The 72,089-nt window shown below is 37.4% G+C and overlaps 1 protein-coding gene across 1 annotated transcript; it reads left to right on the top strand.

Annotated features, from left to right (window-relative positions):
- Positions 1 to 51,127: 51,127 nt before the first annotated feature.
- On the top strand, positions 51,128 to 61,902 carry aqp4 (aquaporin 4). The gene is made up of 5 exons (XM_088642005.1): positions 51,128 to 51,261; positions 54,649 to 55,063; positions 55,792 to 55,956; positions 58,296 to 58,376; positions 59,693 to 61,902. The coding sequence occupies exons 1-5, from the start codon at positions 51,137 to 51,139 to the stop codon at positions 59,957 to 59,959; spliced, it is 1,053 nt and encodes a 350-aa protein (XP_088498131.1). The 5' UTR covers positions 51,128 to 51,136; the 3' UTR covers positions 59,960 to 61,902.
- The last annotated feature ends 10,187 nt before the right edge of the window (positions 61,903 to 72,089 follow it).

Genomic DNA, 72,089 nt, shown 5'->3' with positions numbered 1-72,089 from the left:
CTCAATCTTGGCTTGATTTGTCTCCCTAAAGTCACCCCTTAATTCATCTGGTGAAATAATGTTTCTGTCTAAATGGCGGCATAGTGGGGCTCCTGCACATCACTCAGTTGGGTGCACATCAGTGGTGGGTAAAATAGGACACCTCCTATATTGTAGTATATTTGAGATTCTTTGGGTTCAAAAGCACTGGAAATATAGGAAGTACTGTATTTACTAATATTACAGTATATATCGTCTCAGCAAAAGGACAGTGAAGTGACACTTCACACTGTCATAATGCCTGCATTTAGACTAAAAGTAAATCATAGACTTGCTTTGCTAGGCAACAACAGGTGAATACATAGTTTGCTTTGTCAACATAGTCCTGTGGTTTTCCTGTCTTCACACATTTATGCAGATTACATATTACGTGGCAAGGGAGGTATTGCTTTAAGAAAGTGTTTTATCACCCTTTGACCTTTTGTTTTTTGAGGTATAACCCTCAAAAAACACATCAGTTCAAAGCATCTAATTGTGAAGGGTTTCTTCAGACGTTTTTATATTTTGGCATTTTCAAAGGGTTATTCTGAAAAAATAAACAAAAGTTGCTCTACGCTGACACTGAAGACAATTTTCAAAACAGAAATGCTATTAAAACGTAAATCAGTTCACTAATGTCACAGCTCACAATGTCTTTGCACTCAGATGATTTGTTGAATTTTGTTTTATACAAACTTAAGGAAACCTAAAAAAGTGTAAAACCAATTTGATAAAAGAACAGAAATTAGAATTCTGAAGTAGAACACCATAAACCACCTTAAATGTGTAAGACTGCATCTTAAAAAAATCGAATTTGGCAGATTGCTTTCAAGCTAAATGCTACTTACAGTATATTGTCAGTCTAGTCACATTTTCATACTTTACAGAAGGCTGAGGATTTTTTTCTAAATGCCCTAGAATATGAAAATGTTATTTAAAAATACTGGCAAGTTTAACTTTGTTTTTTTTTTTTCCCTCTCATACAAAATGTCAAAACAAACATAAATATTTAATGTTCTCTGTGGAGGAGAATCAGAAGAAGTTTCAAATGTATTTGGAATCATAGGTTTGGGACAAATAATGTATAATATTTCAAAACTGATCTAGTTTTGTTTTTTTAAGATATAAAAGTACTTCGAAAATGTAGGGTAGTGTTTCTACATAGATGGTATAGGAAGAATGTAATTATGCACTAGTAATATTAAACAAATGGACATTGTCAAGATTGATGGGATGTCTTATTAAAAATAATAGGTTAAAAACTGAAATTATTCACGTCTACCCTATAAACCTGGCAACGTATTGCCATTACTAAAAAATGAGAGCCACATTGCAAAGACTAGCTAAGATTGCTTCATTTCAGCCAACTATTATCCAGTTGACAGTGATTTTAGCTTTTTTTAGGTCCACACCAGACACAGGATCATAACTGCACGTTTAGTTTATTAGTGAAAACACAAGATTAGTGTGGCTGAGCCTTCAGGCACAATCCAGTTAATTTATATTTTTGGTGTTGTACAGTAGCAGTTCTCCTATAATAATAAAATGCATAGTGCACAGATGGAAATGGATGTTGAATGTATTTTCCCCTTTTAGTTATATTACTGTATATCTATACTATAAATACATTTACTGAAGATCTTGCTTTCCAGCTCAGAATAAACTGATGCATTCTTGTTTTCCATGCAAGTCAGTAAACAAACCAAAGTTGTACATCATTGTAAAGCTTTGTTTATGCCCCTTCACATGTGTTAAAGAGTTCATGTCAGCTAAAGGTTTAGTGCAATTTGTGTAACTTATTGGAAAGTTGAACTATTTCATTCAATTCTATACGCAGCTAGAGAACTTAGATACTGCATATCCACATTACTGTACTGTGGAGATACATTTTGTTGAAGTGAACTCGGTGCTTATTGTTCGCTGTCTTTCCAAATGAAATGACGGAATTGCTACTGACTGTTTTAGAATACCCAAAGTGTGTCATGCGCTAGAAATAAGGAGGGGTTATAATATTTTTTTCTGCCCGTTTCAGGCCTTTGAAAGGCTGGGCTTGAGTTAAAGTTTTAGATTTACAATTTTGCTTTGGTTAGGATGGGTGAGGTACAGTTAATACAGTAATAATAATAAAAAGGTGGCTTCTCAAAGCGCTTTACAGGATGACAACAACAATAAATAAGAAGAATACACAAGATAAAACACAATTAAAATATATAGAGGAGACCGTGGATGGTGGTACTAAGAAAAGCAGAGGGGTGAAGAATTGAACCAGTTAAGTAAAGGCTTTTCTAAAGAAGAGGGTTTTGAGTCTGGATTTGAAGGAGTTTAGAGAAGTTGACTCTCTGATATCCTTGGGGAGAGAGTTCCAGAGCTTGGGGGCATAACAGGCGAAGGCTCTGTCACCCATACAATGTAGACGGGCTTGGGGGACAGTAAGGAGACCACAATTAGAAGAGTGAAGATTGCGAGGTGGGGAGTAGGGCGATAATAGTTCAGACAGGTACTAAGGTGCCAAGCCATGCAGAGCCTTATAGGCGAGCATGAGGATTTTAAAGTTTACATAGAATTTGACCAGAAGCCAGTGCAAGGACTCCAGGATAGGAGTAATGTGGTCATTTGCACTAGACCTGTTCAGGATTCTGGCTGCTGAATTTTGGACATACTGCAGTTTGTTCAAAGTAGATTTAGATACCCCAGCGAGTAGAGCATTACAGTAGTCAATTCGAGAGAACACAAATGTGTTGATCAGCATTTCAGCTAGTTAGTGATAGCATAGGGTGAAGTCTAGCAATATTTCTGAGATGAAAAAAGACCCCAAGGTTTTTCAATTTAGATTGAACCTCAAGTACAGAACCATCTCGGTTAAGCACAGAAGGTCCAGTTTTTTTTCTTTGATAATGTCACATAAAAGAAGAGCCTTGTTGTTTATGGAGCGGGTGTTGAGTAGCGCTGATCTGGCCAGTCTCTGGGATGCAGGGGGAAGCGGAGTGCATTCCAGGTGTGGTAGTAAGAGGAGATTTCTTTGGTCGGCGCCGGTACGGGATGGACTTACAGTTGTGCGCCGAAAGGCAGGGATAGAGACTCCGCTGGCAGATAGGGCTTATACTGTAATGAGTGATGTTTTGGAGTGCTTGCTCTAAAAATCTTAGATCTTTATTTGTTGCTTTGATTTTATACTGTTGTTCCAAAATCACAAGTAATTATTTAAAACAGAATATTTTTTTGTGACAGTTATTAGTTTTTTAGGAGCAGTATTCCCTTAGCTTCCCCTTTTCCACTTTGAGGTAATTAGACTCAATTTACAGAGAGTGTTTGTCAGAGCTTGCTTCTGTTTAAGCAGTGTGTACTGATGCTACACATACAGTCTCTTGCAGCTCACCCTTACAAAACAACTAGGGTGTGAGAATCTAAATTCTCTTCACATTTGCTTCAGTGGAAGCAAAATACTGCACTGCTGAGGTGTCAGGCTAAGTTAAACTTCATACCAGCCACTGCTCCCTTTGTAGTGCATTTTCATTAGAAATACTATATTATCAGACAAACAAGGGGAGAATATGTCTGTGCTATTAAGAAACAATGTGTACAAAAATATATTCTTATTAATTTCTGTATTTTTGAGTCCTTGTCCGTGGTGTCTCCTTAAACAAGCTATTCAATCATGATAGGAAATCCTGAGATACATGTTGTGAATGTGAGTATACCTTTTAAAATATTTTTTTATATTTATATATTTCAGTCACATTAGTTAACTATCAACATATAGTTAAATATCAACAATATAAATGTATATCATCAGCCTTTTGAAAGTATTTCCATATATTTTTGGCTTTTGTATTATGTGTACTTTTTGCATGTGAAAAAGACAGTCACTGCATTACAGAATAAATGGAAGTTATGAAAAGTGCAGAAAAGCTTAAAAAATGAAACAACGTGGTATTAAGTGTAATAATAATGACAGAGGGCCTAATGGAGGCTCTTTAACTGAAGTGCATGCAGTTTATGGGTATATTACTTCCCTAACATGAGCACAATGGCAACTTAGTGAAAATAACCCCTGCTTTTGCAACAGAAATGACTATCATTTATCTTAGAAGTGTAGAGGGAACAAATTTCTTTTCAGCACAATTTAAAAACACACAATAAACATTCTCTTCATGAACTAAACCATGAACTAAATTTAACCTCAATTATTTGCTTTCTTTCCAACTAGGGAATCTACCAAACAGTACACAGCCAACTGGACATTACTGAAAAGATTTATCATTTAATTGAAAAAACAGATGTATCTCATTAAACACTGAACACCATCTATCTTCGTCCTAGAAGCAGCCACAACCATTTTTTTTTGGTCAGTTTGATTTTGCAGCAGTGCTGCTCAGGGCTCAGAAACCAGTGATCTGTGGATTTGATAACTACATCTAAAACAGTGCCTCCTAACTAATCAAGCCAGGAAAAAGCTTTCCTGTTTAACACAGAAGCCAATACACCGAACAGATGTTTCAAACCTATGATACAGCATGTTTAAAATCCTTTAAAATGATTTCACTTTCTCATTTCCCAGGATGTTGCAGGTCTTTACAAGCATGGATGCACTCGAGAGGGACGTTTCTATCCCAAGGTCAGCTCTGACATGCCACGCAAGTTAGGACTGTAGGACTCCAAGACTACATGCCCTTACAAGACCTTGTATTGTGTTGGTTTTATAATGACAGCTTAAGATCATGGTGTGAGATGCCAGCATCGTGCTGTGGTTGCCAAGTTTATTATTAATCGCATCAGTAAGAGTCATGCTTCTGCTCTAATGCACAACTGTTCCAGTACAACATCTGCTTCTCAGACCTGAATGATTTTTGTGGCACACTGACATGAGCTTGCTTGACTTTCAGGATATAACATGGAATCTCACTTGTGCTAATATCTTACATTTCCTCATGCAAATTTATGCAAACATAAAATTCATGTTGGTTTTTTTTCCTTTAGAAGCTATCCAGTTCTTATCCATTTTGTTAATTTTTTTCTTGCAACAGAAAATATATTAATGCTGGCTGGAAAAATGTGTTTGAATCCCATAGGTTGGTCCATATTCGTATATAATATAGCCCTAAAACACCTTTCTCTTTTTAGTTGCTCCACACATTATCTGGAAAACATAAGTGATGAGTCAACATAAATATGTACTGTATACAGTAGTCTGGTGAAAAAGTACACCCCTAAGATTTTATGATTTAATATATTTACAGTAGATATATTTGACCTTCACCTAGTCCTCGCCAAGTCCTAACCGTAGATAAATCAAACCTCATTTGACAAATAACACACCAAAATTATGCTTATTGATATAAATTAAGAAGACCAGTGGTCCTAGTCTAAATCCCTGCATTACTTCACTCATAACTTCATTCCAGTTTGCGTATTCAGCCCTTATCTATACCCTCTGTTTTGTATTTAATAAACAGTTCTCAATCTAAGCACCTACATTTCCCCCAGTGCCTACCCCCAAAATTTTAGAACTAATTATTTATGAGGAAGTTAATTAAAGTCATTGAGACAACCACTTGGAAAGTGATACTCTTCAATAATCCTTCTCTTTTAGGCAAATTTTCAATCAGCTGAAAAAAGCTGAAGAAAATTTAATTGAAATAAGCAGGTATATCAGGCCAGTGTAGGGTTTGGGTTACAAGAACCATTAAATTTGAACTCCAGTTATACCTCAAGTTGCATGTTAAAATTAAGAAAGTTTACCCAGTAGAACAGGTTTTCTTAAACTTTTGATCTGACTCACTTTTGGAATACAATTCCTGAACGCTGCAAAACACAACATACAGTACAGTAGGCGCCCAAAAACCTTTGAAAAAAAAGTTGCACATAGGAACAAATTATCACTCGTCCTAAACTTTCCTTCCAGAAATTCCAGGACTGGGCATAAAAAATAAGTAGTGTGAGAATGTTAACCCTAACCCTAGCTGGAGTATCAAATGAGCAGTTCCGCAATCTACAGTATATCTGAACCTCACCAGGCATCGGATTTTGACGTGTTAAAAGTAAGAGTATGAAACAAAAAAAGCATTGATAAAAGCTCTTGCAAGAGATTCAATAATGTTTGGTTACACATTTGATCTGACATTTGAGATGACATTTTTTGCCTTTGATTTACTCACTTTTGGGATAAATGTATTCTGTGCCCTAAGAAGAATCTGTTTAAAATTGACACCATCCATTTTCCACTGAATTCATATCCTTTCCCATTTACGTCTCTTAAATTATATCTAATTTCCTAAAAATCAGCTTTCTGGAAATTTGTGCTATGGACTTATCCTGTACAATTTGAAAATACATTTCAAAGCAACACCATATTATAATCACAGTTCGTCAGTCTCTTGCATTTTTTAAAATTTTGTCTACAGTTTTGACTTTGAAATTAGAAGTTCTAGGACCATGTTGAAAACTAACACAGGTTGTTCAAGTACTTGAGGATAAAAACTTTTCCTAAACCAGAATGAGGGGTGCAGTCTTGAGGGAGTCACCCAAAGGTAATAATCAGGATGAAACCTGATAATACATGAAATAAATTTTAAATTTAGTGACACTTTAGGTATTGTGTGGTTACACATAAATTGTGCCAGTTAATCCTGTCCGCATGGTCAATCTTTTTTACTCTTTTCTTTGTAACTTGTACTGATAAATGTACTATGACATTCATTTATTCTGAGAGCAACACATATTCAGTGGTAAATGTGGAGCCGTGATTGGAGATATCCTACACAAAATATTAATAACAGGAGGATCTCAAAAGCAGAAAAAAATATTAATTCAAGCTTAAAACATTCTGAAAAATAATTGTGGACATTTGAATTATTAAAGAATATGTCAGGGGAGTTCAATCCCAGTCCCCAAGGGCCGGTCTGTCTCTGTGTTTTGTGTAACAACTCAGTTCTTAACAGGTTAAACCAACTGGTTACTACTGTAGCTTAGCTGTAATTGTTTAATACTTTCTCTCAGCTTTTCACATCCTGCTGATCTGATGAGACCTAAAAAACCTGTTCGCACACCAGCCTTGGATTCAATATCTATGGTCTGTGAAATGCATCATTTAAAGTTGGTGATTATTGCTTAATATTGTTATATAATATTGCCTACTTTTAATATCTTACTTGCTTACTAATGTATCCTGTTATTTATTATTACTGACTGCAGTTTCTAAATTTCTCATGCTGTCTTAAACATTCAAACCAAAACAGCTTTTCCTCAAGCAGGTACTTTCACAATGTGTGCTCCTAATACTGTATTTCATAACAGGCCACAAAAAGACAGAAACAGTCAGGGGTCAGTGAGACAAATTATTTTTGTCCTGGAGGAGCACATTAAAATAGCGCTTCAGTTTGTTGTGTGTATTGAACATGTATACTTTTGTTTTGCATTAAATCTGACTTTAATGTTTTCATTTCAAGGTTTCCTTGTAACACAGGGAAAAACTGTGAGACTGGAAAAATAAATACATAGACACACATAAGAGGAGCCTGGTAATTAGGGTGTGTGGGCGTTTTTCTTTGAGATTGTTTCTTCATAGTGGTGTGTGCAGTAAAGATGTCAAAATATTTATAAAAGAAACATACATAACTGATTGGATGTGCAAATTTAATGGAGAAAACATTCATTTTCTGCAGGTACTTTGCCATCATGGGAAAGTGTTTACAAACTTCTTACAGGTAGTAACAGAATTAAATAAGCAGACTGATTCTAGCAATGTACAATGGCCAAAAAAGATTTGTTAGCCTCCTAGTTTTGTCCATAATGTCCTACTGTATATTTTAGGCCTAAAACATAATTAAATCTTCATGAAAATTTAATAAAGGATGATGATTAAACATAAGATATATTAGGATTATTTAATTAACAAAAACATTTTGCAATAAATATCCTTATGAATATGTGAACCCTTAGCTTTAGTAACTGATGGCACCTTTTTGAGCAGCAATAGCTACTAACTAGATGCGTCTTGCAATGGTGTATCCGTATATTGTGTCAGCTTCAATGACTTGTCCCACTCTTTCTGCTGCCACACCAAATTCATGGTTTCATCAGTGATTGTGTCTGAATCCAGAAAAACAACCCAAAAATCACAACACTCCCACCTGATGCGCCTGATACTCAGCATGGTCCTTCTATTAGAAGGCAGTGTTTGGTTTTTGATACACAAAATGTTTCCCACTGTCCCCTAAAAATTTAATTTTTGACTCATATGTCCAGAAAATATTCTTCCAATAGTCTAGTGTATGTTCTCTTTGGAGATGACTGTATTTCTCTCTATGCTCTCATCTTGTTCCTTAAGAGAGTGTCTGTATTGTCTCCAAAGCACAATTTTAATAAATTCTTCTGTTCCATTCTGAAGCTTTTTTTTCTTGTTGAAGTTGTTGAAGATTTCACATTATTTTGAGGCCTTATGATTACTTTTTTTTTATCGTGTTTACATTATGACCTGTGGCTTCCACTGGTCTAACAGTGATAGAGAAGTTCTTGATATTCATCTGGGCTGTCATCTCAGCTGGTGACTGCTGACATGTCTCTGTTCTACCCTGAAAATTCAGTGAATTTAAACATTGGCCCTTTTTGGAATATTCTGTTTGACTTTCTTTGCTTGTCATTGAATGATGTGGAGGAACAAGTAATTTGTTTATTCCATGTTGAAAAAAAAGAAGAAAGAAAACAACGTTTCAGCCATGGAGCCTTCTTCAGGTGTGAGAAAGACAATGCAGTAAGCAAAGATAATGTAGAACAAAGGCTGGGAGAGAGGAGGAGGAGCGTGAGGCAGGAGCAGGGGACAGAAAGAGAGGTCATTCAGGAGGTATGAAGTCGGAATAGGTGTAGAGAGGTGTGAAATTAAACTTCCAATGAATGGAGAAAATGTAAAAGAAAAGTAGTCTGTCGTTAAGAGAAGGGGGAAGGTGTGATCCTAGCTGCAGGATAATTTTGGTTTCTGTAGTCTTTCTGATGTATGAGTTCGGAAAACCGTCTCTGAGAACACAGAGAGATTAGAGTGGTTATGGCTGTCAGAGGTGAAATGGGAAACAATGGGCTTGGAGAGATCTTTAATCTTCACAGCCCTAACATGTTCTCTGAAGCGGTCTCTGAGTCTCCTTCCTGTTTCTCCAATGTAGATGGCCGGGCATTTACTGCAAGACATACAGTAAATAAGGTTGCTGGAGGTACAAGATGCCATCTGGGTGAACCAGAATTGTCCTGAGGGGCCTTGAATGAGTGTGGTGTTAGATGTGTACTTGCAGGTGATACAGCGAGCTCTGTTGCAAGGGAAAGTGCCTGGTGTGGATGGTTGCTGAGGGCGGTCAAGAGAGCTGTGAACAAAAAGGTTACGCAGATTAGGTGGTCGGCTATATGAAATGATGGGGCGGTCAGAAAAGAGGGCCCCAATGGAGGGATCATTCTGTAGGATGGAAAAGTTGTCGTTAATAGTCCTGGGGATATGAAGTGTGTTGGGGTGGTACAGTAGGGAAGCATTGAATAATGTGGTCTATTTAAAATGCATCTTTGTTTAATTCATCATTGTTTCCTTCGTCTCTGAATGTAATCCTTTAATGGTTAATTATGTGCAGAAATGATGTTCTTTTGATACCATTTGGATTGTTCTGTTGCTTTCTGGTGTATTCCGGTACGGTTGGTAAAATACATCAATCAAAAGCAGCATCTTAGTATCAGTTACCAGTAATTTATGTAAGCCTTGGAATCCAAAAGTCAAAGGAAAATGATTTTAAGATTTTAAGTTTTTTAAAAATATATTTATTTTTAAACAATGCTGTTAAATATAATTAACAGATACATTTTAATAACTGATCTTTTTTTTCTAAAAAAACAAATGCATGCACACACTCTGCTAGTGAAAAAATGCCTTGCTGGACTGTTAAGGAATACACTTATTCTCAAATCTTGTTGCAAAGTTTCCAGAACACAAGATCATGCCAAATGGCTATGAGTGGCCAATGCCTTTCAAAACTGTAGTACATTTGTAAAAGGCTTTAGTATGTTACATATAAACATACGACATAATGACATGTAAGATACAGCATATGTGCCAACCACTGAGTGATTGATGCTAGAAGTGACTTTTGCAAGATTTCTGTATTTGGTTTTATTTTTGAATGATCAACAGCTCTTTATAAAATTAAGATATTGTTACACCTTCTTCCTTGCTTTGAAGATCCCAAAAACTGCAAATGTTGACACTACCTTAATGTTGGCCACCCACAACTGTCACGGATTTCCGGCTCCCTCTACCACATGTTAATAAAGTTTATTGTATTACCCTGGAGGAGGGGGTAGATCTCAGCCATGGACTCCCAGAGGTTTCCTGACAGTTAAATGAGGTTTTTCCTCCTCCCCTGGGCTGTGCAGCTTATTCTATGTGTGGTACTTGCATGGTCGACATCCAACCCCTAGAGGGTGTTCCACTTCATTCCTGTTCCTACTGTAGTTCCGTGTGCATATTCATGTCCTTCTAGTGTGTCTTGTTTCTTGTTCCTATTTAGTCCCTGTGTCTCCAGTGTTCCTCACTCAGATATAGGGGACAAGGTGCATCTGTAAAAATATTGTAAATACATGTTCTTGTGTTAATGTCATCTGTACATGTTTAATAAAATCCCCATTACTGATAACTGCAGCAAATTCACTAAGCTATTACAGTACAGAAGAATTTTGTCCATAAAATCAGAAACACTAAACTTTTTCCCACCATATATACTGTACTAAAAAGCAAAAATAATAAAGAATAACTGACACAGTGTCACATACAGTATGTGCTGCTGTTCTCTTTTCACCAGAATAGATATTTACACACCTCTTAAATCCTCCTAGCCCCCAAAATACTCAAAATACTGCCATGCTTCTCTCTGAATGCTCTTTAAATGTATACAGTAGCTGCTACCATGATCCTATCTCCATGAATTGTTGTGTCACTTGTTATGTCATTTTCTTATGTCATCTGTTACTGTATGTTACAAAATGCACAGGTAAGCTTTTCATTTTACTCAGGTACATGAAACAATAAACATGAATTTCAACTTGAATTTCATAGATTAAATCACCTCATCACTTGTACCCACCCATTGCATTGATGAGGTCATTCAATGTTCCTGTATATGCAACAAACTCCTGTGGGTGTTTCACAATCACAATTGATCAATTAATTTAAATGATAGTTCAACCATTTAAAAAAAAATATCATGCAAAATCCATCCACTTTGTTTTTCTAATACATACATGTCATTAAGGGTTGACAAGTTTATTTCTGTGTTCAGTATATATTAATGTATAAATAAATCATTTTAAGAACTTAAGTAATTATTCAATTGTTTCTATGGTTATTTTTCCCTATCACATTTAAGCCTCATTCCCTATATTTTTTCTAATAAATTGCACACAAATTATAATGTATCCGCGAATCTAAGAAAGTTATAAAACAGAAGAGTCCATTAGGCCATCTAGCTCATTTGGATACTCATTTATTAGCGGCTCATTCATTGAAAGATCACTTTCAGCCAACATGGCTTGCTTGGTTCAGATTCCCACAACCCTTTCTGTAACAAAGTACAAATTGTTATGAAATAGTACTGAACAATTTTTCCTACTGATGTCCTCTTGTTCATGTTTCACAGCTGATTCTGAAGAAGTTCAATGGGTTGACCTTATCGGTACCTTTGAGGATTTCGCTTACTTGAATCTGGTCTCCTTGTAGTCAATTCTGTTCAAAGCTAAAAATATTCAGCTCTTTTCATCTGTCAGTGTAATGTATTAACACTTTCAACCCAGGAATGAATCTGGTGGCTATTCTATAGACTTCTATAAATTCCAGGGAAATAATATCTTTCAAAGGGGGATTTTTAGCACATTTCTAGTATTAAATTGTTTAACTTTCTTATTCTCATACTTTGTTGCATGTACTGTAGCCGCATTTGGCCACATATGGCATCAGCACTTTATAAAGGTCATGATGTCTTTGCAAGTGTTCCATCAACCTCTTTACATTCCAAATTGATTTTTTTGCACTGGCTATAAGCTTGGAGTCATCATTCTGTTGAAATAAGAGTCCCAGCCTAGAGAACTTTGTCCGTGAAAGAACAGCGGTCAGGTTACCTTCAAACGTTTGCATGTAACCGCCAAATAAAACTCCACCCATCCTCATTATTTATTGTAACTCTATTTACAGTATCTCTAGTTTACTGACTATTATATTGCACTGTAGTCTGCCCTTTCAGTATAATCAATACACAAGATCATCTTTGCTTTGGATTCTGTATTTTTTTACACTTTTCCTTGCACGTTCTTCACCACTGAAAGCTATTTTTACCCCTATTTTAACTCCTTGGCAGATCAAGGTGCCTTGTTCCTTTTTTGTCCTGTAATAATGAAATAATGTACAGTGCAAAAGTAATCTGAACTTTCCTTTGCTGTCTCATTTTGTGAAATTACAAAATGATTCAGACACAATTTTGGAAGTGAGGTAAAACCTGCATGCCAAAAATGAAAACTTCTCAGAGTAAGATAACTTTATAGTAAACGTGAGCAAAAACAAAAGAGAAAAAACTGAAATCTGAAATATGTTGATTACATTATCATTCAAATCCATGAACTTTTTTTTTTGGATAAGTCTCTATCAACTTTACACACCAGCTTGGTGCAATTTTTGCCCATTCATTTTGGCAGATTTTCTCAAGCTCTCTCAAGTTGCTTGGAGATTAGTTATTGACAGCGGCTTTCAAATCACGACTGATTAAAGCACTTTGATAGGTTTTTGTGTTCCAGCTCCTTCTTTTGATCTGTGCCTGATAGAGCTTTATCTCTGAGTTGATTCAACAGCCCCTTTGTCCTTCATGGTCGAATATTTTCATGGACTAGACCACCTGACTGAGCGGCCTTACAAAGACAGATGTACAGTACTGTATACAGTATGTTCAGGAATCGTGTGAACCACTAATTGAACACAGGCAGAGGCCACGCAACTAATGTTGTGGGTCGGGTGTGGGTCATTATTTTATATGGCCCCTAACTTGCTCCGGTATTGAGCCATTTCTTCCTATTTGTGATAAGCCGATAAAGCTTGTGACAGGAGATGATGTGTTTTGAACCTGGCAATGTATATGGCAGTACTGCAGTTGTCTTCTAGATATCAATTTGGTCTTGAAGAAATGTTATATGTGAGAGATATTTATAATAATAAAATAACATTATTCTATAATACTGTAGCATTCTGCTCACCCCTCCCCTCCCCCCTGGGATCTTGGACTGTGCCACTGCCCCCTGACTTTCACCCCGGCATCTTCTCCTCCACCACTGCACTCTGTATAAGGGAGGAACCCCTAGCAGTCTGTCTTTTTGAACCACGCGCTCCCCTTTTCTCTTTCTGCCCTCAATCTCTCTCCCTCCTTATCTCTCCCAAGTGAATAGCAGACTCCTGTAACCTCAAGAGCAACACACCCCATGCCTTGTGAAGCTGCATACCTGCCTCCTGCCTAGTCTGTGTCGCCATCCTCTGCCTGCCCGGCTTTAAAATAAAAAATAAAATACAATATTAATAAATATTACTAACGTCATCAATGCATTAAGGCATCAGATGATTGTGTCTAGTGGTAGAATAATGAAAAACAAAGTGTTTGACATTTTGACAATTATTTATCTTTGTCAGCTGCTATTGCAGAGTATATAAAGGAATTCTCAGAGTTTAGCGTATGAGTCCTGCTTTTCTACTTGTCTTGACTTCCATTGGACAGGAATAACCTTTAAAATCAGCACATTTGATACTACTTGAAAGGACACCATGTGTTGTTAATCCATAAAAGACCAGGAGAGCTAACAAAGACTATGATTACTCTGTTGATCCTCATGTTTGTGTGATGGTTGTCGGTGAGGATTTTTAGATGGCTTCTATTTCTGTGTTTCATAAAAATCACTGGGTGGTGTTCTTGATTCAGTCTGCTGTACAATGATACTGTTAATGTGCAGGTTTTACTGCTGGGACACTTCAACAAACACTCGTTAATTGACATCTCTTTTAAAGTAGCTAATCCCTAAAGGGGAATCTTTAATCCTTCCAGTCAGGGCAATTTCATCACAGTCTGTCTGAGCCACATTACTTCCCACCAAGGACCCAGCAGTGTTATTTTCATATTTCTTTCCATTTTACATCTGTCAGGTAGGAGCAAACAAAACAGTTTTAGCTGTTTAAACAGGACTCTGCTTTTGCCACACATGAAGTAAGTTTTCTGTCCTCAGCTTTGTTGTGGTAGAGGGAAAAAACTATGTGATTAAAAATAAAACATGGCAGAGCTTCAAAATGTTGAACATTGGAATTCATTAAGTACAGAGAGTGTGCTGTTTTTCTTTCTGGGGATGTATCCAAGATATGATGACATTCTGCGCCCTAAAAAGCTGTCTGTGTTGGTTTTTACAGGATTTTCTTCATCCTTTTGAGAAATAGTTGATTTGCAATGTCAGACTAGAGACAAAATTGGAGACCAATTGTAGGATATTGAAAAAAAAACATTTTAACTGCAGAGAAAAATCTCTAGATTTTCTACTTTCCATGTTGGGAAAATGTGTCGGATTTCAGCGATTATACAGTCAAAAAATGATTTAAGTACCCAGGACATGCTAACAGCTTATTTCCGTAGACACACATCAATAACATTTTCTGGTATCCAATTCTTAGCATGAGGTTAAACAGGGTTAAGATACACATTGATAGTCTGCTAGCATAAGTAAAATTGCACAGCAGTTAGGCAGAGGACTGCAATGATGTGTGTCACCCACATAGTGATCGACAGAGGTTAATAAGAGGCAGATCAAACTAATTGAGCCAATTCTAAAGGCTTTGCTCAGTATAGTGTGAGCTCATGCTGAAATCTGAAGAGCCATGTGAAAAATGCAACTGTCACTAAAAGCTACACAGAGGGCTTTATTCCTGGCACTTTGTCCTATTAGGCACACCCTCATGGTCTCTGGCTTGCCATTGGTGAGCATATTGTGAAATTTAGAAATACCTGAAACTTCTAGACAGCAGCAGTTTTCATCTAGCAATAAGATTTGTTTATGTCAATAAAAATTGCAAATATCTGTAAAGGTTAGATTACATATATATATATATTTCATATGAAGTTGAATCAGTGTTAGATTATTTAATGTTCAGGGAAAGTTCTTCATCTATTTCCTAACTGAAGTAACAGATTAACAATTGTGTTATTACAGTCTTTGGCTAGGTAATGTTCTTCTGTCCTGTGATAAGGACTGGCTCATAAACTTAAGAATATTGTTGTCCTTGGTAGTCAAACTAGGTCTGCTTTGTGAAGTGCTATTGCTTTCTGAGCAGATTTTTAGTTTAAACCAAACTTCACTTGAAATCTGCTATGCTGGTGGTGAGTCAAAGAGTTTTTCAATTCTTTTATGATGTGTGTATTTGTGATGATGAAGTTTCAGTTTAACATTTTCAAACCATTTTTTGTAACTTTCATTCTTAGCAGTTAAAAATAATTTACATAATACTAACTCCATATCTACAGTGCATTTGACATATTGTACTGTTATTTTTAAAGTCATTGAATGGAGTCATGAGTCTTAAAAAATAAAATGCAATGTTCACTTTCCTTAGCATTTCAGTCTCATAAAATTGCCTTAGGCATTCCAGGCCTTAACATTTACCATAGTGTTTAAGCCCTATTTTAAAAAAACATTTTTTTTAAAGATGATTTTTGTTACTATTTTAGGAGAACATATCAAAAGTTATTGATGAAATGATGATGTTAGGACCATGTGGTCAATTTGATTGTTAATAGCTAATTGAGCAGATGATCTGTATGCCATCCATGTTTGTGGGCACAAACAACATTAGTATAAAGAACACACTTTCCATCTCTCTCATATTCAAACAAAGTGAAGAACAGGACCAGATCAGTGCTCTCCTCAGGCATGCTGTCAGCGACTAGGCGGAGGTGACCAACTTCAAAAGTTAACACAACACATGTTGGAGGAAAAAGTGTAGAGAAGAAGGTTTCAGCTTCCTTGACTAGTGGAAACCTCTCCATTGCAAAGTCCACCTGTACAGACATGACTGATTGCACCCAGCTGATACGGGCACCAGTCATATTGGCATACAGATCCAAAAAGAAATCCACAGACATTTAAATTAGAATGGAAGAGGAGAAGAGCCAAAATAAAAAAAATCAATAGAAATGAATGGGGAGCAAAGACTAAAGAAGAACCAAAGAGAAACACAAAACAAATAACCAGATGGTTACGTGTTGATACCTAAATGCCAGGAATACTAGAAACAAGATAGATAAAATATAAGTTACTATTTTAGCAAGACAATATGGTGAAATTAGAATCCCAAGAACATGGTGTTACGAAGCGTCTTTCAGGACCCTATGCAGACAGCACAATCCAGAAGGGAGTGAACAGACACGGGGAGGAGACGGGGAACTGGGCTGGTAGACGAACAGGGGGGCGTGACGAAGGTGCTCAGGGGGCAAACAGTCCAAAGGGAGTCCGAAGAGAAATCCAGTACCGGCAGAAGTCCAGAGCTAGATGATCCAATCCAAGACAGACAAGAAAAAGTTAAAAGCCAGAGCAGATCCGGCGAAGGGTCAGGGAGAAAAAGGGGGAACTGGACCAGGTGCTTCAAGCCCCGGACTCGGCTGGGAGGCCAATGCCCTCGAGCCGAGGACATAGGGTGACTCTGTTGTAGGCGGGCCATCGGACGTCTGTGTTCCAAGGCAGAGCCAGGAACAGAGTGAGCTTTTGTAGGGAAGGCTTTTGTAGGGAAGCTGGAACAGGGAGCAGGTGCACAAAATCAATTAAAATGTGAACAAGCCGGAGCGCCCTTAAGGGGGAGGGATTACAATCGTAACACATGGCAATCCAAAATGGAGATTAATTTTATCATTAGGGGATACTGTATACTATTAGGACCTGGTGAGGCCTAGGTGAAGGTCAAATAGGTAATTAAAGGGCTGTACGTAGTTTTCATCTCTCTGCACACTGTTCCATAGAGACAGGGCAGACAGAAGAGAGGAGGGGTGCAGCAAAAAGAGTAATCAGGCTTCGGAACTAAAACCATACAAATCAAGAGTCTCAGAATCTATATTGGTCAGACCTGTAAAAGACATTCTACAGGTGTAGGATTTGGAGAATGCAACTGACCATCCAATGAGAGATAATAATTACAATTCAACACTGTATAGGAAAATTAAACGTTTCTGTGCAGAAGATATTGTTCTTATGGGAGACTTAAACTTTCCCCACAAATCTAGGAAAACCTATAGGATTGACAGCAACAGATAACCTAATGGTAGACATGGTTAATGACTGCTTTCTTACTCAGTATGTCAGAGCACCTACAGGAGGAAACACCCATTCTGATCTAGTCTAGAAATATTGGTTTTAGCAAAGTGTGTATCTTTGTGGAAAATAAAAAAACTTCTATAAATGCCAAAGTCTAAATAAAGCAATGAAACAAACCATAAGAGTTTCTCCCCCAGTACTGTATATTCTCCAGGCTGTGTCCCATCCTATAGGTTATATGTTTGTAATCTTTATGTAATGCTCAGCAGTTCTTTACATTAAATGTCATCTGTCAGGTGTCATTTTGAAAGGTTTATTGAATTCCTTTGCTTCTTTCTGTTTTCTTCTCTATCTATTTTGGTATCATCTGCAGATTTGACAGGTTTACAAACCATACAAGAATCTAGAGCAGTGATAAAACATATGAAGAACAGTCAAATCCTAATGCAGATCCTAGGATATGGCAGTCCATTAATTACAGTACATCACCCATTTTTACCAGTTCTCTGTCTGCACCCATGGATTCTATTGAATGCCTACAGCCTTCAATTTAAAAATTAATCTTTTATGTGGAATTTTACCTAAAGCCTTCAGAAATGTAAACATTTTATTAAACACATATTTCAAACTAGTCATTAAAGCTGATTAATTTTTTAGGGGATTTTTACAGCCTTCTAGAGGTTTTAAGTTAAACACAGAAAGGGTAAACAATATATGAAATTTGACATTGCGCATGTTCAGTACTTTGGGAATTATGTGTTAAGTTAGAAATCTTAAAGATTGTAATTTATTTTCTGAGATTCAAAGGTCTTAGCAAAATGTGTAAGAAATACTTTTATTTTTTGCATTTTACTTTATCATTGGATTAGAATATGTTCAATGAAAACAAAAAATAATAGGGTTTAGAGCATTTGGTAACTGGACATGAGAATTAAAGTTGCTAATATTGACCACAATAATACAATTGATTTGGGATGGCAAAGAAAACTAAAATACTGTATTGCAAAGGAGGATATGATTCAGGAACAAAATATATCCATCACAATCCTTTATTTTTCATTTGTTTGCATTACCAAATGTTGAAGTGCTTTTTATCTATAAAATAAAAATAAAAAAGAACAAACAGTAACAAAATAAGAAAATAAGGTGACCCATTTTGTACTGTTGGTTCTGTGAAGGAGCTGATTCCTGCCACTGCTTTGCTGCTCCTGTGTTTATTGTGTTACAGTGTTAAAAAAACGTTCCTTTGGCAGTCGGCCTTACAGGACTGTAAACCACTGCAAGCTTTTGATATTAACAGTGAGCTTTGTCTATGACATTAACTGAAAAATAATATTCTAATTTTTAAGAGAAAGCAGACTGGATACATACTGTAATAAGAGTTGTTTTTGGTACAGACAACAAAATATTTTATACGAACATTTTTAATAATATTTGTTTTTCACAATAATTTGCTCTTGCTCCTCAAGGGTAATGTCGTAAACTCCAGCCTCTTAAAGAACATAAAACAAGAAAAGTAGAGCACTCCATTTAAGGGTCTAAGGTTTATTTAATCTCATAGCTTCTTACAGAAGAATTCCCCTAAGCCTATTTAATGAAACATTTCAATGTCATTTATTTTGAAGATAATGGATTTTTGTTTATATGTGCTGTGAAAATAGGGACTATCATTTCCACATTAGCGAAAACATTAGGGTCCTGAATTTCTAGTGAAGTGTTTACGAGGCCTAATAGGGAGAACTTGAACGCATCCCTGGGCTGCATGATTATAAAGCACTCTGGCTCCCTCTTCAGGTCACATTCCGAATGTCCACCCATGTGTGCAACAGAACACTAACACATGTTGACATGAAGAGCTACTGAAACGCTGCTCTTAGATGTGCTCTTGAAGACACAGTGCCAATAAATAATTAAATATGGGTAGAATGAGAAAAGAAGAAATGACACAGATGATAAAAGATAAATAAAAGACTGACACGCATAAAGAGTAATGCCTTTAGCCACGCTGTGCCTATGGTTTACAGAAAGTCTAAGGTCTTGGGTTTTTTTTTTCTCCAGCTACAGCTGTTACTTAATAAAACATTTAATTCAGATCATTTACTTAATTAAGCCATATACATTGCTTTCGGTATATAAAGAGGCAGAAATCTCAAGTTGTTATTTTATTCCTTATTTTATAATTTAACAAATGTAAAAACTGGAAAATTCCTGGAAATGACAAAATAAAGGTATTAACTAAGCAAATCATTCATTTCTCTGTGGCTTATGAATTTAATGACAAAACAGTTTTACTTGGCTCATTACACGTATTTTTTGAGCCAAGAATAAGAGATCATTAATGGTTGCCATGGTATCTCATCAACAATGTTCTCATTTTCAGCTTTGCCATTTTTAGTAGAATATTTTCTACAAAATCTGGTAGAATAATTTCTAGGTGTTATGTTTCCTAGAATTTCAAATTTTTATACTTACAGTATACTGTCTGTGAATACTGAACTTAAAAACTGAAATAAAAATTGACTTTAATGGCTACTGTATATTCTTAGTAATATACAAAATGCCATTTACAAGCAATTTAAAATAATGGAGACATACAGTACTGTATACGGATAAGGATATCAGCAAGTGGTGTGCAGTAGTGATTAAGGTTTTGGATTCCAGATTCCTGATGTTGTATCCTGAAGTAAGGTACTCAACTCAATTTGCTCCAGTAAATGTTGGTATACAGTATCAATATGTACTGTCCAGGTTGCAATAAAATAAAAAAAAATCCCAATGGACTTATCTGGTTAAATTAAAGAAAATTAAATTATTAAGGAAATAAGGATATTAAGGAAATAAGGAAATAAAATACAAAATTATCTGTAAGAAAAATTTATACGAAGTGCAGTGTCAAACATTTAGAAATATAAAGTAGAGTACTTTAATCACTACTTCCTTTAAAAACCGCCCAAAGATCAGATGAATTTGCGCTTCGAACAGCAAGATCACCATCTTAAGAGTGATCACTGTAGAACAGGCATGCTTGCGAGATGTTTCCTGATTGTTTTTTTAAGCATGCTTTAATTAAGTGTATTTTCTATGTTAAAGGCAACAAATTTCCAGAACATCTTTTCTTGTCAGTTACCTGCTTAATAAAAGAATACCATGTACTACAAAACAAAACCAGAATTTCTTTAAATATTTTGAATGTTGCTTTAATCTCTAGTGGTTCTCTTTAATCACCTCCCAGCATACTGGAGTCACAGTTCCTGCTACAGTATATATTCCTTACATGCTTCCTTCAGCTTCATCAGGGTACAAAGATAATGCTTCACTAATGCTTAACTGACGTCTCCCGTTAGCATCGTAATCAGATTCAAGTCCTGCAATTGTGATTTTGTGCCACAAAATCAGCTGTTGTTTTTGCTGTGGAATAGTATTTTCTAACCTGCACATCTATGAGTAAAATAAAACATTTTTGTCTGACTGCATTAAGGTGTCTTGAGTTAAATATGCACCTGTCACATACAGTGAGCCCAGACCATAAGATTCTTGAGCGTTGTAGCTGACTACGCTACCTAATGGTGCTAAGACCCCAGCAATAGGTTCTTTATATCTACCAGAGCCACTAGTGCACTCACAGACCAGACAAGACAATTATCCTACATGCATATAATTACCCATTTTGGAACAGTCTATAAATCTATCCATTACACAGGACACTTGGCATGACAATTTCTATGCCTACCTACAGTACCAGAGATTTACAGAACACATTACACAAATCACCCATAAATGGCGATCACTTACACACCAGAACAAAAACCCAGATGGACCCCAGTTAGCAAAAGGAAAGTGCCCCAAAGGAAAGGTCCAGCAGTGTTATTTCCCTGAAACCAGCTCCAGTCAGGGACCTGGTCTGCTTCCTGCAGCCGCAGTAAAAAAACAGTTTGTACTTTTTCCCATTTTTTGATGATTGTCACAGTCCTGGCCGTCCCAAACAAAGTGGTCCCTTATGTCCCACACCACCCTGTCCAATATCAGGTAGGAGAGGAGGAAGGAGATGTCTTCTTCAGCTGCTACCTGCAGAGTCCCTGATCTCCAAGCCCTCACCTGTGCAGAGAGGGGCAGTCTGTGTCAGTGATTCTCCTGAGTCCTCCTTGTCAAGGCTCAAGAGTCAAGAGAAGGGGGGTGGAATCTGTCCTTGTGATGTCCCGGGTGAAGGCAGAGCTAACAACTCAGGCTAATTAATGACCTGGCTGTATGCAGATGGCCAGTCTATTCTTACTCTGTTCTGAGGCCCCCCTCTCGGTCTAGGGTCAGTCAAACATGTCTTGCAATCCCACACATCACCTCTGAGCTGTGTGGTCTAGTGAGTGTCTGCGCGAGGAGGAGCTCTTATCGATGGACAGCTAAAGAGCAAAGAAAGACAAGGCGCCAACCCTTACAGAGACACTGGCCGTTCCACACAGTCAATATCATTCCCAATACCTGTTGCCCCACACCTGTATTCTCACCCTGTGACACTTCACCAGGCCCTGCACTGTTACAGCAGCACCAATCATTAAGAACCCACCTCTGCATTGGACAGGAAACACAAGGATTGTTTTTCCTCAAAGACAGTGCACAAATCACCCACTGTCTTGATTTCATTGAGCCAAAATGAAGGTGTAAAAAATCTTGTGATTTGTAAAAATACTGTTGTACAACAATAAAGTGGCCTGTGGTAAAGCTTTTTTTTTAGCAGTTGTATTTGTATCCATGAAACTGTTCATTATTCAAATGTACAGTGCCTTGCGAAAGTATTCGGCCCCCTTGAACTTTTCAACCTTTTGCCACATTTCAGGCTTCAAACATAAAGATATACATTTTTTATTTTATGTGAAGAATCACCAACAAGTGGGACACAATTGTGAAGTGGAACGAAATCTATTGGATTTTTGAAACTTTTTTAACTAATAAAAAAATGAAAAGTGGGGCGTGCAAAATTATTCGGCCCCCTTGCGTTAATACTTTGTAGAGCCACCTTTTGCTGCGATTACAGCTGCAAGTCGCTTGGGGTATGTCTCTATCAGTTTTGCACATCGAGAGACTGAAATTCTTGCCCATTCTTCCTTGCAAAACAGCTCGAGCTCAGTGAGGTTGGATGGAGAGCGTTTGTGAACAGCAGTTTTCAGCTCTTTCCACAGATTCTCGATTGGATTCAGGTCTGGACTTTGACTTGGCCATTCAAACACCTGGATACGTTTATTTGTGAACCATTCCTTTGTAGATTTTGCTGTATGTTTGGGATCATTGTCTTGTTGGAAGATAAATCTCCGTCCCAGTTTCAGGTCTTTTGCAGACTCCAACAGGTTTTCATCCAGAATGGTCCTGTATTTGGCTGCATCCATCTTCCCCTCAATTTTAACCATCTTCCCTGTCCCTGCTGAAGAAAAGCAGGCCCAAACCATGATGCTGCCACCACCATGTTTGACAGTGGGGATGGTGTGTTGAGGGTGATGAGCTGTGTTGCTTTTACGCCAAACATATCGTTTTGCATTGTGGCCAAAAAGTTCGATTTTGGTTTCATCTGACCAGAGCACCTTCTTCCACATGTTTGGGGTGTCTCCCAGGTGGCTTGTGGCAAACTTTAGACGAGACTTTTTATGGATATCTTTGAGAAATGGCTTTCTTCTTGCCACTCTTCCATAAAGGCCAGATTTGTGCAGTGTAAGACTGATTGTTGTCCTATGGACAGACTCTCCCACCTCAGCTGTAGTTCTCTGCAGTTCATCCAGAGTGATCATGGGCCTCTTGGCTGCATCTCTGATCAGTCTTCTCCTTGTCTGAGCTGAAAGTTTAGAGGGACGGCCAGGTCTTGGTAGATTTGCAGTGGTCTGATACTCCTTCCATTTCAAGATGATCGCTTGCACAGTGCTCCTTGGGATGTTTGAAGCTTGGGAAATCTTTTTGTATCCAAATCCGGCTTTAAACTTCTCCACAACAGTATTACGGACCTGCCTGGTGTGTAACTTGGTCTTCATGATGCTCTCTGCGCTTTCAACAGAACCTTGAGACTATCACAGAGCAGGTGCATTTATACAGAGACTTGATTACACACAGGTGGATTCTATTTATCACCATCAGTCATTTAGGACAACATTGGATCATTCAGAGATCCTCGCTGAACTTCTGGAGTGAGTTTGCTGCACTGAAAGTAAAGGGGCCGAATAATTTTGCACGCCCCACTTTTCATTTTTTTATTAGTTAAAAAAGTTTCAAAAATCCAATAGATTTCGTTCCACTTCACAATTGTGTCCCACTTGTTGGTGATTCTTCACATAATATAAAAAATTTATATCTTTATGTTTGAAGCCTGAAATGTGGCAAAAGGTTGAAAAGTTCAAGGGGGCCGAATACTTTCGCAAGGCACTGTACTATTTTGTCTCGCACTTTAATTTCAGAATCTTTCAGATGGTGGTTCTGATGGTGTTCACTTCTTTTGGCATCTAAAGTAAGTTTTTATCTGGCCTATGTAACTGTCTTCTTTGGCCTTCCTGTACTTCAGGGGATTTGAATTACATTATGTCATTCAGATTTTACATTGCTGAATGCATAATATCCTTTAACATGTTAAAATTTTTATAGTGGGTATTTTAATAGTGGGTAAACAAATATTAAACAAAATTATTTAATCTGAATTTTCAAGAATATTACTTCAGATTACACACACTGGATGGCTGTTGGCAGAACAGATTCTAAATTCCAATTATCGTATTTATTGAACTCGGAAATTGTAGAAAATTAATACAAAATATGGGATATTAGTTTCCAGTACAGAATTGTATGTGTTAATATCTATTTGTGGTAAATATGTAGACTAGACAAATGACAGTTAAGGAGTACAGAGTATGTGAAATTACCAGTTTCAGCCACTAGAGAGCTCTGTAAGATAACTAGTACTGTACTGTATGTACAGATAAAAGACCCCTCATTCATTTTAACAATATCTTGGAAATGGTAGGCTAAACTCCTTTTAAGAAAAAAGTGTGTTTGATATTTTTGATATTTTTTAGTGAAAGTCCATTTTTTATTTTGTTTTATTCCAATATAAAAATAGTAACTGTTGAAAAATTGGTTCCCACATGTCAAAAGATGTTGACATTCTTCAGCCAGTGTAGCTAGGTTCACTAACTAGAGCATGATCTCTGACATTTGTCAAGGGTAATAAAAATGTACAGTGACTAGATGTGCCCGTGCTTTTGGTCATGTTATGGGTGTCAAAAAGATGAACGTTCTGTGAGCCATCCTTCATTTGTCTGGCTGCCTATCAGAAGAGCTGATATCACAGAAGGAGTAAGCTGGGACAGCCTCTCAAAATGTGGTCAGTGAAAGGTGACACTCAGACTGAAGGACAGACACATTCTGAACTTCTTATAGCTTAACCCAGTAACCTTTAATCAGAGGACATTTGAAAAAGAAACTGCTGTTGCTCTGTTATACTGTATGTCTGTGACAAAACATCCAGTACAACAGCAGTTTTGTTAAAACATAGAAAACTCCTGAAAGTCACTTTTAGTGCATTTAGTTGTGTTTATTAGTGTTTAGTTGTTTTGTTGTTTAGGTTAGTTGTCTTAACTGGGTATTCATAGGGAGCTTGATAATTTCAGTCTCCGAAGTTAAGGAATGAAAATGTCCTTTGATACTGTAAAATCTCGATGCAGCAATAACGTCCTTAATTACCCTGTATTTAAGCCCTCAACCAGGCCTAAATAGCCTCTGAAGAGCTGGAGGGCTTAAGGAGTAGAAGTCCCCAACATTGACCAGAGTTGATAGATAGATAGACAGATAGATACTTTATTTATCCCATGAGGGAAGTTGCAGTGCAACAGCAGCTTAACACAGTCAACACAAAACAGTGTAACGAATAATACAATAATAATAATACAATACATACAATACAATCAGTAAAGTGAGAAGTGCACTAAGAAGAGTTACTCACAGTCCAGAACACACAAAGAACAAACCAGAACAGTACACAAGAAGATGTATTGCACAACATACTGTAAGTATAAATATAAATGTATTGGCATGATCTAGCCAAGCAGATCATGTAATTGGCCAGTATTTAGAATATTGGTCCACACAATTCACTATATAGTTGTGTGGGATGTGGACCTCAGTAAAGAGCTGCAAACCGAATGGTTTTGTATTGCTGATTTCATGTACAAATACATGTTCTAATTGTAAAGTCTGGCTTTTTTACTCATTTGCATGTGAGCAATGTGAATGAAATTATGATTTCATCATCACCATCATCCATGTGAATCAGAAATTATCATAATGAATTAATGCTCTTAAAATGGTTCTCAAAGGACAGTCCAGCATAATAGAGAGGTTCATTTGAGAAGAAATGACAGAGATGAGCCAAAAAGGATTGCAACAGATGCCTTTCAGGGCATTTAACAAATGTGTGCAGGACCCACTATAGCATTCTATTGTCAAGGAACAAGATCCTCCTACTGTATGTAAGCAGAGAGTAATGCTTATGTTTGTGTCCAAGGGCATTAGTAACCAATACAGAAGTAACAGAAAGAAACTCAGGTCTCTCCTTTTGCAGCAGGAGCTTTAAATACTTCCTCGAGGTTGTGTCCTTTATACAAATCACTTATATTTTCTCCACAAGGTTGAGAGCACATTCTGTATTGGCATGTACATAAATTTACTCTGGTAGATGTAGCACTGTAGCATCAGCGTTCTAAATTTGAACCTTAGAAACCTTTAACTCTAGCATGCCATTCAGTCAATGTGAAGTATGAATTGGATGGGGGGCTGGAACTGTTGACTCAAAGTAAACCGATACACAAATGATGATATACTTCTGCTATATACAAAATGTATTTGTGAACATTTTTAAATCTTTGGGCAAACCTCTTTTCAAGCTTTTTTTGTTGGAGACAAAACATCTGCTAACAAAACTAAATATAAATAATTACAATTCAGCTGTAAGGTCAAATTTTTGTCATACAATAATTCAGTTCAGTTCGGTTTATTGTTACACACACAAGTGCGATGACATGCTTATTTGCATGTATGCTCCGATACAAAGATATTAAGGAAACACCAAAAACATAAACATAGACCAGTGGCAGTAAGAACAAGAAGTTAAATAACAGCTTAAAAAAACCAACACCAGTGTGAGCCGGTGGTGGGGGTAGAGCTCAGTCATCTGACAGCTTGTGGGAAGAAACTGTCTCTGAATCTGTTCATCAATTCATGACATTGTTTGTGAAGAACAGGTCCTGGGTCTCATGAAAAGCAAAAACCAGAAACAACATGAAGTGTGAACACATATGGGTAGTGATATTGGAACTCTGTCTCCTCTGATAGAAGACAAAGTGATTAATAGCAATGAGGAATATTCTAGGCAGATACAACTAAGGGAACTCAGATTTTAACATGATCATTTATTTATGTTTATGATTTTTTTATTCATGAAAAAACCTTATTGTGCCTGTTCTCCCTTTGTCCACGTATGTTTTCCTCAGTTTCCTCCCATCTAGCTGGCTGACCAGGTTAAATGGTGTCAGTAGATTATCTCTGTGTACTTGTGTATGTCCTAAAATGCACTAGTGTCTCCTCCAGTAGCCTTCTTGTGCCCCAGGTTGCTATTGTCCTTATAAAAAAATAAGAAAAAAATCTGATAATAGATTTGCGGGCATTGAACCATTTTCTAACTGCTTTACCAAATTCAGGATAGCAGGGGAGCCAGACTCTATCCCAGCAAGCAATGGGCACATGGCAAGGTACCCCCTGGATGGGCCGCCAGTCCATCGCAGCACACACTTCGACACACGCACACTCACACCAGGGCCAGTTTCCCCAGAAGCCAATTAAACTAGCAGTATGTCTTTGGACTGTGGGAGGAAACCCATAAAGAAAATCCAAACTTCATGCAGACTGCACCCTGACCCAAAGCCCCAGCACTGCAAGGCACCAATGCTGACCACCACACCAACTTGCCACCCCAAATACATAAGTATTGTAATCCATTGTAGCTGCATATATAAATAAATACAATTTAGCAGGAATTTATGAATTTCTTAACACTTAAAAGCCTGGCCTTCAGAAATTAAATCAGTATACAGTTTCAGTATACAGTTACTGTATGTTAAATTTAAGATTGCAATCTAACTTATTTTGGTTGATCCTTTGATTAAAATCAGTGGAACGTTTGTGATTTATTTTTAACAGTAGATTTTTCCTGACATGGGCAACTTCAAATTCATCGTATAGCGTACGTGTTCAGATTTGTTAAAGGAAATTAATTTAATAAGAGAGCTCAATCTATTTAGAGGTATTATGCGTTTTCCGTTTTGTTCTTTAGAAAACCAGACATAGTTCTACAGAGAATCTTTAGAAGCCAATTTCCTTTTGCTGAGCTCCAGAGTCTAAAATAACAATCATGACTTTAGATGAACACCTCTATTTTAGTTTGATCATTAGCCTATCCATGGGTGTTACTAAATATATGCACACACCTTTACTTTCTCACACTAATAGCCTTTCAGTGTTTTATATCTGCAGCTTTGGGGACTCTTGGGACATTAGGAGGACCAGCTTGAAGCAATCAGATGGTTTTAAGAGTCATATTTGGATTAAGACAGCTAGGCTGCATCCTTGACAAAACCAAATACTGTTTCTGAGAAAATATCAGCTTGTCAGTTAATTCAGTGCCAACTAGGCATATAACATAAATAAAGAGTAAAACTCTTTAGTAATCTCTGTGTATGCATACAGAGCAAGGAATGGTAAAGATGAGAAGGGTGAGATAAAAAAGCTACTGAAATGGCTATGGCTACAACAAGAATACTGTATTAACTAGAAAATCTACTGTTCGAAAGTGTGGAAACTTGTGTAAAGAGTGGAATTTGTTACATGGAAATTGAGAAAAGTGCCTAGAATTCATAAGCACATTGTCTGGAAGAATAGTTGTCAGACTCAGTGTCTTCTTTTCATGTTTTATCATTATTATAATTTATAGCCCTCTTAAGAAATATTCAGGAGATACATAAATTCTCCAGAGCTCCATAAGATGTAGGCCTACTGTCCTAAAGCTAACAGCCTGACATCTAAAAGCTTCACTTGGCTCATGCCTGTATTCCACAGGGAAAGCTGAAAAAGAATTTGTTATTAGTTCGGGACTTTCGCAGTATCTATCATTTATGTACATAAATTTACTGTTGGCGATTACAAGCTATGCTATTCAAATTGTGCTTGTACAGGTACCTAATACAATTAGCTACTGATGAAATACAGTAAGATTTACATTTTTGACTTTGACAAACTGGACTTTGCTATATCTACATTTAAATATTATTGGGTTTTATTTCACATATCCCAGCTTGTATAGTGTATCTCCCTGTGGTGCTGTTCTCTGTTCTGACTCAAAAGACTGACAACAGCCTTAATTACTGAGTTTTGCTTTGTACGTACATCCACTTGGCCTACACAGAGTAAAACTGTTTATCAATTTCTGTATCACTCCTGGGATTTTACGTTTCTTGGTAACACAAAGCTGGAAAGTCTTTTGCTGTTTGCCTCACTGCTTGACTTAAAGGAATAGTGTGCTGACTTTTCAACATGCTGTCATTTCCCAGCTCTCTGTACTGAGAGCTTTCCACTTCCTTCCAGGGAGACCAATGCTATTTCCACAAACTTTCCATGACATGTCAGCAAGGGAAGAACCAGTGAGATCTACAGGATATCTCGTAGAGAAGAGGGTATCATTTCAGAAATTTCTTAATATTCCTTTTTTGGACAAATGAACAACTATGAACAACTACAGTCAACAACTACATTAGCTGAGTTCAGAAATGATGTTTTTCGCACATATACCATAAATTATTTAATTTAATAAATTATTCCAACTTCTTCACACCTGAAGAAGGCTTCACAGACGAAACATTGTGTATTCTTTCTTCTCTTTTCAGCATGGAATTAACCTATTACTTGTTCCTTAATGATTTAAAATACCACCATATAGTTTTAAATAATCTGTACTTGTGTTTATCAACTTGTTAACAAGCTGTATACATGCAATTAAAATACTGTTGGATTTTCACTATTGTATTTCATTTTCAGGAAAGATCACAGGGCTCAGTTTCTGATATGTGAAAGTTTACAAAGAAACATTAGGACTTTGTGACAATGATTTTTAAGGCTTCTGTACAACGAATATAAACTCATCTGCCGTACTTAAATCACAATTACATTGAAACGTGATGATTTTAACTTGCTTCATCTGTGGTTTAAAAAGTGTTACAAAATTATGTACATGGATAAAATCTGTCTACTGTTGAGTGTTTTATTTTATTACATGTGTAAACGTTTAATCTTCTTTAAATATAAATACATTTGGTTTTTAAAGCTGGATCAATTAAATGTCAATATCCAGTACATCCATTTATAACCTTAACATCCTTAACATGGAATAAACCCTGCTAGAGAGAAACTTGTGAAACAGTATGAACTGTACTGTATATGATTTTCAGCACGTGTCTGGTATTGCTGGAGTGAACACTGGAGCAGTGTTTATCATATCATTTGCGAGATTTATTTTCGTGAAGGTACAGTAGGAACATAAGAAGTGTCATAAACGAGAGGAAGTCTTTTTTGCTCAATTAGCTCTCTTGGTTGCACTTTGAAAGAAATAGCTACCAAAAGAATCATGTTTTTTAATGAGGTCATGTAATCTTAAAACATCATAGTAGGGTTTTTAGCATAAGAGACCTCTCTTACTGAGAAAATATTACTGTGCCACTATTTCCAAATCTCAGATACAGTTCTTATTAGTTTTACTGTATCTGCTGCCTGTTAGCGAAACACATATTACTCATATACTACATATGAAGCACTCAGTTTGAAAACTCTGGATGGTGTTGACAAATGTGATAGTGTTACAGTAAGTGTTACAGTAATTAAGCATCTGTATGAATGGATTCAGACTGTATGTCAAATATCAGAAGATTATTCTGGACTATTCCTCACATTTTCCTCCCATCTTAATTTTTACTTTGTTTGAATGTTTTCATATCCAAAAAGCTTTAAATGTTAATGAACATGCTGTTAGCCATCACTGGATTTGATATGTTACCTCAGAATTCTTGGAAACTATCTTGAAGTAAGGTCAGTTTTTAATGATGTGATTTCCCATGTGTCACATGAGCTTTCAAAGGTTGTATTGTCTAATCTGATTTGGATCAGCTGCCACAGTGTCTGTGATAAAAACTAGAAGTGACAGGTGAGTTCAGAGACTGAATAGGGGATAAAAGGTGCCCACAAAGAGCTGTAGCTGAAAAGTGAAAACAATTTGGAGAGAGAAACCAGCAAGATAAAAGACAGATAACAATAACAATAAACCATCTTTCATTATTAGTTTAAAATTCACAGTAAATCATTAGTTTGTATATTTAAAGCTATCATCGGAAAATGACACTAGTTTCATCATTGCATTTTGTAATGCAGCATCTATGAAGGAGTCAGCATTGGCTTTTATTCAAAACCAGCTTATGAATTATGTATTTATGAATTATTATATGCTATGAAATAGTGTTTAGGGCTCATAACTGGAAGGTTGTAGGTTCAATTCCCAGGTGGACATGCTAGCCCACCCTTAAGGCGGTTTTCCCCCATTGCTTCCGTAGAATGACCAGCTGTCTATGATAAATAATTCTTCAAATATTCTTCTAATTGGCCCCATACATGCTTATATTTTGTTATTTTTCCTCTATAGATCATATGACATATTTTCAAATTTAACCCCAGCTGCTCCAGGGGCGCCATATAAATGGCTGACCCTGCGCTCTGACTCCCAGCTTCTCTCCCTGCCTGTGTGTCTCATGGAGAACAAGCTGGGGTATGCGAAAAGACAAATTCCTAATGCAAGAAATTGTATATGGCCAATAATTGATCTTATTTCTAAGCAATGATACAAGGTCGGATAAGTATTTTTATGTTGAATTAACCTTTGATAAATCATCTAAGATGCAAGTAATAGAAGTCAGTGGAATTGAAATATTCATATGTGAGTGTTTTCTCGATGTTGGAGGCCCAGAAAAACGGTATCTCTATCGACAGTCCCACAGCAAATGTAGTAGTAATCCTTTATGAATATTGCATTTTGCACACACTTGTATGCTATGCCACTTCACCTATTCCAGTTTCTTGGGAGTATAATAAAGTCTATTTAAAATTTTATATTGAAGCTGTTTATTGTGTATGGCTCTACATGAATAACAGGCATTGTGCCAGATCGTATTCCAGTCTATATCATCTGATCCCAAGGAGAGATCAGCTATCCAATAAGATGCACAACTGTCAAAATACCTGTCTGACTTTGCATTAAGCAAGTTGTAGAAAGTCAGAGCCTGCACTTGTGTATTGTTCTGCAATAATCTGTCGCTGTAATCATCTAATTGCTGATGGAGGTCAGTAAGAGAAACAGTTTTAGTAGTTATAGAATTCTTTACTTGGGATAAATGATGAGATAAGTCAGAGAAGGTTATTTATTTTCACTAATCACATGTCCCAGCTTACTAACACCTATTTAATTCTATTCTGGCCAGTTGATTAGTTTTGACTCTATAGTTAATTTGGGCAATCTAAATAGTGGTTAATTAAAAGACAATGAGGCATCAAAAGATAAAAGTCTTTTGCAGCTCTTAAGTTTTTGAATGAAGATCCAATGGTGTTTTAATGAATGATTTTGCACATACCTTGCTATAGTAAAAGCTTTCTTACAAAATGCCTAACTCTAGTGCTGTATCCTGTTCAATTTTTAATCAGTTTTTTTTTTTGGCCCTGAATTGAACCATTCCTTTACCTGAGCTGAGCCAAACAATATGTAATAATAAAAATTGGTTAGATCTAGCCCACCATTATTTTTTACTGCTCTTACTGTGGTCTTTGAAAAGAGATATATATTTATTTTCCTTTCCAGATTAAAGATATAATTATTTTATGTAAGTCCTGAAACCATTTCTTTTTCATATTTATAGGCAACATTCTTAATTTATAATTTACTTGATGAAGTCACTAGTTACATGCTGAAATTTGAACATTCACAATCCACGCATGGCACCTGCCACTAATTGAACCTCATCACCTTGGTGACCTGTCACACCTGTCTCCTTCTCTTTTTAAACCCTCATGTCCCACATTCCCATGCATGGTATTGGAGTCTCTTTCTTTTGTGAGCTTGTTGGTAAACTTCTCCTGTGTATTTCTCCTGAACCACTCTTCCAGATTTGCAACCCAGTTCCTTGACCTTTCACTCTTTTTGGACTGAACCTTTTGGGTTTGTCTGCCTCCAGACACAAAACCAGCATACGCCGCATAGGGTCCTGCTTATTCTATGGCGTTTAGCTTTAACACTTGTTAGTATTGTCTGTCATTTACCAAAATTTTTCTGAGAATCTAAAAATGCCATATAATATTCTGTTGTATTTATTACTTCTGTTTGTTTGTTTTTTTTCAGTGAAATGTAACGGGAACAGGTTAGTTGAGACAGATTTGTAGTTTTTAAATCCACATTTATTATATAGAATCCTACTGGTGATTTACTTTATATTTAATCTAAAAGGTAGTTCTAAGTATTGGTTTCACAGGCTTACATTTAACTGAAGTAAGACTATATTTAGTCATTATTGTCTGTTTAGATTATCCATAAGTAATTAATTCAATTTTGTTGCCCCTTTTCATTAGTGAGTGCTCGAAATCTTTTGTCAACAGTCTATCAATAACACCTCTAGTTTTAATAACACCTTGAAAATGTATCTGTTTATTTTCTGCCTATTTTACATTGCTCAAAGAAAGTCTCATTGTCTGCTTTTTTTAACCTGTTTTCTGGGCCCAGAAGTATATTTCAAAGTATACTTTACAATGATCGTCTTTCGGATGAGACGTTAAACTGAGCCTTGCCCTAGTTGCTTGTCGGGTAGGCTCCGGCTTCCCGCCACACCGTATGGTATAAAGCGGACAATCTTGGCTGTTCAGAATGTTTTTATTGCATGCAATGTTTTATTTTGTGTAAGAATGTTTTCCTTTTTGAGATGTTGTTATGGAATAAAGTATATTTTGTATAAAATGTCCTTAACGAGCCACACATTTATTTGAATGGCCTCTGCCTGTATGCAAGAATGGTAGCTCTCATGATGTCAGAATAAAAATACCTGTCTCTGTGAGGTTCCCTGGTCAGGGAGTGAATATCAAATGAAGACTCAATCATAAAGTCAATTAAAATTCTCAAATCAGGAGATGTATGACAAAAATACTGAAGTCTCTGAAAATCCCTGTGAGCAGTTTACTCGATCACCAAAATTTTTATTCTCATCAAAACACCAGACAGTACCTAGAGGCCAGGCAGGCTCTCTCTCCAGCCTGAGCAGATGAGCACAGAGAAAACTAGTGAAGGGTGCTACTCTGAGGCCAACAACAACTTTGAAAGAGCTGCTTCTACCTGTTCAATGTCTGAGAGAGGAGAAAATATGAATCAGTAAGCAACATCCAGAACACCCTACAAAACTAACCCACAGTGTACAGTATAGTATATGATAGGTTGACAAGAAAGAAGGAAGGCATTTTCACTGGTATTTTCTGTAGCTTAACTTTTCCTGAGAAGTTTTCAGTTTCAAAATTCTGGTTTTAAATAAAACGTTAATTCTAAAAAATGTGTACACATCATTTTGTCATTTTAAAACAATGAGAAAGGTCTGAATTCTTTTGCAAGACACCCGTTGCATCCATCCTGTGCATTTTTCTGCCTCATCAGAATGCTTTGCACCCACTTACGCTGTATTTTACGCCACCACTCTTTTAGCCCTGCTTCTGTGATTCCAATTACATCATAACCATATGCAAATGCAGTAGCTTCTATCTCCTGCATTTTGTTCCTAATACTGCTGGCATTTAGGTATAAGCACTTAATTACCTGGTTCTTTAATGTTTTGTTTTTCCCTTGAGGTTTCTATTTACATAATTGAAGCACAATTAATTGCTTTTTTTAAATATTAATATTTATTAAGTACAAGGTACTGTATGTCCTTGAGAAAATATGATGAACTCCGAAATGTCTATTTTCTTACCAGTGCGACAGGCTTCTTAAATATTCCTGGTAATAGTTACAACATTTAGTCTAAAATAATTAAAATATTCTGTTTCCCCATTGTTAAACTGCATAAAGCCAAAAATAAAATGTGTTAAAACATGTTATTTAATTTGATAGCATTTTTTACCAGCATTTGTTCATTTTTATTTATTTCAAAAGTCTTCATATAACAGTGCTTTCAGATTGACTAAATGGGGCTAATGAAGCTTGTATGGAAATTTTCTACTGCTGGCCTGAGTTCTTACACGCCACTGGAACCTTGTCAAGATCTTTTTATCCTTCTCTGATCTTAAACAACACATTTCTGCCTCCTCCAGCGTCCTCTTCTCTAAGGGAAATGCAATTCAAATCAGCTTTTTAGTTGAGTGCATCTGCAGATAGAACAGTCTGGAGTGTTTACTGCTTTCAGTGCTCAGGAACCTTCTCTGTAGTAGTCTGCACGGACCTGAGTGCTTACTTCAAGTGAAGCTGATTGCATTTTGCAGTTCAATAAAGTTTTTACTTTGGTTGTCCAATGTGACGAACAAGGTGGCAGCAGGCAAAACAAACCAAGTTCCCAGGATCCCTTGAACCACACAGGAAATGTGTCTGCATCATGATTAGTAGTTCTGACAATTAAAGGTCTGTTTTCAAATCAAGTGCAATTATCAAATACAAGCTCAAAAGGGCATTGAACTCTCTTACAATCAAAACATATGGAGATGGCCAACTGTTCTTCATTGTGCTCAATCAGAATCAACTTGGGGTTCTTTCATGTCTTGCATTTCGAAGGGAAGCCAACGATTTGGCACCCTGTCAAATGAAGAGATTACGCGACTCTGTAGGGGTCCTGCCCTTAGTATAATGTGGGAAACTTGACTGTGCTCAGCTTAGTAATTAGGATAGCCTTGGCACACCATAGCATGACAAATCAAGGATTTGAAAAATATTTCTATTAATAGTTGTGCTTTACGCATTTATTGAAACCACACACAAAACATTTGAAGAAATCTTTCTGTATTAGAGATGAAGCTCAACAAACTGTGCAACATTTATCTTAATAATTTTACGAAATAACAAAATTTTCATGTTTTCTTGTGAAGATTTTGGTCAGAGGAGATTCCAATGTTGTATGCATTTAGAGAAAACTATTTCCTTAATATCAGGCTCAATGAAAAATGACTTTGCTTGACATTTTTAAACATTTCTGTAGATCGATAAATGATCAGCAAATCTGGAAAACAATTGAAAATGCTTTCAATAATTATTCATATTTCAAGTGACTTAGATGTTTTTTTTTTCATATTTCTCATGTTTTAAGAAAACCTTGAACCTATTCTATGGTTAATGCCAAACTGACAATACCCACTACTAAATTGTAAATATCTACAGTGAGCAACACAATCTTAAGCCAAAAGGAAAGTTCAGTCACTGCTTGCCAAAAACAGAGATGATAATTAATCTTGTTGACCTTGGTAGGTATGAGAAGATGTTTTTAAGGAGCTGGAATCTTTCCAGCAAATAAGCCAGAGGAGATCAAACAGCAGAAAGCATTCCAGTAAAATAGTTTGGTAACAGTGTAATGAAGAAAAAGAAGTGTCTTAAAGAGACACAGTTTGTTTTGACCTGGGACCTGGGAATCTTCCACCCTGAGTGTTTATAACTTTGCCAAGTAGAGTCTTTAATTTGGAGCACATCTTACATTGCTCTCAGAGGATTTAAGGGAGCAGAGCCCAACCTTTTTGAGTGTGCAGATCTGCTTTTAAATTTCCAAACTTTTCATGGACCGCATGCTTCTCCTTGTTTTTTGCACTCTGTTATATGTTCAAATCTAGTAAATGTAGTAACAAACTACTATTTGCCGTTAGTAAACATTTGTTTTGTATATGTCCATAATCAATCATGTGAATGTCTTGTTACATGCACGAATCTATGTATATTGATTAAATTAGTCATATGGCTGATGCTGTTTCAAAAGTGATGAAACTTAAATCTGATTCTCCTTCACATTTTTTTTTACAAAAACCCCTGATTTACAGATCTTCCATATAATACAAACAAATGACAATTATCTACTGTCACAGAATTCCTTTGAACATGTGACTCTACTGAGAACGAAGTGTTTATATTTTAATGGGCTGTGATGTGATACAGTTTAGAGTTATTTAACAGACAAAAACACTACTTTTCTTAAATAACATTTTCAATTGTGAAAAAAAAACTTTCATGACAATTCAGAGTACATGAATGTATGTACAGTAGTAACAGCTGAAAGCTAACAAAATACAATTAAGTATTAGCTTATTGTGTAGTGCTATCTTTCTGTTTGTGAGTACGTAACAACTTTCCCCAAGGCAGAGTTCTCGTATAGTAGTCTCTCATAAGCTTCTGTGGTTCATTACTATTTGAAGATTCCTAGACCTCTCTTCAGAGAAATACAGGTGTTAAAACCATTTTACTTGGCAATTAAATCTGGTGAAATCCTGGTTCCCCTGCCTGGACTTGTTAACTTCAAATATCTTTATGTCGCTTGCCTGTAAGATGAGGGGTCAGAAAACCACTAAGAAAGAGATTTAAAATGTCAGGAAATGCATCCAGTATAAATTATTGAAATAATATTGCTTTTAACTGCTCCTTGCACATCTAATTGATGGCGTGTGGAGAAAAAACATGTCACCCTTTATAACATTCAAGAATAAAATTTAATCCTAGTGGATCAAGCTATTATGAAATGCCTGACTGCAAGTGCCACATGTTCAGTATGATATGTAGACTAGAAATAAGAGATTGTCTCTCATAACAGAGAACAGATTGCCCAGTAGAGATTAACTATGAAGATAAGCAGCAGACTATGTACAGTATGTCTTGAAAGCCTGTTTTAATGCAGTCATCCTGAAAATTAAATCAATTTTGTTACAGAAAACTAATTGGTCTTTTAATAATCTTTACTTAATACACCCAACCCTCGATATTCAAGCTCAATTCGTTGCAAACAATTGCTACGCAGCAAATAGTATAGTGAGAATTAAATTCACTTTACAGGTAAAAATGTACAATACATTCCTGAAGTCTAGAAAGTCACTTAATAATTAATTTTCTCCTTAGGTACTTAAGTATCAAAGTTACTGTTGTGTACCTGTCTCACTATACAGTAAAGGAACAAGTAATAGGTTTATTCCACGCTGAAAAGAGAAGAAAGAGAGCTGTGAACAAGAAAGTTGCACAGATTAGGTGGTATGCGATATGAGATGATGGGGTGGTCAGATAAGAGGGCCCCAATGGAGGGATCATCCTGTAGGATGGAAAAGGTGTTGTTAATAGTCCTGGGGATAGGAAGTGTGTTGGGGTGGTAGGGAAGCACCAAAGGAATGTGGTTGTTAGGCCAGGGGTTCCTGATTGAGTTGATGGTACAGGGGCTATTTCACCTCGGATGAGGGCCCTGTCAATAACATGAGTGGGGTATCCTCTGTTGATGAAAAACGAGTGCATTTTGAGGGCTTCGTTCTGGAAATCCATGTCGTCACTGGAGAGTTGTGGTAGCTGAAGGACCTGTGAAAAAGGGAGAGAGTTTTTAGTGTGTTTGTGGTGAAATGAACTATACAGGAGATAGCTGTGTGAATCTGTGGGTTTGTAAAAGACTGAAGTAGAGAGTCGGGGATGGTTAATGGATAGATTTACAGTATGTCTAGAAACGGAAGAGTAGTGGAAGATATGTTAATTGTATATTTGAGGGATGGGTGGAAGTTGGTGAAGTAATGCAGGAAGTGCTCTAACTGGTCGTTAAAGGATGTGGCAACACCGACGCAGTCACTATACAGTATTTGAGAACAGAAATGTGTAAATACACTTTATTATACACTTTCAATGAGAGTCACTGAGATCAATAGATGAAGAACATACCAGAAAACACAAGTACAAGAGTGATTATGAGCACTAGCCTTGTCAGAGTGAAAATCAAGGTAATCTATTGAAAAACAGGCATGTAAGTACACATCTTGTTTGTTTGCTATCAAAAATAAGTAAAGTGATTGCTCATTTATTAAGGGATGACTATGCCTGTTTTAACAAAAATCCAAGCTCATTGGAATAGTACTACTAACAATTACAGCTTTATTACTGACTCTAACTGACTGTATGTCTTAAAGGTTAAAAAAACAACCTCCAAATGAATCCCACCAAAAAAGTAGCAAAACTTTGACTTGACAGAATTCAATCCATATACAGTTTACAGTGTTGCCCACTTATAGCCTGATTTTGTCCACTCTCAGATGCTACAAAAAAGGATGGTCCTAATCAGTACTAAGATACTGTAGTTAACCTTTAAGAAAAAAAAAATAGATAGTAGTTGGTTCTCTTCTCTACAGCATTTCCATAAAAAGCCCCAATGTTACAGAGTGTTAACCGCACTGTCCTGGCAAAATTCACGTGTAGACTTAGTCAATGAGGCCATCTTAAATTCTCTTAAGTAGTAGCATTTTAATTTCTCAGTTGTCCCCCTGACCTGCTGTGTAGTGGGACAGCAGAGTCGGTCAGACAGGTGTTGCACTTCAATGGTGAAAGAGGTGGGTCCCCTCTTGCATGTAATGAACTGAGATTCTTTGGGATAATATTTTACACTTTTTAATTAAGCATTTATTAAGCAAATAAAAGAAAATCAATTAATTGGTGCCTTTAAAATAAAACATGGTGCCCTTATTTTTAAATCAAGAGAGAATAATTCATTTTAAAATAAACTACATAAATGCAAGTTAGAATTAAGGGAATTAAAATCAGGTTTCAATTAATAATGCAAAACATAACTCTAATCTTTGCAAAGCTTGGGGATATGAACTGTATTTAATGTAGGAAACCATTAATAATATTAATGAATAATTGTTGTAACTAAATTGTTATATATAGAATTAAAATCTACAGGATGATTAATTAAAAAATATATATTTTCTCCACAATAACATACTGTATGGGTAATGAACAGAAAACAGGAAATATCCATGAAAGAAACCTTTGGGATTATTGTAGAACTGTAGAAACATTCTGGAATTTAATTTGTGAGATCGTGCACACATGGAGCATTACTATATTATCAACAATGAACCCTATTTCAGATATTGGTGGGGATGAAGAATAAAAAAATATTTGTAGTTTAAGTATATGACTTAGAGACTGACTGTTCAACATAGAAAAAGACCATTCCACCCATTAACCCATTTGGTAGGTTTGTTAGGACGCAGTGCATTTACTCAGAATGCTATACGTTATTTGTTTTGATATCATTCACCTCAAGAATCTGATGTTGCCTTGTCGAACTACTTGAATTAATTATACATCTAATCTTGGAACACCATTGGATCATCTTTAAATGGCATGCACCAGAGGGCACAAGTGAAAACTACAGTGTGTCGAAGTGCATTTTAACCTGAGAACAGGAGGCACTTTTTTAGCCAAAGGTCAGACATTCAGTGTCTGCTTGGGTAAGGAGCCAGTATTGCAAAGCTGCCACCTGTGGGATTATGACTGAACACCTCTAAGTCAGAATCTCCCCTAAAGGGGTATGTGGAGCATGTGGGAGTCTGGAACAAGCTACCCAGCCATCGTATTGAAGTTACGAAACCCTGGCTTCTTGCAAGAAATGACAGAATGAGATCCTGGGATCAATTAGCTACTATCAGATGGACTGGATTGTCTGGATGGCCTGCTCTCATTTGTAAACTTTCTTATGTTCATAGATACTGTAGGCAAATATTGTTAGGAGAGGTGCATGTGATTATATTATAATAAAACATAAATGAACAAATGACAGGGACAGTGTCTAGAGCAACCTGTCAGACATTAGTCATTTTTAGATATTTATTTCTTTGCAGCACCACAGACATTAGACTATTGCTCATTTGTTTTATAAACAATAGATAAGTCTATTGTGTACACTGTTTGTGTAATAACCCTTCCTCGTACTCATTTGCTCAGCGTTCTTCAGCCTCTGCTCTCACGTATTTGTTGGTTAAAAACACATTTTAAAATATGTGCAAACATTTGTATGCATACTCATATAATGATCTGAAAATATCATTTCATTTATATAATTTCGTGTTTATTCAAAAATGGTGCAGAATCAAATATTATTTTAAGTATTAAAAAATATTTGTAGAAAACATGCAGTAGTTATTAAGCACTGTGTAATTTAGGTTGATACATTTTCCTTCTTCTTAAATTCACTTCTTACTTTCCATTTTAAACACAAATATGCAGACAGTTAATTGAAGCTTACTGAAAAATGTGAAGGTCATTCTGTGTATAGCCATGTGTTTTAATAATATGCCTGTGCTGCCCACACGTCTGCAGTATTAATGTTTGATTATTTGTGTGAGTGAAAAGAAACTTTCCAGTAACTGCCTATTGGTTTCAAACTTATTACACACTAGATAGTCTTCAATTACTTCTTTTATTTCAGATATTTTGTTCTTGGTTGTTTAAAATAATTCAGATTTATCATCATTTTTTATCTGTATCAGCTGTATTTGATTTAGATAATGACTTCCTTCCATAACAAAGGGATAGTTATACAAGGTATGTAGTCACCTGAAAGGTTGAAATTTCTTTATAAACCTGTCTGGAAGATCTCCAAATACTGTACCATACTGTACAATATACTGTGTAAGAGTAATGCTGTTTGGTTTTACAGCATTCTGATTTTTTTTTTAGTTCAGGTAGACCTTGGTAGACCTTCAGTTAATTTAATACTGTATGTGTTAATATACACCACCTTTAAAGACAGCTCCACAGCCGAAACATTGTGTTTCCTTTCTTCTCTTTTCAGCATGGAATAAACCTTTTACTTGTTCCTTTATAGGGAAAGCTTAGACATAACCTTGCTTTCATTCACATTCCTGTTGCATTTTCATATAATTCAGCAAACAGATGTCATTGTATATATCAGCCTTATGCAGTCCACTCAAAAGTAGGGCCAATAGTTCAGCCAACTGGGCCAATGGCCTTTGTTCTTTTTCTCCGTCCTTTCAAAAGATAAATATTCCTCTGCGTCCTCAGTGGTAGTCTTTTGCTGTAAAGAAAGGCTAGCCCAGATGTGACATGGGTTCTCCATTGCCCTCACAGCTAGTCCATCAATTCCTGCAGCAACAGTCTGCAACTCCAGCTGCAAACACTGGCTGGCGCATGTCTGCTCTTCTCTGAGGTGGTTCTCCTACCACCAGTAGCTTCATCCATTGCTTTAAAATATTCTTCTCCATCTCTCTTTCAATTACTTTTACACCCAGGATTTTAACAGCACTGCCTGCATCTTCCACCACGCATGACACGGCCGTGACCCTGAATTGGATGAAGTGGTTAAAAAAATGGATGGATAGAAAAAGGCTTCTTAGCTGAAATAGTGTATTTTTTCTTTTTTTTTATTTTGCATATATTTAACCTTTGCCTGTTCTTTTGCAGCTCACACTCAGCTCAGCACCTCATTTTCCATATACAATATATATATACACATTATATAAAGCAATGTACATATAGCCAATACAACCAAAGAGTTTGATAGAATAAAAGCAGATTGACCATGTCAGTCACCAGTTTGAAATCCAGTTGAGCATGCACCTTACTTGCTGAAGAAAATGACATCATCAGAATACACCAAGAATAAACAATAACTCAAGTGGCTTTAGCAAGGATCTCATATCGCTATGCCAAGAGTTTGGTGAGCTCAATGGGTCACAGGCTTCATGCATTTTTTGGCCCTCAGATGGATTTACAAGCAAATACTTACACTTCAAATACTTACAAATACACAGGTGGATGCTGCACATTGGTGGTGGTGGAGGGGAGTCCCCATTACCTGTAAAGCGCTTTGAGTGGACTGTCCAGAAAAGCGCTATATAAGTGTAAGCAATTATTATTATTACTTCTAATCTAAAATGATGGTCATTTGATTGAACACCAAAAAGTTTTTGTTCTAATGTGATTAAATGCATAAATGGAAGTACCCAGAAATTAAACATATTGTACATGTCATTCATAATAAACTCTTTTTCAGCCTTTTGTCTGCCTGCTACTCAGCCTTCATATGGTTTTGATTTAATGAAGCAGTTTTTTTCTGGAAGTTTCATATCATTTATAACTTACACTAAGAATATTTGAGGAGATAAGTATGTTTTATCACTTCCCAATAATATTTTGACACCAAAAGAAAGACAATTAGGGTAGTTTTGTGCTATTATTTTATTGCTTTGTGGAATATGCTATAAGAGAAGCATCTGTGCATAGAACTGGTCTCGGTGCAAACATGTTTTCTGTATACTTATTTGTTTTGTATTATCATCTTTGCATATTTAAAATATTGCTCCTGGGATATGACAGGAATTTATGTTATTACATAATAATTATGCTTTTAAACGTGTGGTACAGTATGTACTGTACGTTGTTTCTCTTTGATTCTGAAGTTATAGTCACAACTTGACCTTCAAAAGTTTGGAGACCTACAGTATGGTTTGTATGTGTAAATCAAACATTATCTAGTGGAAAAAGAAATATACAGTAAGCTGATCGTTACAGTGGAAAAAAAAACAGTTTGTTGTTTTAACTTAGTTTTGAGGTCATACAAAGCTGTCTTTTTCAAAAAGCTGTTCTTCCTGAGCTTTCAGAAGTGAAACCCAATAAATTAACAACTCAGACAAGGCAAACACTGTTAAAAGACATAGTTCTTAAAATTCCAGCACTTTAGTAGATGGACAAGAGCAATGCTCTGCAGTTTTAAATAGAGTTTGTGTTTCTGATGGGGCTATCTGGTTTTCTAACAATTATCAGAAGCATGCTTATTTCAGGTAATCCTACCCAGAAGCACAGAGGACTGCAAAGTGGGGTGACATCCCAGATAGGAATGCCATTATCACACAGACAATATAGGGGCACCAGGCAAACTACACTCCACATCTTTGGAAGGCAAGAGGAAACCAGAGCACCTTGAGAAAAACCACAGAGAACATGCACTTATTCACCGCAGACAAGGAACTTGAGCCAGCAAGGTGCCTACATTATGCATAAAATATGCTTAAAATCTACACTGTTTATATATGTACTTGCAATATATGTACTTGCAATTATATTAGTATTTACTATTTATTTATCTTTTATTGTGAAATTTACAGTTTCCAATATTGTCTTACAAAATGTTTTGCTACAATTATATTACTTTATTGTATTATATTATACATTTATTGCTTTGTATATTTATTATATACTCATAACTATATCTATTGTTTCCATTTACTTAAGCTTAACGTTTATAAGCACTGCAAGTTGCCTTGAATAATTGCATGCATCTGATAAGCAAATAAATAACATCCAAAATTTTCTTTTACTTTTTGTGGTGAGAGGAAAGTGATAAAAGCTTTTAGCACTTATGATAAAGCCCTTGTATTAGTATTCTGGATTACTGTTTTCCATTTCCAAAAGTGTTATAGAATGTCCCTCTTCAGTTCAAAAAGAAATCAATGAACCATATACATGAAATATAAACTATCAAGTGACCTTGAGAGCTGTATCTATCATAAATTCCAAAATTTGCACACGGGGGAACAGAGGTTTTCAGTGTAGTGTAACGACAGATTATATATATATTTTTTACATTCCATTCCAAATCCAAGTTTCCTTCCCTGTTTTATAAACTCAGTTTCTGAAAACCTAGCTGAAAACCCACACAGAATCAGAGAATGAACTGTCCATGTTAGAATATATCGAGCTTTATACTCACTATTTGTACTGACAAATTTTGACGTTTTTGTACAAACTCTTGTCACAAGGAACCTTTGGTAATTAAAAGACTAAATGGCTCATACAACTCCTCTCCCCTCAACTTAATTTACTTTTTCTGAATGTTCAAGTTCATGGTAACAGGATGTACTGAACTTGTAAATTTTTAAAGTGCTTCTGATAATCTGTGAATTACGTACTGTAGGTAAACAACAGAGCCTATGACATTTCTTTTAAGAAGTCAGTGGAAATTACGATATAGCTGATAAAGAAACACTCAAAAGATGATAATAGGAAAAGCAACAATGTACCTTCAAATCACATTTTCATTGTTGTGTGTTTGAACAAGAACCACATAATCAAAATGTTCTGTTTACTGATTCCATTAATAATGAGTTTGTCATGTACTGCTATACTGTTTGGAGAAGTCAGTTTCAGAATATCCATAGATCCCTGACATTTGCATTGTATGTATGCATGGAGTTTATAAAGAAAATTCAGGAAAGGACAATGACCAGGTTCAGCCAGCCTCAGCTGTCCTAAACCGCAGGCATTAACTTCTCCCCCTCTGCAGCTGCCCCTTGGTCACCCCTCACTCTGCAGGGGGTCCCGGCCTCCTCGTCCTCTGGCCAGGGGCTGACTCTCTGCCAAGAGGGTTAAGCCAAAATTTACTATGGCTGAAACACTCAATGAACATTCTCAATACACTTAATTATTGGTTGTTGTTACTCCTAGTGAAAAAGCCCAGTTTGAGAACTATACACTCTAAGACTTGTAGATGTGTTTAACTGATAGTATTTATGTTACAGACTATACCTGTTCCAACATCAAAATATGTTAAATGTACTAAAATCAGTAGCCCCAGGAATTGTCAGTCAAAATGATGTCTCCAACCTAGCGGTTTGATTATGTCCACACAACAAGCTGATTCTCAGTAGTACTTCATTAACAAATTATGACTATGAATTTCAGCAGAAGACATCATTGGCATGCTTTGACAACTTTCTCAAACATGGGCTGCCTGATAAGCAAAACAATGCTGTTCCAAAATCAAATTTGGTGTTGGCTGCTTCTCCCTGGAGAAAGATAAGCTACGGTATATACAATACCTGTATTCATGCTTCTTTTGTGATCGCTGCCTGTAACAAAATGTATTTTCCTGTGAATTTAAACAGGTGTCGAGAGACTCAGTTTTGTCTGACAACTGCAGAAGCTTGTGTAACGAACAGTTCTTTCCGGACCCTATGCGGACGACACAGTCCGACGGAGTGGGAAACACTAGGGAAACGTCATGCAGGAAAACGGGGCTGAAGACGGGGGGGCGTGTCCAAGGTGCGCTGGTGCACGGGGGAGGTGTGGCCGAGGCGAACAATCCAAGAGTAATCCTTAGGGAAAATCCAAAACACACGAGTAAGTCCAAAACCAGGAGATCCATCAGAACAAGAATTAAAAACCACGAAGGCCGGGTCGGAACCGGCGGACGGGGAACAGGAACGGGAACGGGAACGGGAACGGGAACGGGAACCGAGGTTAAAACCTTAACGGGACCAGGCGCTTCCTGGTCCCGGACTCGCACGATATGGAAATCAGATGCAGAGCCCGGAAGAGCGTCAGCGCCTGGCTTTTAAGGTGGGCAGGGAATGGGAAACAGGTGCAGAGAATGAAGTCTTTAGTGAAAGGGCTGGAGCACCCTTAAGGAGGGGGGACTATAATCGTGACAGCTTGGATATGCCATGTTCACTGAAATTGCTATAAAAAGCTTTATGTACTATCTGTATTCATTTGACTTCATAAAACATCAGTAAAATATTCCATTAAAAATTGTCTTTCACTTTGTTGGCTAACATAATACAGCCCCCAAGTTAAATCTGATGTGCACACTGTACTATTTGTGTATTTAAAAAGGCAAATTTATTAAACACTATCCTGTGATAGTCTGAGGTAAACAGACATCCAGTTATCTGAGTTACATTAATGTAAAATGTGAAAGATAATACCCTTAAAAATAATTATTCACTTTTTGTAGAATATGACAATTGTTTCATGAAGGTCACAGACAGCTCAGCTTGGGCCTGTGATGCTGAGTACTTTCAATGCATTTACAGTTTGTTACAGCGCGGCTAGCTGATACCGACAGCCTAGAAACCCAAATTCAGGGTCTTGGTCATCTCCGGGGACAGCCTCAGTAGTTGAGCCCGGGAAACCCTGAAGATAGCCAAGGAGAAGATGAAGGGATATGTCTGTGTGGAAGTCGAACGCAGGCAAACGCAGTTTTCAGGTCTGGGGCTGGCTGGACACCACGTTGCAGTGGGGGAAGGCGGTTTTGGAATCAGAGACACTGATCCGGTGCTGAACAGGATGCTGCTGAAGTCAGGTTTCAGGAGTCTTCGGACAGGGAATGACTTCCGTAGATGCAGGTCTGTACTGAGAGGGCACTGCTGTATTTCAGAAAGCAGCTCACTGACAGCACCGCATCAGGGGCTTAGCAGGGTGAAGCATGACATGCTTAACTTTCAACTTTATATTGCTTTCAACAGAGCCAGTTCCAGATCCTCCTGGGCCAGAGGCTGTTGTACTCTATTTTTATACAATTCTGAAATACTGCAGCTTCTATCACTTGGGGATGTGCACGGCTCTGCCTAATTGGTCAAGAAACAACTTGGCATGGGTGTGGCTGCAGGCTCCCATGAGCACCAGTCCCAGACTCTTTCTAAGAACTTTAGAACAGGCTGGGTGTTGTTGTGTGCTCCCTGCTTCTGTTTAGATGGCTCCTCTTATGAGACTTACTACTACAGTATATCTCTATGGGGAAATTAGAAAGTAAAATTTAAATTAAATTATCTTGCCTTTTTCCAACCACAAGTGGACTAAGACCAAGCCAGCCAATTACATGACTGGACCTTTTTCTTTCTTTTTCGTAATTTATATTATAATTCATAATTATAATTCATCATAACATCAGTTATAAATCAACCAGATATGATGCACAGCTATGGACCAAGGGAGCTCTGTAAGTATTGTAGCATTGCAGTTTTATTCTTGTGTAGTTTTAACCACTCTTCAGTCTTTAGTATATGAAATAGTCATTGATTGTAAGAAAATGTAATATGCCTGTTGTTAGCAAAAAAAACTTTAAGACCTATGCTGAAATATTTAATTTTTTGATTGATGGTACGATTGCCTTACAATATTCTCAAATGTTTTCGCAGAAGTAATCATGTTACAATGCGTAGTTCTGGACCCTATGCAGACGGTATAATCCGGAAGTGGAGAAGGACAACAGGGAGGAGACGACGAGGATCAGGGCAGGTTGACAAACGGGGGTGTGACAACGGTGAACTGGTGCTCGGGGGGCGTGGCCATGGCAAAGTCAGAGGGAGTCCAAGGGGAAATCCGGGGCAAAGTCCAGGGTCCAAATCCGGTAGATCCATCCGTGATCCATCTGCAAACAAGACACAGTTAAAAAATGGAACGGGATCCGGTACAGGGACTGGGAATAAAAACAGGATCATGAGTCCAGGCGTTTTTGAACCCCGGACTCAGCAGGGTCAGGATGCCGATAGGAGGCCAATGCCCTCAAGCCGGGGATGTAGGGTGACTTGGTGGTAGGCGGGCCTCCAGGCATCCGTCTTCCAGTGCAGAGCCCAGAATAGAGGGAGTGTCTGACTTTTAAGGAGTAGCTGGGTTGGAGGCAGGTGCACATGATCAACTAAAATCAAATAAAATGTGAAACCCTTAAGAGGAGGGATTACGATCGTGACAGGTCAGTACAGAAAACAATGGAGCAACAAAAAGCACGTAGAGCAAGAGGTAGGGGAAGAAATAAAAATGTATGAATCTCCGTACAGTAGTGTGCACTTGTCTTGCACAGAGGTGTAGGGGAGTAGTGTTACAGTATACAGTACTGTTAGAGAAATGCACAATATCCTCATCACTGTACCTATATGATTATATCTTTATTCAGAGAATCTTGGAACTTGAAGCACATGCTGCCCCAAATATGTTCGTCTATGTCGATGAGGCAGGATTCAATCTGTCTACAAGGTGACAATGGTGAAGAAAAATCACAGGACAGAGAGCAATGGCGGAGGTCCCAGGCCAAAGGGGTGGAAACGTTACCCTTTGTGCTGCAATCAGTCACTATGGGGATTATCCATCGGCATGCAAGTCTTGGGCCTTACAATTCAACACATCTGCTGGCATCCCTTGATGCGCTGCATGATCGATTGCTCCAACTCAGGGGCCCAGACAACACTTACATGTATTTTGTCATCTGGGACACTGTAAGCTTCCACCAGTGGTGAACATTCATTACAGTGATTTTTTTTCCAGATGGTTTTGTTCAATTTAATGCGCTCCTACAGTACATGCATTTCCCCTCTTGATCAGAGAATTTACTTTTTTGACACACTGTGTTTTATTGTTGCTTTGTGAGAGTTACACATACAGTATGACAGACGTGTGTGCCATTCAGACCTGAAAGTTTGGTTTTGAGGGCTGTGTATCTAGTTTTTCAGCCTTTGTGTGTTTTTTCCCTGGGTGTGTTACATTTTGAAGATGTGGTATTTTGTATTGGCGACAGTGTCAATGATTTTGTGATATTGGTGAATAGTTCTGAGAACTACATGCAAGCAATTGAGAAAAACTGTAACAGGAAATCTTAAGAGAAATGAAGAATATTGTATGATTGCTGGAGAAAGGCTCCAATGAAAGCGTAATGGAACAATAACACATAATGGAGTAATTAACATAATAATTCTAAGTTAATTTTAGATTGTTGTAGTTTTCACACACTCTGAATTATCTAACTGAACATTTGCTTTGTGAGCGAGGAACTTTGGAAGCTCTAATTTCTGAAAACTAGAATAACACGTCACTCATTCGCCAACCATGCTGAAAAAAAGAAGAAAGAAAACACAACGTTTCGGCCGTGAAGCCTTCTTTAGGTATGAGCACACCTCACACCTGAAGAAGGCTCCATGGCCAAAACGTTGTGTTTTCCTTCTTCTTTGTTTCAGCATGGAATAAACCTACGGTATTACTTGTTCCTTTGCAGCCCACGCATGCTGACGCAGCTACCCACCTGAACTATTTAGTCAACCATGTCTGACAGTGATCGAAACAGCATGAGAGCACACCAACTTTGTAACTAGTTTGTCCAACTCAGGGTCGCAGGGGAGCCAGAGCCTGTCCCGGCAAGCAACGGGTGTAAGGCAGGGTACACCCTGGAGGGGACGCCAGTCCACCCCATGGCAGACCCAGACACATCCACAATCACCCAGGGCCAGTTTTCCCAGAAGCCAGTTAACCTACCAGTATGATATTGGACTGTGGGAGGACACTGGTGCACCTGGAGGAAACCCTTGCAAACACAGAAAGAACATACAAACTCCACACAGATAGCAGCCTAGGAATTTAACCCAGGAGCTCAATACTGTGCACCTGCTGAGAGCAAATCAATGTAAGTATTCCCCTATTGTCCATTTTAGACAAGGTTGACCTCATACTGCCTGATTTTATCATCCCAGTGACAATGTTTCCAGTAAGAGGACAAACAGTTATGGTCATGTGACAGCTGTTGTGCACACATGCGAGCAGACAACTGTATAGGGCAGTCGTTTCCAAAACTGCTCCTGGGACACCCCTATCTCTACTGGATTTAGTTCTAGCTGTGTTCAGTATTATGGGATAACTGATGCACAGCACAGATGTTGACAATCTCTTGTCCATTTATTTTCTGGGCTGTTTTAGACTTGTCAGCCTTCTACAAGGATATGAGTTTCTTATAGAGTTTACCTCTCCTTTCAGCAAAGTGACATACTGTACAGTATAACAACATATAGATGCATTATTATTATTATTATTATTATTATTATTATTATTATTATTATTATTAAAGATTTTGGGCTTTGGGCTACCCATTATGTCAACATCTTTTCCAGTATGTTCCTAGCTCCCTGTTAACTTCCAAGCTTTCTGACGGAACTATATATATAAAAAACAGCAGTATTTAAGAGACGAATAAGCGACATCGAGACAGATCGGGTGAGTCACTACGAAGTGTAACTATTAAGAAGTGTGCTTTTACTGTATATTTGTTTAAAATCGGTAAATAAAATGTATTTAGTAGTGCAAGCATGCTATTTTTGTTGAATTGGTCCTCACTGATTTTTTTTTTACTTTACTACAATACATACAGTATTTATAATGACCATTTATCGTCTGATTTGAATATACATATTTATTTCTGTATAGTTCTTGATTGCTTTGTGTATAATTTTACAGATTATATTGACGTCTAGTTTTATGTTTATTTACAAACGTATGAAATCAATGTTTTCTCTGCCAATACTGTACATACAGTACCTACAGTCACTTGGCAGCTGTGCCTTGCAAACTAAGGCTGTATGGATGGTGCTTGTTTCTCCAGCGTGACTCGGTTCAGCTCGTCAGGATGTAACACTTGCATGACTTTTTAGACATTAAATTCACTTCAGTATCTAAATATTATCAGGTATTCATTTGTCGTTCCGACTGTTTACATACAACGGTTTCTTACTTGTAATGTCCGGCGTTTTAGGAAATCACACGAATTTATATTACTAACAGCTTTATTTAAAACATTAACCTGTGCTATGCAGGAAGACGTAATTTCGATCATTTCACAGCGCAGATGTTTCCTCTAATTAAGACGTGGTCACTGACTTTACCTCCTAAACAAAAATAATATCGATACAAAACGTGGCCTTAAGTGTACAGTATGTAATCGACACGCGTTAATCTCTAGTACAGCGGGTTTTAAATCTCCTTTACGCATTTCTAAGATAGCATACTCAAAAGGGAGGGACTTACAAGTTTTGCAGACTCCTACAGGTTTAGCTGTTTGTTTGTATCCTTGGGGGGAGATGCAGGTCCCTTCGCATGCATAATAAAACTTCCCTTGTGCTCACAGAAGACGCAATGTGTGGTTCATCTTCAAACCACAGAGCCACCTCCTGCACAGCATTTAAAACACTGTCTAAACTTCAACCATCGACAGCCTGCCTGTAAGTAGAGGATTAAAAATAATTTTATAATGTCCATTATAATTTTCCCTCTGCTTTGTTATTTGTGTACGAATGGGTTAATCGCGTCTAGTATAATTTTTGATCTAGATTAGTGATAATGTCGTTGATAAATTAATGGTCTATCGTTATTTACTTTAACATGCGATTATTTTGGCAACTGACAGTTAAATTATTCCACCATCACGGATAAAGGATATGAAAGGAGCTTATGCGCAAGTAATTTTGGAAAAAAGCAAAGCACGTTGTTGTTCATGGTAAGTTCAGCGATATACATTATATTGAAGTTAGACTATGTCAAAAACTGTTTTTACTCAAAAAGTATTGAACTCTTTTGTTTTAAGTAGTTTCGTACAAATGATTGGTACTGTACATAAAACGAATTGAAGTAAAAACACCTGTGCTACCTCATGCTGTTGAGCTCTGGTGAAGAGTGGTTTGATTGATCGATTGGATATTCATAGTTAAATAGAGGAGGGTTATGTTGAATTCCGTGGAAGAAAAGACTACAAACTAATGAAATGAGCAATATCCAGTGGTAATAAAGAAGTTAATTCCACATTTAACCCAGGAAGTCAATCAAGCAAAAGTTCTCATTTACAGCAACAATGTGATGAGCACCTACTGTATTTATAAAGCAGAACATTGTGAGAGAAGAGCTTTCTTCAGGCATGTAACTGTAACAATAATTACCAGTAGTCTTCAGTAGTTAAAAGTTATACATGAGATCTGAACCCACAGCCTGGGGCAGACACCAGAACACTAACCACTGCTCCCTTAAGACTAATCAAAATCTCTTGTCCATTTATTTTCTGGGCTGTTTTAGACTTGTCAGCCTTCTACAAGGATATGAGTTTCTTATAGAGTTTACCTCTCCTTTCAGCAAAGTGACATACTGTACAGTATAACAACATATAGATGCAAATATTTAAAATTATGTAGCACTGAAAATAGAGCAGAAACCACTGCAAAAGCATGCCATGTTTTTGCTTCCAGCTGCTTATTGCAGTTGCTGTGCAATACATTCACTTTATTGAATACATCTCATATAACTTGTGTTTTTATTGCACTTGGGCATACATATCTGTTCATTTACATGTAGCTACCATTATGTACAGTGTAAATATTGTACCACTTTCACTTTTTTACACATTCTGTTTAGTTTTTTCTGATATCATTTAATAGAAACATATTTCAAAAGCTTAAGAGACTGTCCTTCTTCAGTCTCTCATTGCAGTTGATTCACTCCCAGTCCTTTGTAGTGGTTGCTGGCTCCAGTGTGATTTGGAATGGTGCGTGTGATGTTCCAAGTCACTGACATAGCTCTGATTTACAGAATAAAAAGAGCATTAAACCTGAGCATAAAAGGCGCCCCAGTTCCACTTCAGCCGCTGATATTGTGGAGGCAGGAGGCTGAGACTGGATGTAATGGTGCGAGTTACTGAATTATCACAGCAATGTTCTTCAGGGGTTATTAGTCGATGATCATATTTTGCAGAGGTTAAAATGGAAAGCTGATTCAGCAAGCAAGTTACTTGAGGTTAAATCCATACCAAAGAGTAAAAAGAAAGAAGAAAGACTGCAACATTTCAGTTGTGCAGCCTTCTTCAGATACAGTAGGTATCACACTTTCCAAAGTGTGTATCATAGACTTCAAGGGTCCAAGTGGTTGTGTATCACAGTCTATATGTTATAAGGGTTATTATCAAAGTATCACTAGTTGTATGCCTCACTTTATCAGGTAAAATATTGTAGTCTCTACATGTTACCTAGGGAAAACTTTCTCATTAACTTTAACTTTTTAAATTGAATAGAACTTTTGATTTAAAATTAAATTTGTATTAAAATTCTACTATGTACAGTTCCTATTGTATACATGCATATATTCCTCCATGTACGTTACCATACAGTTACCTCCTAATCAGTTCATATCCTTGATAAATTTTACAAAAAAGACAATCAGGCATATGTTGTGTTTTTTTATATTTTGTCAAGAACCTTCTATCATGACTATCACTGACTATCCGTCAACATACTGACACATTTCTAAAAACATTATATTAAAATGAACTCCATCCAACTTTGATATCCCCAAAAAGGAGCTGCTTTAACCTTTGTTAAGTTCAGGTCTTTCCCAGAGGGGGTTTTGACTTTTTCAGCTCCTCCAGGCTGAGTGCCTGCTCAAGTGCAAATGGCTGCTTGTGACCTTCAGTTTCACTCACGTCGTAAATCATCAGCTGGGGACTGTGATGGCTAATAAAATATTACTGTTCTTATGTTGCCTTACCCATTTTTTACCAAAATGTCCTGTGACTGTTCAGCTCTAACAAAGACATCAATACCAGAGGATGGAAATAGTCCTAAAGCAGAAAAAACTCCCATGTTTCAAAGATGGGAAGATGCGTTAAATATCCTGCTGGAGAGAATACCTAATAAGCTCACCCAATGAGACTAAGCTTCACCCAGCCACAGCTCATGGTCTTCTTGCATCCTCTTCCTGACAGGGCAACAACCATCCCATTTGCCTTTACCATTTTGATGGATACATAAGTTGAAAGTAGGATGTTCATACTATGGACTTTTACAGTATAGTCATCACCAGAGTGGAGGTCAATAACCTATTGTCTTGAGTTCTTCAGCCAATTTCTGACTTTCCACATGAAGGCATCTGTGTGCAGCTTCCTTTAACTCTGGGTGACAATCAGCATGATTTTCAGAAGTTTCTAGAAAACTCCAGAGAGTTTTTACAGCATTCTTTTAACATAACAACAGCCTATAATTTAAGGATATGAATATAGTTGGAGGCAAGTGAGTATACACACAGTATGCTACTTTACATGTATAACAAAAACATGGAACATGTGTCTCCAACATGTGTTCTCATCCATTTTCCTCCTGTTGCCATGTTACAGGATATCTTCTGAAATAATATTTACTCCTCATTTTAATGCCTTAACTAACTCAGTTATTTGTTTTTCTAATATTATAAACTACTCTGAGTTACCATTGACATTGAGCTGATAGCTTCCCCATACCTGGCTCCTCCTGCCCCTGAGAGTCACAAGACAGAAAACAGCTTGTGCACTTGCAGCTTCACCTCTAGAGTACATCTATGTACAATAGTATTAACGACATTATTTCAACTCATTTTTCATTGTTGTTATATACTAATGTGTAACAGAGTTTAGAAAATAACCGTGACTAATGCATTATGCTTTTGCTCAATAAGAATGAAGGTACTTTAAAAAGATTTTCAAAATGTCATCTTTGTCAATGTACGTAAGTGTTTAAAATATCACAAAGCTCTGTGTGATTACACAAATGATCTACTCTGTACACAATTTCCTGTATGGTGATATTTTCCTTTAGGAGGTGCTCACCATTGTGTGGCCGTGAACGCATCATGGCGGCATTCAAAGGAATTTGGACCCAGTCGTTCTGGAGAGCTGTTTCTGGGGAGTTCTTGGCGACACTGATTTTTGTCCTCCTCTGTCTTGGGTCCACGATAAACTGGAGCGCAAAAGAGAAGCAAATACCGGCAGATCTGGTGCTCATCTCCCTGTGTTTCGGACTCAGCATTGCAACCATGGTGCAATGCTTCGGACACATCAGCGGTGCGCACATTAATCCCGCTGTGACTGCTGCCATGGTCTGCACCAAGAAGCTCAGCCTAGCCAAGGCTGTCTTTTATGTGATAGCCCAGTGCCTTGGAGCCATTGTCGGGGCTGGAATCCTCTACCTTGTTACCCCTAGTGATGTTAGAGGCACCCTGGGTGTAACTGCGGTAAGTTTAAACAATTTCACGGATGAGAGATCTTTATTTTCTTCAGCAGTGGGCTCTACGTGTGGGCCAGTGAAAGTGGGAAACAGTGGCAGGTTAGGAACACCAGGAAGCTCCCAAATGAGAGAAGGCCATTCATTAGAAAGCCAGTCGGTCACTGATCTGAGGATGTCATGCAGTTTCCTGAAAGAAGACAAGTCCATCAGCTTCACAAACACACACGGCTGGGAAGCATGTTCCAGATCCCCAGAAGAATAAAAGTGGTTAGCTTCCAACTAAGTTTGCGTTTATTTCAGTGAGTAAAAAAGGCAGATGTGGGCTTGTCTGAGAATGATGAAGTCCTGCACAACAAGAGGGGACCAAGGCTGTTTCAGAGAAGGAAATCTGCCTTATCTGGTAGTGAGAGTGGGAGCAGGGAAACGTTGGAGTAAAAACATACAGTATTATCTCTTCCCCTTTTGGTATTTCAGTTGGCAATAGACCCATTGTTTCAATAAATCTTTTGTCTTATCATTTGTCTATGACAAAGTCAGAACAAACTTAAAAGACTTAAGATATGTGTTTAAATGCTCTTGTCTTTCATATGACACAAGGGGACAAAATAAACCAGTAAAAAGATTTTTTCTTTTGATTCAGCTGAAAAAAGCTATAAACTTAACAGTTTACACTTAACTTATGTTCAGACTGGAAAGGGTTGTATCCTGTTTTCACTAGCTCTGTGTTTTTAACAGGTCAGTCCCAAGATCTCTGTTGGCCACGCACTGGTGGTTGAGCTGTTCATTACCTTTGAGCTGGTTTTCACTGTCTTTGCCACTTGCGATTCCAAACGCAGGGACCTCAAGGGCTCGGCAGCTTTGGCAATAGGCTTCGCCGTCACAATCGGACACCTTTTTGCTGTAAGTTTCAGGAAATTGATTTCAAGAATAGAATCTTTTTGTTTTGTTCTGTTACACTTTCCACTTTGTACTTCCATTCCACTTATTCCGCCCTTGCATCTCTTTTATTCTTGGCCCTACAGAAAGGCAGCAAACGAAGGGAGCAGATCAATGTGGCGCATATACAAATGGAATCATGGGGACCACATTCCCATGATCAGCAACAGTGGTCTTGGAACAACGTCTTGCAGAGTTGCTCCATGCCCTTCTGTGCTGCAGACCAAAAGTGATATACACCATGCTCAGAATGATGTAGCTCCCTCTGGTGTGTACTGTTGTTATGCCTGGGAACACATTCCCAATGGTGCCATTTGCATATGCACCTAAACTCACTGCCCCATGTTGCACAGTTGTCATGATACAGTTGCTAGATTGCCAAATGTGCTCACCTAGTAGTTTTCTAAGCAGGCCTGTAGGTTATTAGTCTTGTTTTTACATGCCAAGCATCTGTTCAAGATATAGTGAGCAGAAGCACTGCAAAGCTGTTGCTTTTGGCCAGATCCTGTGACAAAACTAACAAGGAGGGAGAATATGTAAACCTAAAACTACATGTGGTGGAAATATCTCTTATAAATTTGTTAAACATTAATTCAAGCCAGATGTAAAATTTAAAGTGAATTAAATGTCGTATTATATATGGAGTGAATAGCTGTTTGTGAAACTCCAGAGAAATCTATAGAGGGGTAGTAAAGAAACATAAATTTGTTAAGGTACACAAAGTAGAACAAGTGTCATTGTCAAAGAGTATAATTTAAGGATCATTACTTATCTCAATAAATAAATTTTTCAGTGGTGTACAAAGATTTTGTCTTTGTTGACTGAAATATGAGACTACTGAAGAGTCATTATTAAATAAGTAGTACTATATGTATAGTGTCTAGAAAGGTTTGCGACCTCCCAATATGAATATGGGAATTAGAGTTTCTTACTTTGACGCCTTTGTACAATTGAAACCAGACTTTTCTTAAACAAGAGTTTATATTTACCCCTTCAGTGTTTTTAAGATAGAATGGTGTATGAACTAGAAAAAGCTGAATAGTTAAGAAGCAGTGTCAACAAGGCAACAAGGGCAGTAAATAGTTTCTGAAAATATTTGTCAAAAAGTGTTGGCTTGTGTTTTTTTTACCATACAGTTTAATGGAAACGTATATTTCAACAATTACAATAGATTTCAGTGGACCTCAGAAAAACAGGGGTTGATGCCCATCAGTCTGGAAAGGATTACAAAACAATTTCTAAACATTTGGGACTCCTTCCACCCAGTGTCAGACAGTTGGAAAATATTCAAGACCACAGTGACTCTGCCCAGGACCAGTTATCCTGCCAAGATCAAGTCACAAAGAACCCCAGAGTAACACCTAAGGATCTGCAGGACACTATGTCTGTTGCTAATATCAGCGTTCACACCTAAACCATCTGGAAAACACTGAATAGGAATGATTTTAGTGGGAGAATCGTGGCAGGAAGAAACCATTGCACTCTGAAAAGAACATTGTAGCCTGCCTTAAGTTTGCCAAAGAGCAACTGGATGTTCCACAGGACTGCTGGAAGAATATTCTTTGCAAGTTTCATTTTTGGACACAAAGAGAAATATTTTATACGGTGAAAACCAAACCAAAATCTTTATCTTTTAGGGATGCAAGGAGTCACAGAGCAGCCCAGTGAAGATTTGAGATTAGTTTATTCTGTGCGGAAAACAGCCATTTACAGGGAGCACTAGGAGAAGACACACACAAGGTGCATTTCCCAGAGTCCAGCTATGGTCACCCTAATTTATTACCATACTGTAAATGATGGTGTATGAGTGACCATTCCACTAATGGCCCAGTGGCGATTCCTGATATTGTTCCTGCCTTTCATCTATTCCTAGGATGTTATGTACAACCACAGGCTGTTTGAAAATTCACTCCAGCCAGGTCAGGAGTAATGACCCCAGTCAAGAGTCACATTTCCACAATCTTAACCCCATTGAAATGCTATTGCAAAACCTGAAGTGAGCTGTTCATGCAAGGAACCCTCAAACTTTACAGACTCTAAATAGTTCTGCGAAGAATAATTGTCCAAAATTCACAAAAGCTGATACGAGAGATTAATGAACAGTTACAGTAAACATATACTGTAGCTGAAGTAAATTCTGCCCAAGGAGGTGCACCTAGTTACTGGCTCTAGGAATTCACATACTCTCTTCAGATAATGCTATTTGATGTTGGATCATTTTGTTCATTATTATTCTTCATTCATTGTTATGTAATAAACGAGCATTGATTAATCAATTTGGTTCTAATGGATATTGTTTTCAGATAAATTATACAGGAGCAAGTATGAACCCCGCCCGCTCGTTTGGGCCTGCTGTTATTACAGGACTGTGGGAAGACCACTGGGTAAGACTTTCCTAAATATATTATTGCGAATCATATGGCCACAGTGTGATCTTGTCTCTGTGTGTAAAGTACAATATAATTCAGTTTGAAATGTCATGATAAAGCCGATACTAAAATACCAACCAGGTTCCAATATACAGGCACAGCAAAAGGCAGGGAAGCAGACACCACCACGCACACACTCACACCAGGGCCAGCTTTCCCAGAAGCCAGTTAACCCACCAGCACGTCTCTGGACTGTGGGAGGAAACCAGAGCACCTGGTCAAAAACCCACATAAACAAGGGGAGAACATACAAACCACGTGCAGTCAGCACCCCTGGTTCAGAACCCAGCACTGTGAGAAACAATGCTGACCACTGACCACTGCGCCAGCTAGTCAGGCTGTAGTATAGCTCTAATCTGAGTGTGACTGTGGTGTTCCAATAAGCAAAAATGTCAAAGAGCTCTTTTTATGTGACAGATGTTTCATTTTGTCAACTGTAATACTCATGTCTGTAGAAGACACTGTAGTATGGTGGTGTCCATTCCTGGTCCTGAGGGGCTGCAGTCCAGCAGGTATTGTGTGTTTAAGTCAAGGTTGTGTGGAACTGAGCAGTGAAGAGCTGAACTGCAGCTCCTGGACTGGGACTGGAACCCCTGCAGTAGACAATATTTTCTCAGTAAACTAGAAAGCAGTAACTTGTGAAGCTCTTTGAAAATGTGATGCTGAAGAAACCCTCATCCTTGCAGATAAGAAAAAAGAAAAGCTGTTATTATTTCCCTGTTGATCCCTTCCAACACACAGTGGTTTTATCTCTTGAAACTATTTTATCTCAAATACTCCACATCATTCCATACTGTATATTGAAATAGCCAAACTCTTTGATTGAGACTTCTCAGAAAAAGTTAAGTGTTTGAAGATGGCTTAACAGTTTTCATCATATACTGTAACGTTTAAACTCAATTAACAATTTCACAATCCACACTGTATCAGTTCAGTAAGATCCTTAAGTGTTACAATATATTGCTTCTGATAATCATCAATGACATATTACAGAACTGGTTGCAGCAAAACTATATAATGGTGTAGAATGATTGCAGCATGCGTAGCACAGGCCTACAAAAATAATGGATAACAACTGGGTTTATTTGAAACTTGAAGTTTAATTTAACGTAAGGTTATTTTTAAGCACCTTCCTAGCTAATGAGTTGCTTCAATAAAAAGATATTACTATAAGATGGTGAAGGTATGGTTTTTAAATAGTGGATTGTATCTCCGTAGTACCAGTTTGGCTGTATTTTCAGCAGGAGAATAACATGCTTTCTCTGCTGTAGGTGTACTGGGTCGGCCCAGTCTTGGGTGGCATCATTGCAGGTGCTCTGTACGAGTACCTGTACTGCCCAGACCCGGATATGAAGAAACGCTTGAAAGAGGCCTTCTCTAAGGGCTCTTACTCCTCTGGGAAATACAAGGAGGTAGAAGACTGCAGGAGCCAGGGGGAAATAGAAGACCTGGCGATTAAACCAGGTACCGTCCATGTCATCGATGTGGACAGGGATGAGAAGAAAGACCCCACCAGTGAGGTGCTGTCCTCTGTATGACTAGCAAGGAGCCCTGGAAAAGGAGACAAATCTCTAAAACTCTGTCAGTACTTTGTTTCCACCCTCAAAGAAACAGATCTCTTGTGAAAAGAAAAAAAAACCTTCCCTGCTATGAAAGGTAACACTGGCAAACTGTGGATGCATTGTATTATCATTCTTAAGAGCCAACCACTGTGGCAGTTCATTTGCAATTAAGGGTATTTGAATCACCTCCGGGAGGGTGGCAAATTGCTTTGGTCAATGTTCATTTCACTTCAGTCTCATTTCCAATATGATCTCTTAATACGACAATAAAACATTACTTATTTTAAGTTTGTTACGTTTCCATGTGCGAGATACCTGACTTTAACATTAATCTAAGACAATCGTAGCATATAGCCTTGTAGTGGATCTGTAGCTTTGCTTCAGATTTCAGAAACTCAGGGTTTTCTCCTTTCTTAGTGCTTATCTTGGCATAGTTGTTCTGTGTTGTAATGAGATGTTATATGCTGTACAGTCTATCACTAAATATTTCTTGGCTACCTAGTGGCACAATATTAAGCATTTTGCCGAATCTCCAGATGTAAAGTGCTAGGCAGGTACCTGTCAGCTGTAACACTGTTCAAAATGCAGCTCTTGAGATTAGCACTATTCCATGTTTAGTAACCCACTGAAATTGCTAAATGTAATGCAAACTTTTATCAGATGAATGGCATGAGAAAAAACATGCATAAATTATAATGAAGTTAGTGCTGCCTGTCAACATTAATTTAATCTAAGACCTTTTATAGTGCATAAGCACTTGCACTTTTCAAGCTGCTTTTTACAGAAAGTTTGTGATATTTTGTATTTTTTGTGTATTTTTGCATATCTGTATACTTTACATTTCAGTTCATAAAACACATGCAGACTCCTTTAATGTCATTTCACAAATGTTTTGCTTAACCTTTGGTTAAATGGATTAATTTCCTAATCTTTTAACTGAATAATTCCTAGTACACAGGACTGAAATGGGTTCCAGTGGTATTTCTTCATGCGTGCCCAAATACTCCTGTTGTAGTTTCAGAACAGCATCAGAATTTTTTTCATTTATTCAGCCAAGTCAACTAATACTAAAGCAATTGTCCCTCAATTTCTACAACCTATGTCTACAATCTTTGTCTTAAAAAATCAAATATTGCTTTATTAAACAGTAAAATAGTTTAATATTTATCATTTTAAATAACCATAAGATTACAAGATAGAAAGTTAAATATGTATTATTTAAAGAGAAGATTAATTCTATTACAAAAGAGAACAACCCAGTCAAAGTCTAGATGAGACGATTATTCACAGGTTTTGTCATCTGGCTCTTTTTACTATCAGTAGATCAGCAGACGGTGATGTCACAGTTAATCACTTCAGTTAATCACTAATTTTAGAGAAAAACAATCTTAGACGAATTTTGAAACTCACCTATTTGACCCTCAACCCATAGGGAGACTTAAAAAAAAACTGATTTTTTGCATATTTTCTACGGCTCAAAGTGGGGCTTTTAAGATAGTGGAACCTATTAAAACCTGTTAAAGTGTGTATTTTCATTTTGGTATCATTCTTGGTATCTGTGGATTTTTATAAAAAAGTGATGTAAAACAAACAAAAATACTTTCAAAATCTGTAGAACAATGATTGTCCATGTGGTCCCAGTGAGGCAGCCTTATTAATCCCTGCAGGAAATAGTATATTTTTCATACAGACCACACAGCTCTTTCAAGTTAATACAATTTGTGGAAAAAATAATGAAATCGTTATTTTCTTTATTCTTTTAGGAATTAAAAGAAGTAATATACACTGTATATTGTTCTGTCATGTCTGTGTACATATGTATTGTCATCATTTTATGTCTGTTTTATATCCATTTTATCCTGTCATTGGAACTCCTTGTATGGCAGTTGTGACACTAATAAACAGTGATAGAACTCGTGTGTTGTTGTACGTTTGCAATGGTTGCAGCTCATGGAAGCAGACAGCGGTCTGAGGTTCGAGTACAGAACCCATGTGCAGGTCGAGACGAGCAGCCTACTGTAGCAAGCTGTGGGAAACAGGCAAACAGAGTCAGAGTCAGGGTCCAAGGACAGAGCAGCCAGGCAGCAGAAGGATTTAGCGACAACATAAACACAGTCCAGGGAAGCACCCCAAGGACGTAGTGGGGCTCACAGCCATGGAATAACAGTACAAAGCACCCAGGGCAAATCCAGGAGATCCAGAGTTTTTAAACAGAGGTTCAGGGAGAGGTCAGACTTTAGCTTCTCCCGTATACACACTCTTAAAGTCTTGCTTTCTGAGTGACCTTTTGCACATTTTTCTCGCACTCAGCATTCGCTCTTCCCAGAGACGGACCTCACCTCCCAATTCTCCATCTCTGAATTTTATCCTTTATCATCCCTGCGCCTCCCACAGGCTCAGGGCTAGGCTCCCAGCCCACCATCTCTCAGATTTTCCTAGCACAGCCAGATGATACCTCATTTCAGCTTGTTATCTGTAACTTTGGTCTTGCTATGACACACATACAGTGTAAACACCCAGACCTGTTCAGCCAAAGCTGGCCAGTTGCTGTTTTTTTCTGTTGAAGGCATTTAAGAGCATTTGAGCAAATTGCAGGGGTAGAGAACTCTGGTCCTGGAGTTTATTTCTCATTTTCATTCCATCTCAGCTTAATAACTTCATTGAACCGACTACTGCAGGTGGATAAAAAGTCACAACAGCTTTGTTTTCCAAGGTTTAATCAGGTGCTAACAGAAATCCCTCTAGACCTTGCAGGAACTCTGCACATTCCTGTAAGAAACATATAAGATAATGCTATTATCTTAATCATTCAAGCGTCCCGTCATGTCTTGAAAGAAGACAGTGTGCCTTCTTTAACATCATGGATGGTATGAAACATTTTGCCATTTGCACAAAAGCCATGCTGTAAAAAAGTGCCTGCTTGCATTCTTTCATTCATGTTTCACTGTTGTTTCAGAAAAGGTTCACTGAGTTGACTTGAATAGGAGAGAAGGCTGTGTGGATTTGCATTGTCCTGCTGTAAAATGAACACTTCAGTACAATCTGTTAGATAAAGGACCTTTGTTTATGTATCACCGATCAGTTAGGTTACTCTCATCCTGCACTGAAGGCGTTGTATTAAAAAACACCTCCACTGCCCTGCCAACCTACTGTTGTACCCTTGAGCAAGGAACTTATATCATATTTCTCCAGTGAAATACCCTGTTGTATAAATGGGTATCCTTCAGGTTATCATTATAAATGAGTATTTCTTCTCAAATTAAATATCTAGAAAAAAAGGCAGTCTGAACAATTCAACAGCCAGCGTAAGGCTAGCCACACTGTCACCACACATTGTCTTCTGTGAAGACTGTCATATTTACTGGTGAATACAGAAATCCACCACTCTCTTTGGCACAATCTCAGATTAAACAGATGATGTGTCAGTGTCGTCTGTCAGCTGTCAACACCTCTGAATGGCCTCAAAGCATGCATTTCATTTTCACGCACATGGTAAGGTACAAGTGTTCTGCTGATGCACGGGCTGGTTCACCCTGCAACCATTCTGAAGACGGGTGGGTGTGACAGTCCTGGGCTAGTGTGACCCTGCTGTCCAGGACATGTCACATCCCTCACTGCTGATAACAGCCAGGTGATCTGTATCATTTAAGTAGGGCACAGTTTTTACTCTTGTGTTAATCAAAACCATCTTTTTGAATGGATCCATAGAGAATTTTAATCAATTTATTTTGGAAAATTTAATTCAATGTAAATACCCAATACTGAGCACCAGGCATTTGATGAAATGTCATGATGTGAGCCGAGTATTCTGTTAGATACATACTGTTGTAACAGACAAATAAGTTCTGGATCCCAAGATTAAATTTAAACAGATTAGTTTTATTGCACGCACACAATAAAACCGAAGTATTGTTTGAAATACCGGTACAAAACTTCCAGTTTATATAGCCCTTTTCAGGCGCTTCTGACATAGCTCGTTACCATGGTAAACGAGTATACTTTATTTAAAGTTGTATTGTACATTATAAATATATTGCACAAATCCCTAGCATATATTGCACAAAAAACAGTTGTAAAAAGGAAAAAAACAGATGTAAGTAGAGTTTTATATTTAGTCCAAAAACAGGTCAATGTTGCCCCAGCCCAGACACACAGTGGTAGAGTCTTATAGCAGAAGGCAAGAATGACATTCTGTAGCACTCCCTGTCGCACAGGGACTGGGACTGTTGTCCCAAGACACAACACTACTCGATCATCAACATCACTGTATGATCACTAAATAAAATGTAACTATCTTTATACAGTAAATGTAAAAAATGGGTTACTGATATAAAATCTAGAATGTTGCATTTTAATTTTACATCAGTATACTATCTCAGGAGCAAATGACATGTATTTAGTTTAGGATGTTGGTAGATATACAGTATGTAGCATTTCATTGCAACCTCAACAAGTTTTTAAAAACTGTTGTATCAGATTTAAACACTGCAGAAAGACCTTTAAAGTTTGTGGCTTGAGATGAATTCTGGGAGATTCTAAAATGTTCTCAGAGGCCCTAAGCTTCTCAGACCATCACAATTCAGAATGTGTGCATGTTTTTCTCTGCATTCATTATCCATCATATCTCTGTTTTCTGTTGTGTTCTTTTGTTTTTTGGCATTTGTCAATTTGCACAGTATATTAAATTTCAAGTTTCACATTTATTATCATGAGTAACTGAGTACAATGAAATTACTTGATATCCGCTTGGTGTATATACTTGTTTTTCACTATTCATGGAGAGTTTAGGACCATAACTCCAACAAATAAGGAGCACTGGGTGTATACAAATGAGATATGCACAACATACCCTAAACATTTCAGAAACTGAACTTTTTACTCCCCACCTTTTGCTGTTTTCAAAGTGATATTCTATGTCAAATACTTTGGAATGTGTGGTGAAAAAAAACAGGATCACATTGTTACTGTCACGATTGTAGTCCCTCCTCCTTAAGGGCGCTCCGGCTCTTTCACTTTGGATTTAATTCTGTGCACCTGACCCCTATTCCCAGTCCACCTTAAAAGCCAGGAGCTGATGTTCATCCGGGCTTTGCATCTGATTTCTATGTTGTGCGAGTCCGGGACCTGGAAGCGCCTGGTCCTGTTAAGGTTTTAATTTCTGTTCCTGTTCCCTGTCCGCCGGTTCCGCCCCGGTTTATGATTTTAATTCCTTGTTGGATGGATCACCTGGCTATGGATTTATTCTTGTTTCTGGATTGCCTCTCTGGATTACTTTTGGATCGTTGCCTCGGCCACACCTCCCCCGTGCACCATCGCACTTTGGACACGCCCCCCTGTTTTCATCCCCGTATTCCTGCATGATCTTTTTCCTAGTGTTTCCTCATGATTCTGGATTGTGTCGTCCGCATAGGGTCCGGAAAGAACTGTTCGTTACAGTTACGGAAACAAAGAGGTAAAGAAACTTCCTGACTCCACAATCTGCCCCCTCATTTCTCTTGACTTAACAGTGAATGTTAAGAGTAACACTGAATATTAGCATGAACTCCATACATGCAAATACATTTATATTATAAATACATCAGGTGTTATGAAAGACTCTTACAGAATACATTTTACTTAATTTGGGGGCTTATGCTTCTATTCTAAAGCTTTCTAAAAGTACTGTAACTGCTGTAGTTTTTCTCAGGAAAAACTGACAAATCAAGTATCTTGAGCTGTTAGGACACAGTTTGAAGGATGTAAAAATCACTTCAGTAACGTGTTGCTAAGCAGGTTGTGGCCAAGTATGTAAAGACCAAAATCTTCAAGTACAAGCAATATTTTCAGCTGTACAGGAAGCCAGTGAAGAGAGGCCTGCAGAGAGTCAATGTGCTGCTTTGTTTCTGCTTTTGTGCACTAGTCGGGAGGAGATTTACAGTGTATTAATGAAATCTTCCAAACACATTTTCTTTTGTTCTTGAGAGCTATACATGCTGATTTCTAATCCCATGCAGTGAAGTGCTTTTTACAAATTTGTGTATAACAGACTTCAGTGCTGACATGGAACACAGAGAATAGTTCACAGAAACTTTATAATATTTATAATTTATTTTCTATATCCTATCTTTACAAAAACATGGGAAATACGTGGTTAGGTGCATGAATAATTCATTTAATAAATATGATTTTAATACTAAAACTAGTTTCTTGTTCTACTCGGATGAAGTGAAAAGCTAATCGAACCGGAAGGGACATTTTTCTATAGCGGTGTTAGAGCAGCAGGATTTTGGCTAGCACTGTAAATTATATGTCAAAAGTATTTGTTAAACCAGAAAACCGTTATTGTTGGTACCTGCATGAAAATGTAACATAAAATAAAATCTGGATGGTTCAAGTGTTGACTTCTTATCAATGTTTACAATACTGTTGGAATTGATGAAGGGATTGTCTTTTGGGAAGTGATAGTGTAGACTTAAATTCAGACATTTCAGCAGTTTTTTTTTGTTACTTTCAGAAATCAAAAGTGTATTCCTTTTAAGAATTAGAACTGTTTTTTGGTTTGAATTATCGAATAGTGAGTTGTCCAAACTGTCTCGCCTTAGCAGTCTGTTTTTTAATGTGAGTTATATACAGGACAATGGCACCACCCACTGGAAATTATTAAATGAAAATGGAAAGCTAAAACCCTTGAATTGTAGAATTTACACATCAATAAGGTTTTACATTACTTCAGAAAAATGTTAACAGATGAGGACAATTCAGTCCATCTAGCTTGTTTAGTTTCTAGTACCTCATTGATTCAAGGAACTCATCCTTCCTTTTCTCGAAAGAAGCTTTATGAAAGAACCATCAACATTATGGATAATTACTGTAGCTTGCTCCAGAATCCAATAACAAAAAAGGCAGAAGTGTCTCCTTCTTGGCAGTTTTCAATACATATCTCTGCAGGCTCCACATGTTTCTCCAATTGTGTTTACTTCATCAATGTCTTTGAGGATTTTAAATGCTTATATTGACCCTTGAAGTCAGGAAATTCCTTTATTCTGGAGTATATATCATGTCGCTTATCTGGACTGACTCCGAAGCAGCGATGTGTTTGAAATATGCTGGCCAAAACACAATATCCCAAACGTGGCCTTACTAGTGCATATAGATCAAAGGGTCTATAACAAGGGGGGGTCCCTCCATAACCTTTTATATGAGTGGGAGTCTTTAAAGAAGATCTTCATCGCTGTGCATGTCTGGAATGTGTGTTCAAGTACACCCTTTATGACCTGAGGTCTTTATATTCTCCTTAATTCACACTGCATCTGAAGCCTCCAGGTCCCAATTACATCACAAGGACCAAAACTACCATACTGTATGTTGCTGTATGTTTGCTTTGTCATAGAGCTACAATTCTGACCTGCTGAGGACTTGACTCTAGTCAAGCATGCTGGGCATCAATGAGCTAAAATGGACATCAATGAGCTAAAAAGACTCAATGCTAACAAGAGGTCAATGAGACCTGAAAGAGTATACAATATAAATTGTATAAAATTATATAAAATCAAAGTACAAAACAGAAATAGATTGCTAGCAAGGTGCTGCTTCCTCACAGCTCTAGGGCCCTGTATTGAATTCTGACCTCTCGTTCCGTGTGCCTGGGAGGAGCATTCGTGCTCTCTAGTGGGTTTTCACAAGGTGCTTCCAGTTTTTACCCCCTTATTCCGATGTGCTATCTACTGTAGGTTTGATTTGCCCCTTTCTGCATGGACCCAGAATGGACTGACTTCCTGTCCACTAGCCCTGCTTTGCGCCCTATGTTGTCAGGACGGTTTATTTCTACATTCAGGGTCTCTTTTTATAAAAGCTATTTCTAAAGTTCAGCATACTCAAATTTGCAAGTAACATCAAAAAAGGGGAAAAAACACATACAATCCTTAATATGGTTGACATAATATGGTCAGAGTCAGAGAACCAATCAGGTTTCTTTGTCACTTTGTTGCACAATAATACAAATTGCTCTGTTTCCAGAAAGGATCTTAAACTACACATCAATCTGCACTATTCCAGTCAAATCTCAGTGTTATTTTCTCAGTGGGCATTTACAGGGACTCTTGTCACAGGGTCTACTTGATAGCTACCAGAGAAATACACTGTATACTGTTAATGCAGTGAATATTATATAAATTAAATTAAGTTCAGGAGTTGGGTTAGATCCTCATGAATGTGATGGAGGGGAGAAATATGTGCAAAGCATTTCACCTGACTGGACTAGCTCAGGGAATTCCAGCAGAGCCACGAGGGTAAGCTATTATGAGGATCGAGCCAGGAAGCTGCTCCAAGGGTGGAGGTGAGGAGGCAGGAGGGGTGCAAGAGAGAAAGGTGAAAGGAAGTCCCAGGTCGAGACTTCAATAAATACTGTAGGTAAGCAGAAGTGCGGCTGGCTTTGCGAAATTGGGATTGAACCTTTCTCCCACACTTCTGTTATTGAACACCATAAGGAAATCACAGCCAAAGGTCATAAATATTGCTATTCTAATAATTTTCCCCATTGTGCCAGATTTTAAGATCAAACTCTTTAATTATAGGGAAAGAAATATTATCATGTATTTTTTTTTCTCTTAAGGGCCTGGAAATTTATAAAAATCTAAAGTTTAATGTCTAGTACTTTGATAAAGGATCTAACTGCTGGTTTTAAATGGCTGATTGTCTGCGTATAATAGATTGTACAACCTGCATATTTATATAAAATTTTAATGATCAGTTCAGGAGAATGCAATGTCTAGGGGAAAAAATGATGATAAAGGCTTTTCACAAATAAGTGCTTAACACTAATCATAGACTAAATGTCTATTTGAATACGTTTAGTGTTGCTTGCAGCTAACAATGTTTTAGAGATTGGAACATGCATGAATTCATTAATCATACAGAAAAGGCTTTTAAAATGAATAATTGTCTCAGAGCACATTTTACTTTAAGGAAAAGATTACAGATGGGCTTTATGTTATGTTCCTTTTAAAATACACCTAATCACTCTAAAATGAGAAAAACAATCAAAATATGTTAGCTTTAGTCTAAAGAGCTGCAACTGGAAACAGCTTTGCTTTGTGAATGTAAGTAGCTCTTTGAATCTTTCAGTAATAGAAATGTGTGTTGATGGTTTCATGCAGTGTGCAGGAGGGGTAGTAACAACCTTGAAAACTGTGATTATGCTCGAATCAGACATAGCAGCAACACAGACGTTTGCACAATAGTCATTATATTGTTATAGAACTTCTTACAGTACTGGGGAAAAAGCCAAAATAAGAGACAAACTGGTCTAATGCTGCTGATTTTTTTTTAACAAGAAACACAAAACTAGAAAATTAGAGAGACATATTTTTGTGCTTTATTCCAGAGAAAGAGTGCTTTATTTCCAGGTCAAAATTTAAAAGACAGTACCAGTATTTGTTCAGGCAAAGTTAGTGGTGAGATGGCTCTTTTCAAACACTTACAAGATGACACAGGTTCCTTGATACTGTTTGTGCATTCTGACATTTTAACTTGGAGGAATCTATAATGCCTGTCCGTGTACTTTCCTCAATTTGTTTTCCATTCGTTAAGGATTTACAAACACAGGTTCGGAGTATTTTTTTGACTAACAGATGTCAGAAGTGTTGGTCAGTACTCTAGTGGCTCATTCGGGGACTACTAGTAGCTGTGTAATCCCCATCTATTGCAGTTTGCAAAAACACATTGCTATTGATAAAACACCTTATACAAATGTTTAATCTGTTTATCATTCATACTGACCTTGTTAGTTGTATTTTTCAAGGATAATGCCCAAACTAAACTTTTTAGTTTAAACTTTATTTTTGTCTCTGTGCAATAATTGTGGCATTGTCGCCTAACTTTGGATAGTAATCAAATAGTTCATCTTTAATGAAGAAGTCTTGGAAAAGTATAAATTACTCATTTTAATGTGTGTGAACATCACAATGCAGTGGACACAGATACAGTAAAATATAATTCTGTACAAGTGAGTAGATTATTCAGAACCACTGGTGTTCTTACACTGGTCAATGGAAAAAATGTCTCTCATTCCTTGCTTAGTGAAGTAATAAAAAGACATAATGACACATGCAACCTAGCACATTAAACAAAGTTCATACTCTGAAGCAAACGGCAGTTCTCAGGGAGAAAAAGAGAAAAGATTTAAGCATCCAAATTCAGCAGTGTTTAGAATGCAAACATCTATAATTATTGTATTTTACCTAAAGACACTTGTACTTTTTTTTCATAATTCCTAAAGTTTTTTTTTTCTAAAAGCATACACCTTTAACTAAGCAAGAAGTGCAACATTTATTCTTAACCTTGTGTATGTCTATTGTTCTCTTCATTCGTTCAAACTCTATTAACTATAGTTCAGTCTTAGGGTATATGAAATCAATCCACATTAGAAGAATGAATGCTCAGCTCTTTTGTAACTGTAGTTAGGAATTAGGAAACTATTACCTTTCTTTGGTATTTTTGAAAATCTATTCACCAAGTCCAATCCTAGAGGGCAGAAGTTCAGCAGGTTTTATAGTTCTCATTAATCATCAGCAGCACCGGACCTCAGTAAGACGTTTATATTTGCTCAATTATGGATTGATTGGACCATTTTAACCCTCCTCAAAAGGACTGTCTGTAAGCGTTTTTAACCTATAAAACCTGTAGGACTGTTGTTGTGGGGGATGTAGCTTGGGCAGCCCTACCATTCAAGCAAGAATGAAGAGGTGAAATGTGAGTTTGCGGAATGAAAGCATGTACAGTACAATACACTGTACATACAATAGCTAAATGTAATTGTATGAGATGTTATGTCAAGCAGCACAGTATTAATATTTTTCCTTTTTGAAATACGTCTTGGTTAACATTTATTTTAATTTATATATCTAAATGTTTTAGTGCTGTAGCTCCATATTTTTACTTATGTTGCAAAATGGTGAAAACCAGGCCAAGTGGTTTAGTCAGTAAGTGAAATAATTATTCACAACCCCCAACTTGCAAGGGATTTCTAGCAATATTGTTGAGCGGTTGGTATAATTGGAATTAATTCTTTATTCTCTGGCACACTTGGTTAAACAACAAGACATACAACACATAAGTTACTTTATGTACAGTATTTAGAAACAAGGCGTTTTAGAGGCCTAACATTCTTGTTACCCAGAAAACCCCAGACTGCTACTAGGCATTAAACTCTTAATGCCTACAGAGGCCACATAAGAGATGAGCTGCCTTCTAACTAAATGCAATGCAGCCTACAGTTAAGTCTCTCTCTCTCTGCACCCTGGATGCAACAAAATAAATGGGAGCCTATATCCCTATCCATAAAAATGCATCCTAAGAAGGAAAAAGGTTTCAAACTGAGATTTATTTTACCCAAGAAACCAAGTTCCCTAAAAACACAGAATAGCAAGCTCTCTCTAGCAAGATTCAAATACTTATCTCCCGTCCGGTTTGGTTTGAATGATCATAAAGTAGGGGCTCTCGTCTGGCACAAGCTTCAAGTCCCAACTCCTCTGGATTATTGTCTCTCCTCTCTCTCCTCTGCTTCTTATTTCTTCTCCTTCCTCTTTTTTCTCTGTGCTCTTAATGTGATCTTATTCATTCAGGTTTTGAATAATAATAATAATAATAATTGCTTACACTTATATAGCGCTTATTTGGACATTCCTCTCAAAGCGCTTTACAGGTAATGGGGACTCCCCTCCACCACCACCAATATGCAGCATCCACCTGTTTGTATCCCCCAGACCTCAGCAAACATCCTCTCAGCTTTGAAGGTAGAAGTGCTAACAAACCCAAGTGTCACAAACTTTATCTGAAATCCAAGAGACACTTCTTAGTAACCTTAAGCTGTAAAAATATTATTGACACAGGTGTCTTTGTGGCTTATTGCCTGTCAAATGCTAAAAGATATGTATATGTATCATATGTATAGAACAGATGATTGTACAGAAAATCTTTAATACAAATGGAATTACAATCCACCGTATCAGTGGTACACATTTGATATAGTGGCAAGTACAGCAGCTTGAACTATAGGAAGAAATGGTGTGGTTATGAGAGTCCATAAAAAAGTTTAGCAGGAACAGAACTTAACGTGAGCTTCATGTCT

Source organism: Lepisosteus platostomus, chromosome 8 (assembly GCF_059453375.1).
Source record: "Lepisosteus platostomus isolate fLepPlt1 chromosome 8, fLepPlt1.hap1, whole genome shotgun sequence".
Taxonomy (NCBI): Eukaryota; Metazoa; Chordata; class Actinopteri; order Semionotiformes; family Lepisosteidae; genus Lepisosteus; species Lepisosteus platostomus.
Note: the sequence above shows the minus strand (reverse complement) of the source record. Positions and strands in the feature narration are given on the sequence as shown.

Excerpts from the sequence above, each read along its gene's own strand:
- aqp4 (XM_088642005.1), top strand. The coding sequence starts at position 51,137 with ATGCATAATAAAACTTCCCTTGTGCTCACAGAAGACGCAATGTGTGGT. Across the intron at positions 55,064-55,791 it reads GCACCCTGGGTGTAACTGCG|GTCAGTCCCAAGATCTCTGT; the intron begins GTAAGTTTAAAC and ends TGTTTTTAACAG. Across the intron at positions 58,377-59,692 it reads GACTGTGGGAAGACCACTGG|GTGTACTGGGTCGGCCCAGT; the intron begins GTAAGACTTTCC and ends TCTCTGCTGTAG.